The sequence below is a fragment of the Hibiscus syriacus genome, unplaced genomic scaffold, assembly GCF_006381635.1.
Source record: "Hibiscus syriacus cultivar Baekdansim isolate YM2019G1 unplaced genomic scaffold, ASM638163v2 tig00110785_pilon, whole genome shotgun sequence".
NCBI classification, from domain to species: domain Eukaryota; kingdom Viridiplantae; phylum Streptophyta; class Magnoliopsida; order Malvales; family Malvaceae; genus Hibiscus; species Hibiscus syriacus.
The window spans coordinates 684,170-745,117 of record NW_024062862.1 but is presented as its reverse complement, the minus strand read 5'-3'; the positions used below and the strand labels follow the sequence as shown (position 1 = coordinate 745,117).

The following is a 60,948-nucleotide window of genomic DNA, read 5'->3' as shown; positions in this document are numbered from 1 at the left end:
ATTTTAAAAAATTTACATTTTTAGTCCTTGAGTTTTACAAATACTTTTCAATCGCTAATCCAAAATTTGAGATATTACAATTACCCCTTTTTACTTTCACAGACCTAATCATAAAATAAAAAGAAAAGAATAAAAAAGAACAAGAACTTGATGAAGATAGGTACATACTACAAGGTAATTTTTATTTTTTGTGTAGTTTCACTCAATTGTAACACTGCTTCATGCAAGGGAAGATAAGGGAATGAAAGAAAAAATAAGGTTAGTATGAGTTTGTGGTTATCTTTGTTTCATGAGATGAAACTAAGGATGAGTTTAGATCGACGTTGGAGTTTGGAGATTTAAGATTAAGATTAATGATAATGATTTTGATTTTAAATTTTATTTGACATTAATAATAATAAATTTGTCATGTCATACTAAAATATAAAATAATTAACGTTATCAAGAGAGATTAAATACAAGTAACTTGAAAGTTTAATGATTAATTTGATTTTTTTTTAAATTTTAGTAATCAAATAGAAGTGAGAAGATAGTTAAGTGATGAATCGTGTAATTTACCTAAATAAAAATACCACGTCAACTGTGCCGTTAACTTTTTAACGACGAGGGTACTAAATGAATAAAAATAAACGTTAAGTATGATTTGAAAAAAGTAAAGTTCAAGTAATAAATCGGAACAAAAGTGATAGTTTAGGTACTAACATGTAGTTTACCCTAAAAAATTATAATTTAATTATAATTCTATTAAAATTATAATTATTTTTAATAAATGATTAATTTTAAATAAATTATTATACTTTTTAATATTTACATATATAGGACAATTTTGCTTGTGGTGTGTTCAGTACGTTGTTTTAGTGGTACGTTGTGATATGCGATATGCGTTGTAAAATTTTTCATTATAAACAATATCATTTTGTCCATATGATTCCAATGACAAAAATATATCTAAATCATCACACAATTAAAATTTAACATTGCAATGATATAATTGAAATTAAAAACTAAAATTCAATATTATGATTGAAAGAAATAAAAATTTAATGATACAAATTGTCATTTAGTTACAATACAAGGACAAAATCGGTAATTTCAATACAGGCGAGGAACCGCGCCAATATTATTCCCAATTAAAGTCCAATTACGTACTACGACGATTTGACCCATAAAGAGGTGGCATTCTATCCGTGACGCCCCTCTTCCACTGCTGCAGCCAATAGAATTCCCAAAACACCCTCTTTAATCCCATAATAATAATAGAAAAGAGGAACGTGACACACCAAATATCTCTGCCATTTTGCCCTCTTCCTAACCTACTTATCTCACTGGATCCAACAGAAAAGTCGAAACATTACTAATAATTTCAAGTAAACGAGGCGAAAAGGAGCGGAATCCTCGTCTTCATCGAAGCGGAAGCGTGATCCTCGGTGGTATCTATATGCTGCGATGACTTGTTCTTCGATTGAGACTAGCAATCAGTTTTGTGGTGGCGGCAACGAAGGTGAAGTGAATGGGCGTCTGCACAATTTCAAGCTGAACGAGTTCAGTTTCTTAGCTTCTCTGATGCCGAAGAAGGAGATTGGCGCTGATTGCTTCATTGAATCTCATCCCCATTACGACGGTCGTGGCGCCTTAATCGCAATCTTTGGTACCTGCCTTTGACTTTTAATTAAGGAGAATCTGTAAAAATGAATAGAGAAAGAAAACTAGAGTTTGGTTCATGATAGTTTATCAATTGATTTAAAATTGTTGTTTCCAGATTCTGGCGTTGACCCGGCTGCTGGTGGCTTGCGAACCACTTCAGATGGGAAGCCAAAGATCTTAGATGTTATTGACTGGTACTTCTACTTAGCTTGTTGCAGTATCTGTTCGTAAATTGGTTATTTACTTCTTTTCGGTTTTCTTATAATTGTTATCTGTAAGTTGGGTATTTTTTTAGTACTGGGAGTGGTGACGTTGATACCTCAAAGTGGTGAAGGCTGATGGAGATGGTCGAATTGGCGGAGCTTCAGGTTTATTAACGTGAAATATCTGATTAGCTTGTGACTATGGAAGTTTGCATTAAATTTTGAATCCATTCCTTGCATGTTTAATTTTTAATTTGTTAAATGTAAAGCAATCATTGTCTAAATTGTTGAATATTAATATATTAAATTATTTTTTAATTCAAATATCATAATGATAGAGGTTTCAAATCATTACTAACATAATATACAAGATGGATATGAGTACTAATTGCACAGGCATTTAAATATGTAGCATTTTCCCTTTTTTTTAGTATATAAGTAAAAAACAAATCTCAAATGCAAATTAGTGTCAAATCGATATATTTTAGAATTAAAAGAAGAAGATAAAACCACCTTAGGAATAACTATTTATAGAACATTATAAAATTAGTAAAAGATGTTCTTTTTAAATAGGAAACGCAAATTATTCAAAGTAATTTATTACATGTTGAAGAAAATAACATAAACAATAAAATACATGGTAATAGCATATATTTTAATCTCAAGCAATTACTGAAACCTCTGAGATCAGAAGTAGGAAGCAAAGTTTATGAAAACTTGAAATAGGAGATGCTCTAATTTTTGAATGACAGTGCATTTATTTATAGTGTAAAACCATAATTTTAATTGGTATCTTACTGTAATACTAATTAAGTGAGACAACTAAAGCTTACTGTAATTCTAGGAAATTTCCTTCATTAACTCTATCTTTGTTAAGAAATTGTGCGAATCTTCAAATGCATAGAGCGTGGTAGACTATGTACTCGTGTGACAGTATTTGGCTTCTTGGTAATGTTTTGTGCTGTTCTCTTTTTGTAACAACCCGATTTTCAAAATAATATTTAATTAAAATTTGAGGGTTTAATTGTGAAAATTTGGCGAAAATTTGGGGACTGAATTGAAAGATTTTAAAACTTGGAGCTTGTTTTAAAGTTAAAGAAAATTCAGAGACCAAGCCCTGAATTTAACCATGGAGTGTCGGCAGACAATGGTTATATGCGTGATTTCTGTTTTGAAAAAACAGAAATCAATTTCACAAATCTTTCCTCACGCACACAACTTCCAAACTCGATTCCGACGCCGTCCGAATTCCGATCGTTGTTTTGAAACCACCGTTGTGTTCATCATCGAGCGAGGAGCAAACCCTTCAAATTAATTGAAGCGAAACGCGGCCAAACGTCAGGAATTTCCAGTCAAAGTAGTGACGGTTTTGTTAGCTCTATCGCCGGGAAAATCTTAAATTCACCGCTGATCGTTGCTCTGTTTACGACACCTCCCGCACCATCGTGTTCCTTGTGCCGTTCCGAGTTCACCGGTGTCAACCTTGTCCGCCGTAGACGGCGGTGCGTGAGGAGGTGGTGCAGTCAAAGATTCGGCCGATTTGAAATCGAGCTCTCCGCCGTTCAAAAATTTGAACCGATCGCTGTAAGTATCTCGAAATCGCTCAAAATAATTTTTAGAAATTTTTTCGGGATTTTTAGGGCCCCGGAGGACGCCTCACGCGCCACACGCGCCGCCGCAGGGCGAGTGGCTGCTGGAAATCGGTTTAACCGGTTTTCAACCGGTTCTGACCGGTTTGACTGGTTTCAACCGGTTCGAACCGGTTTGACCGGTCCGAACCGGTTTGACCGGTCCGAACCGGTTTGACCGGTCTGACCCGACCGTTGACCCGACCCGACCGTTGACCGTTGACCGTTGACCGTTGACTTTCTTTGACCAAAACTTAAAATGGCTTTGACCGAGCATTAAACGACCGTTAATCTTTTCCGAGTATACCTATCCTGATAGTTTTCGACGTACCGAATCCGTTTCCGTGGTTTGTTTTGTCAAATTCGAATCCGAAGGTCTCCAAATCTATGGTCAAAGTGGTTGACTTTGACTTTGACCAAGAATCTGAATTTCTGAAAAGTCATACTTTATATTTTTCGACGTCCTGATTCCGTTTCCGCAATCCGTTTGGCCAAATTCAGACTCGAAATACCCCAAATTGATAGTCAAACTCGAAAAATGCTTATATACTTAAGAAGACTAGCTTTGAACAATTAAATAGGATTTGGGACTGATAGATTATTATTGTTTGAAGGTACAAGAGACTCTCCGGATCGTTCGACAGCTCGACCCAGCTCTTCTAGATCAGTTAAACCACGTGTGCCAGTATTCACCCGTTCGAAAATTGTAGCAGAGCGTGGTGAAACCAGCAATCAGTAAATTTGCTATTTGAACTTATTGTCGAGGTGTGTTCCCTACTTATTATTGAACTGTTTTATTGGTTTAATATGTGGTACACCGAATTCATTGGCTATTTTTTATGGATGCACCAATTTAATGTGACATTTATGGAATATGGCTGCTATCTAATTTTTGTTTTGAAATGGTATATGATTACCATGTTTTGGATTTATGGAATTTATGTCACGGTGCAATTGAATTTTGGAATTGAAATACGATGGAATAGCTCTGATCAAGCTAACTGGGCCTAATGTGACTCTTGAGGGCCCCAAGATGTTTCATTAGGTCGGCTTTCCTTTGCTGTGTGCTTAGGATAAGCTATATGGACTTATTGACTTGGGCTTAAGGATACAAGCTTCATAGCCTATCCTTAAGTCGGCTTTCTTTTTGCTATGTGCATAAAGTAAGCTATATGGAAAATACTTTTGGGAACTACTGATGGTGTACCAGAAAAGGGTTTAAACTATGATTTTCAAAAAGTTAAACTCTTTACGAATTTGTGAGATTACTGGACTATGATTTGTACCTATTGTGATTTTATGGAAATGATGGGACACACTGAGCCTAGCTCACCTTTTGAAAATGTTTCCCTTTCAGATACTGTTGGTTAGATACCTTGGTTCGAGCACTTGGAGGATCAACATATCTCTTGAAGTAAATCAAATTTTAATGTTTTATCTGGCAAGTTGACTTTATTTTGGTGACATGGACCTTATTTAAAATATCGGATGTTATAATGATAACTCTTTTGCTAATACTGCTCGGTTTATTGTGATATTGAATTTGAAGACAAGTTTTAAATTAAATTATTATTTATTGGTACTATATTACGAGTTGGATTTTGATAGTATAATTTGTTTATAATTTCATGTTATTTATAATGTGATTTTATATTGATGGAATAACGGTTTCGAAAAATGTCTTTAATAATCATAATGTGATCCACTAGACTTAGTCGAAACGTATAGGCCGGGTCTAGGGGGTTACATTTATTGGTATCAGAGCTTTTGGTTTTTAACCCTCGGACTTTGTATGAGTCCACATTGAAAATACAGTTTTGAAATATTTTACAAAACGAGTTACTAAGGCCATGTCACAAAGTTATTAAGATTTTTACTATGTTTGAGACTCCAAGTGCTTATCTAACCCTAAGTTTTATCTTCTGTAGTAAACTTGAGATCCATCAAAATGAGTGCTAGACGTAGTCGTCGAACTAGCCGTGGACGAGGTCGAGTGGCTAGATTCGCAGATCCGATCGATGAGATACGGGTAGATCCCCCACCTCCGATAGGTGATCATGCTCCTACGACCCCAACGGATCTGCCTCCTGCCGCTGGTATTGGCATGACTACACCGATAATAGGAGCGACCGATATTGATTCAGAGTCTACCGGAGTTGCTTTGGATGAGAATTTGGTAGACAATTTCTGCAGTTAATACAGGGAGCAGTCAGAGCTACTGGTGTTGTATCTGAGGTTCCTATTTCGCAGATTTTGATTGCCAATGGAGTTAGAACTTTTGGGGGACAGATAGGTGGAGCTTCTACTGAAGCTGAGGATTGGCTCCAGGATACAGAGAGACGCATGGATCAGTTGGGTTTGGACTCAACTAAGAGATATCAGGGTGCTGTGGCGATGTTAGATGGCAATGCCTACACTTGGTGGGAGTCAGTGACCAGTAGTGTTCCTACCGATCGTTTGACCTGGAATTTCTTTAAGGATCGCTTTCGGAGCTGTTTTCTGGGAGAGCGATACTTAGCTCAGAGACGACAACAGTTTCAAGACCTGGTTCAGGGAGACATGACTGTTTCTGAATATGAGATCGAGTTCCTGAAGTTGCTGAAGTATGGATTCAGTATGGTACCTATGGAGAGAGATCGATGTCGTAAATTTGCCCTTGGACTCAGATACGAGCTGCGTAGGCAAGTAGTAACCCATCAGGATGAGATATTTGATGTGCTGGTGGGCAGAGCCAAAGATGCGGAAGAGGTGGAGGTTTTAGCTTCTGGTAGAGAGCGTGTTGATCAAGATCGATCTAAGAAATTTTCAGGCCCAATCGAGTCATCAGCACAGTCCGGGAAGAGGACTCGTACTTCAGCCCCTCAGAGAAACAATACACGTTTCAGGCCTGCAGCATCCTCACCTTTAGCTGTCAGTCGAGGCGGTTCCTCGTCGTATTATAATGGGCCCCTTTGTGAGTATTGTGGTAAACAACACTCAGGAGAGTGTCGTAAGAAGATGGGTCTTTGCTATCAGTGTGGATCTAGTGGTCATTATCGGAGGGATTGTCCTCAGTTAGTTTCGTTTGAGCAGACCACTACCCAAACTCCTGTGCGTTCGCAGACTACAGTACAGACCCCAATTAGAGATCGTAGTCAAGGAAAGACTCGGATCAGCGTCCAGGACAGACAGTAGAGCCCGACCTCAGCAAAATAGAGGGCCAACAGCTTCTGAGGCTAGACAGCCAGCTTTGGTTATGCAACTAGACGTCGTGATGACAGAGATGAGCCTGAGGTTATTGCAGGTACATTTACTATTTATTCTACCCCATACTTTGCATTATTGGACAATGGTTCCACTCACTCCTATGTATCGAGCTCAGTATCTCGAAACCTTCAGATTCCGATCGAGAACACTGAAAATACTGTTACAGTTACAAGTCCAGTAGGACAAGCGGTATTAGTGAATAAAGTATTTCGGCGTTGTCCTCTCGAGGTTCAGGGAGAAATTTTTCTCGCTGATCTTATGGAGCTTCCTTTAGAGGAGTTCGATCTAATTCTTGGAATGGATTGGTTGAATAAACACAAGGTAAAGCTGGATTGCGAATACAAGCGGGCTACTCTGAAGACTTCAGATGGTCGGACTGTTGTGTTAATTGGTGAACGACGTGGTTATCTCTCCAATATCGTTTCAGCGATGGAAATTGATCGTATGATCCGGAAGGGATATGAGACCTTCATTGCTTGTATTTTGAACACCAAGGGTGCATTGTCCACGATCGAGGAGATTCGTACAGTTAGCGAGTTTCCTGATGTTTTTCCGGAGGAGTTGCATGGGTTACCTCCTGATAGAGAGGTAGAGTTCGAGATTGAGACTTATCCGGGATCGTCACCTATTTCTATGGCACCTTATCGTATGGCTCCAAGGGAACTTAAAGAGTTGAAAGTCCAATTGCAAGAATTATTCGATCGAGGATTTATCCGCCATAGTACTTCACCATGGGGAGCTCCAGTTCTGTTCGTAAAAAAGAAGGATGAGTCGCTAAGATTATGTATTGACTATCGGAAATTGAACAAGATGACGGTCAAGAATAAATACCCACTACCCAGGATTGATGATTTATTTGATCAATTGCGAGGAGCTACTGTATTCTCTAAGATTGATCTTCGTTCGGGGTATTATCAATTGAAAGTTAAAGGATCAGATATTGCAAAAACGGCTATTCGCACTAGATATGGTCATTATGAATTCTTAGTGATGCCTTTTGGTTTGACGAACGCTCCTGCAGCTTTCATGGATTTGATGAATCGGGTGTTCCGACCATATTTGGATCAATTTGTGGTGGTCTTCATTGACGATATTCTGATCTATTCTCGTACTGAGGCAGAGCATGACGAGCATTTGAAGATCGTTCTGCGGACTTTGAGAGAGCATCGTCTATATGCCAAACTAAGCAAGTGTGAGTTTTGGCTTCAAGAAGTGTCATTTCTGGGGCATATTATTTCTGCGCGAGGTGTTCAGGTTGATCCCAGCAAGATAGAGGCTATTATGAATTGGAAACGACCTAAGAACGTATCTGAAATCCGCAGTTTCTTGGGCTTGGCTGGTTATTATCGACATTTTGTTGAGGGCTTCTCGATCATTGCTTCTCCTTTGACAAAGTTGTTAAGGAAGAATGTGCTGTTTGACTGGGGCGAGGCACAACAGGAGAGCTTTGAGAAATTAAAGGCGGTTTTGACTCAAGCACCGGTGTTGATTCAACCAGAGTCCGGGAAGGATTTTACAGTGTATAGTGATGCTTCACATTCAGGACTTGGTTGTGTTTTAATGCAGGAAAGTAAGGTGGTGGCTTATGCATCCCGTCAGCTGCGGCCGCATGAGAGTAACTATCCTACTCATGATTTAGAGTTGGCAGCAGTAATTTTTGCCTTGAAGATTTGGAGACACTATCTTTATGGAGAGAAGTGTTACATTTTCACAGATCATAAGAGCTTAAAGTATCTTCTGACCCAGAAGGAACTTAATTTGAGACAACGTCGCTGGTTAGAGCTCCTAAAGGATTATGATTGCGTGATTGATTACCACCCTGGTAAAGCTAACATTGTAGCAGATGCTTTGAGTCGAAAGACGGTATCAGAGTTGAGGTCTTTAATGGCCAAGATGAATTTATATGACGATGGCACTTTGTTAGCAGAATTGCAAGTTAAGCCGACCTTGGTTGATGAGATCAAAGCTAAGCAGCCCCTTGATAGCTCCTTGCTTTCCATCTTGAGCAAGTAGAGCAAGGGACAAACACAGATTACGCAATTGATCAGGATGAAGTTTTATGCTTTAAAGGTAGATATTGTGTGACTGATGATGCTGAATTGAGGCAGACTATCCTTACTGAGGCTCATAGCAGTCCATATGCTATGCACCCCGGAGGAGATAAGATGTACCGGAATTTGAGAGAGAGGTATTATTGGATTGGTATGAAGAAAGACATCTGACTTTGTGGCTAGGTGTTTGACTTGTCAGCAAGTTAAGGCAGAACATCAACATCCATCAGGTTTGTACAGCCTATCAAGATTCCTGAATGGAAATGGGAGCGTATTACTATGGATTTTGTTACTGGCTTGCCTATGACTCCTTCGAAAGGATTCAGTTTGGGTGATTGTTGACAGACTTACAAAGTCAGCTCACTTCATTCCTGTGCGAGTAAATTATACTTTGGATAAGCTGGCAAGATTGTATATTTCAGAGATTGTCATATTGCATGGTGTTCCATTGTCTATTATTTCTGATCAAGATCCGAGATTTACTTCGATATTTTGGAAGGCGTTACATACGGCTTTGGGAACAAGATTGGATTATAGTACATCCTTTCATCCACAAACTGATGGTCAATCTGAGAGAGTAATTCAGATTCTGGAGGATATGTTGCGGGGTTGCGTAATCGATTTTCATGGTAGTTGGGAGAACTTTTTGCCGTTGGCTGAATTTGCTTACAATATCAGACCAGTATTCGTATGGCACCCTATGAAGCGCTCTATGGCGTAAATGCCGCACTCCGATCTGTTGGACTGAGTTGCGTGATAGGAAAACGTTGGGACCTGAGTTAGTGCGAGAGACGGAGGACACAGTCAGATTAATCCGTGACCGTCTGAAAGAGGCATTTGATAGGCAGAAATCTTATGCAGATCAAAGAAGGAAGGATATACAGTTTGAAGTGGGAGATCGGGTCTTTTTGAAAGTTTCACCCTGGAAGAAAGTATTAAGATTCGGGCGTAAGGGCAAATTGAGTCCAAGATTTATTGGACCATTTCGTATCTTGAAGAGGGTAGGACCTGTTGCATATCAGCTTGAGTTGCCTTCTGAGCTAAGTCGTATTCATGATGTCTTTCATGTATCAATGTTGAGGAGATACCGTCCAGATCCAGGTCACATTATTCAGGTAGAAGAAGTAGAGTTGAGACCTGATTTGTCATATGAAGAGGAGCCCATTCAGATCTTGGAGAGAGATGAACGAGTTCTTCGGAATAGACGAATTCCAATGGTCAAAGTTCAGTGGAGGAATCGAGGCCCCTCAGAAGCTACTTGGGAGACATTGGAGTCAATGGAGGCTCAGTTTCCTCAACTATTCTCATAAGGTAAATTTCGAGGACGAAATTTCTTGTAGAGGGGGAGAATTGTAACAACCCGATTTTCAAAATAATATTTAATTAAAATTTGAGGGTTTAATTATGAAAATTTGGCGAAAATTTGGGGACTGAATTGAAAGATTTTAAAACTTGGAGCTTGTTTTAAAGTTAAAGAAAATTCAAGGACCAAGCCCTGAATTTAACCATGGAGTGTCGGCAGACAATGGTTATATGCGTGATTTCTGTTTTGAAAAAACAGAAATCAATTTCACAAATCTTTCCTCACGCACACAACTTCCAAACTCGATTCCGACGCTGTTCGAATTCCGATCGTTGTTTTGAAACCACCGTTGTGTTCATCATCGAGCGAGGAGCCAACCCTTCAAATTAATTGAAGCGAAACGCGGCCAAACGTCGGGAATTTCCAGTCAAAGTAGTGACGGTTTTGTTAGCTCTATCGCCGGGAAAATCTTAAATTCACCGCTGATCGTTGCTCTGTTTACGACACCTCTCGCACCATCGTGTTCCTTGTGCCGTTCCGAGTTCACCGGTGTCAACCTTGTCCGCCGTAGACGGCGGCGCGTGAGGAGGTGGTGCAATCAAAGATTCGGCCGATTTGAAATCGAGCTCTCCGCCGTTCAAAAATTTGAACCGATCGTTGTAAGTATCTCGAAATCGCTCAAAATAATTTTTAGAAATTTTTTCGGGATTTTTAGGGCCCCGGAGGACGCCTCACGCGCCACACGTGCCGCCGCAGGGCGAGTGGCTGCTGGAAACCGGTTTAACCGGTTTTAAACCGGTTCTGACCGGTTTGACCGGTTTCAACCGGTTCGAACCGGTTTGACCGGTCTGAGCCGGTTTGACCGGTCTGACCCGACCCGACCGTTGACCCGACCCGACCGTTGACCGTTTGACCGTTGACCGTTGACCGTTGACCGTTGACTTTCTTTGACCAAAACTTAAAATGGCTTTGACCGAGCATTAAACGACCGTTAATATTTTCCGAGTATACCTATCCTGATAGTTTTCGACGTGCCGAATCCGTTTCCGTGGTCCGTTTTGTCAAATTCGAATCCGAAGGTCTCCAAATCTATGGTCAAAGTGGTTGACTTTGACTTTGACCAAGAATCTGAATTTCCGAAAAGTCATACTTTATATTTTTCGACGTCCTGATTCCGTTTCCGCAATCCGTTTGGCCAAATTCAGACTCGAAATACCCCAAATTGATAGTCAAACTCGAAAAATGCTTTATATACTTAAGAAGACTAGCTTTGAACAATTAAATAGGATTTGGGACTGATAGATTATTATTGTTTGAAGGTACAAGAGACTCTCCGGATCGTTCGACAGCTCGACCCAGCTCTTCTAGATCAGTTAAACCACGTGTGCCAGTATTCACCCGTTCGAAAATTATAGCAGAGCGTGGTGAAACCAGCAATCAGTAAATTTGCTATTTGAACTTATTGTCGAGGTGTGTTCCCTACTTATTATTGAACTGTTTTATTGGTTTTAATATGTGGTACACCGAATTCATTGGCTATTGTTTTATGGATGCACCAATTTAATGTGACAATTTATGGAATATGGCTGCTATCTAATTTTTGTTTTGAAATGGTATATGATTACCATGTTTTTGGATTTATGGAATTTATGTCACGGTGCAATTGAATTTTGGAATTGAAATACGATGGAATAGCTCTGATCAAGCTAACTGGGCCTAATGTGACTCTTGAGGGCCCCAAGATGTTTCATTAGGTCGGCTTTCCTTTGCTGTGTGCTTAGGATAAGCTATATGGACTTATTGACTTGGGCTTAAGGATACAAGCTTCATAGCCTATCCTTAAGTCGGCTTTCTTTTTGCTATGTGCATAAAGTAAGCTATATGGAAAATACTTTTGGGAACTACTGATGGTGTACCAGAAAAGGGTTTAAACTATGATTTTCAAAAAGTTAAACTCTTTTACGAATTTGTGAGATTACTGGACTATGATTTGTACCTATTGTGATTTTATGGAAATGATGGGACACACTGAGCCTAGCTCACCTTTTGAAAATGTTTTCCCCTTTCAGATACTGTTGGTTAGATACCTTGGTTCGAGCACTTGGAGGATCAACATATCTCTTGAAGTAAATCAAATTGTAATGTTTTTATCTGGCAAGTTGACTTTATTTTGGTGACATGGACCTTATTTTAAAATATCGGATGTTATAATGATAACTCTTTTGCTAATACTGCTCGGTTTATTGTGATATTGAATTTGAAGACAAGTTTTAAATTAAATTATTATTTATTGGTACTATATTTACGAGTTGGATTTTGATAGTATAATTTGTTTATAATTTCATGTTATTTATAATGTGATTTTATATTGATGGAATAACGGTTTCGAAAAATGTCTTTAATAATCATAATGTGATCCACTAGACTTAGTCGAAACGTATAGGCCGGGTCTAGGGGGTTACACTTTTTGTATATATTCCGTGTAGCATAATCATACTTATGAGTTGACTTTTATTTACTAATCCCATGTTTTTTATTTCGTTAAAAAAATGAAATATAGGAGCTTCATTGGTTGTCAATTCTTCATGGAAAAACCCTTCTGGTGAGTGGCATGTGGGCTATAAATTGGTTTATGAGCTCTTTACGGACACATTGACTAAACGACTTAAAGTAAGAGTTATTTTATGTTAAATTCATCAAAACATTTTATTGCTATTGACCCATGATAAATTAACTGACGACCAACGATTTTATTATCATTCCCGTCATTATTCATGTTGCAGAAAGAAAGAAAGAAAAAATGGGATGAAAAAAACCAGGAGGAGATTGCAAAGGCTGTATTGCATCTTTATGAATTTGATCAGGTTGTTGAAAATTTCACTTGGTAATCTCTTTCTGTATGACCATAGACATGGTTTTTCATATTTCAAATCAATTTTTCTTTGAAGTTTACATAAACCCAGTGCATGCAAATTGTCCAATTATATTGTACAGGTATTTGCAGCCATTATGTGAAACTGAACTAGTTCAAAATTGTTTATGCATCTCTTGTGTTGTGACAGTGCTGTATTTGGGAAGATTGATTTCAATTTGCATACGCTAGAAAGGGTATTATGTGATTGAAATATATGAGAGTGAGGGATGCGTTTTATTTTTCTTTAGTTAACAACAAAATGATTATGTGCTTTCTATGCTCTTTTTCATTATTTTGTGGTGCCAAGTGATTATTTCACCCTTCTTTTAATTTAAATTCATAAATCAATGATCATGCATATGCTCCAAATTATCTTTTCTTCCACGATAAAAATAATGTCTGGGGGTAAGCAGAGAAGTCTCATGCATCTTATGGTTTATGTGTTGCTTATAGCATTCACTGGTTGGTAAACTCATATCATCATACTTATGCATCATGCATTTGTTACTATCACTGTGTATAATTGGTTACTATTTCCATGTATGCAGAAACATACAAAGTTGGAGGATCCAAAACTGAAAAAGGCACGTGAAGATCTCCAAAATAGAATTGACATCTTAAGAAAGCAGGGTGATGTGAGTGCCAAGCATTTATTGATCGCTTTTATTTAACTAAATTTATATTGTTCTGAGCTTTCCTCATGTTCATGTGCTAGAGTTACAATGATAAAGGACATGTTATAGATGCTGTTGTATGGCATGATGGGGAATTATGGAGGGTTGCCCTTGACACTCAGAGTCTTCATGATGATCCTGAATGTGGGAAACTGGCTGATTTTGTGCCGCTAACTAATTACAGGTCTCCATCTTTATCATTTATCTTATCACTTGGTTGGCTAATCTTTCTGTAGGAATTATAGAGATGATTTGTTACCATTCCTATAGAGATATGATTTGTTACCATTCCTATAGAGATATGATTTTGTAAATAGATTTCTACAATCCCTTATTTTAAGGGATCATATCCTAGGATTTTTTTTCATTTTTTAGAGTTTTCTACTTTAGAGAGAGCTTTTGTATATAAATATGTAATCTGTCATATTGAAAAGAATAAGAAATTACAGAGAATTACTCTGATTTCTACATGGTATCAGCTTAGGTTACGGTTTATTTCCAACCTAGATGATGTCCACAACTTCTTCTCCTACTCCGGAGATCACTTCAAATCCAGAAAATTTTTCTGGTTCTGCTACTCAATTAGAAGGTAATCTGGTCATGAAAGAACCAGAAGGTAAACCTCATGCTACAGTTTTTTTCTCCTCCCAGTCGTCCCCTAATTGGATCCTCGATTCTGATGCTACGGATCATATGACTGGTAATAAGGATTTGTTTTGCAATTTTTTTCCAAACTTTGGTAAAGCTATCAAAACAGCTGATGGTTCTTTGTGCAAAATAGAAGGACATGGCACTGTTATTCTCAATGACCAAATTGTACTTAAAAATGTCCTCTTCGTACCAAATCTGGCTTGCAATCTCGTTTCCGTTAGTAAACTTTCCACCGACTTGCACTGCTCTGCAATTTTTAATGATATTGATTGTACTTTGCAGGCATTGAACTCGAAGAAGATGATTGGTAAGGCCATCTTGCAGAATGATCTCTACATTCTTCCTGCCTCTACTAAAATCGAAATCTCGAAATCTTTCATCGCTTTAGAAAAAGTTGATAATGTTATGTTATGGCACTATCGTTTAGGTCATCCTAGTTTTCACTATCTTGCAAAAGTTTTTCCTGCTCTATTCATTCATAAAAGGCCAAATTCTTTTTTCTTGCAAAGTTTGCTCTCTTGCCAAACACACTAAATCAACTTATTCTCATTCTACATATAAGCCTTTTCACCCTTTTGCTTTGATCCACAGTGACATTTGGGGTCCTTCTCGGGTGAAGAATGCTGATAATTGTAAGTGGTTTATCACTTTCATTGATGATCACAGTAGGATAACTTGGACTTATTTGCTAAAAGATAAATCTGAAAATGCAGGTGTTTTTACCCAATTTTATAACATGGTTCTCACTCAATTTGGGTCTAAAATTCAGCTCTTTAAATCTGATAATGGCAGTGAATTTTTTGCTAAGTCTTTGGGTGCGATTTTTAGGGAAAAGGGCATAGTTCAGATTAGTTTTTGTGTTCACACCCCACAACAAAATGGTATTGTCGAAAGAAAAAATAGACACCTCCTTGAAGTTACTCGTTCTCTTCTATTTAACACTAATGTTCCAAAATATTTGTGGGGGAAAGCCTTATTAACTGCCACATATTTAATCAATCAAATGCCTAGTAAGGTTTTACAATTTCAAACACCTCAATCTATATTTTTGCAATATTTTCCCCATTTTAAACATATATTCTCCATTCTTCCACTTAAAATATTTGGTTGTACTGTTTCTATCCAAAACATTGCTCTTAATAAGTCCAAGTTAGATCCTAAATCATTAAAGTGTGTACTGGTTGAGTATTCTTCACTTAAGAAGGGTTATAAATGCTATCATCCTCCTTCAAAACGATTTTTTACCATTATGGATATAACATTTTATGAGCAAGATCCCTATTTCACTCAGGCTGAAATTCATGGGGAGACATGGAAGGATTTTCAGCCACATCAGGTATCTCCTCCTACTCTTCATTCTCAACCTTCAGAATTGCCACCAATTTTGTCCTTACCTACAGATTTGTGACCTGTAACTACTCCCATTGATCCACCGGTAGTACCTATCACTACTTCACCCATACCCACTTTAAATACCCTTCCTGAAAATACACCTACTCCCATTCAAATATTACAAACAACACCATTCAAACAGCTCCGTTTTTATACAAGGAAAAGAAAATATATTCCTGAGGCTGTTTTGCAATCTGATGCTTGCCGAGAATTGGATTTGGGTCCAGCTGCCGAAATAGAAGAAGAAATCAGTAAGTCCACTTACTCTACTCTAGATGACTTCCCTATTGTTATTAGAAAAGGGGTTATACAGTGCACCAAGCATCCTATTGAAAAATTTGCTGGTTATAATTCATTGATGCCGTCTTTTCAAGCATTTACAGCAAACTTGGATAAAGAACAGGTTCCCACAAGCATAACTGAAGCTCTAAAGGATTCAAAATGGAGAAGGGCTGTTGAAGAGGAAATTTGTGCACTGGAGAAAAATGCTACTTGGACTGTTACGGACCTTCCTCAAGGAAAAAAGGTTGTTGGCTGTAAATAGATCTTTACTATAAAGTATAACTCAAATGGTAGCATCCAACGACACAAAGCGAGACTAGTGGCCAGAGGCTTTACACAAACATATGGGATAGATTTCACAGAAACTTTTGCACCTGTGGCGAAGCTGAATACTGTTCGAGTACTCCTAAGTTTGGCTGTAAATTACGATTGGAAATTACACCAACTTGATGTAAAAAATGCTTTTCTTAATGGCAAGCTTGAAGAAGAAGTCTATATGAAGTTGCCACCTGGCTTAAAGTCTGTTGAAGGACGTAACAAGGTGTGCAAGCTCAACAAGTCTCTATACGGGTTAAAACAATCACCCAGAGCTTGGTTCGAGAGGTTCACTAAAGTCATCCTAAAAAACGGCTACAAGCAATCCCTCGCCGATCACACTCTTTTCATCAAGGTAACTTCTACAAATAAGAAAGCTATCCTTATTGTGTACGTGGACGACATAATTCTTACCGGAGATGATGAAGAAGAGATTTGCAATTTGAAGAAGTTGTTAAATAAGGAATTCGAAACCAAGGACTTGGGAAAGCTAAGGTATTTCCTAGGAATGGAGGTGGCAAGGTCAAAAGAAGGACTTGTGATCAACCAAAGAAAATATGTACTTGATTTACTCAAAGAAACTGGTTTTCTTGGTTGTAAGCCGATTGATACACCAATGGAGGCAAGCTTGAAATTTAACAAAGAAGATGGGTCCTTGGTAGACAAAGAGAAATTTCAACGATTAGTTGGGAAACTAATTTATTTATCCTTGACAAGGCCAGATATAGCATTTCCTGTAAATGTGATAAGTCAACACATGATTAATCCTACTGAAGAGCGTATGGCAGCAACAAATAGAATTCTCAAGTACTTGAAGAAAACACCAGGACACGGTTTAATGTTTAAGAAGACACAAGACATAACTGTTAAGATCTTTACAGATTCTAGTTGGACCGGAGACCTTACTGAAAGGAGATCCACTAGTGGCTACTGCACCTTTGTTTGGGGAAACCTTACAACTTGGAGAAGTAAGAAACAATCTGTCGTTTCGAGAAGTAGTGCTGAAGCTGAATTTAGAGCACTAACATTGGGAATATGCGAAGGAATTTGGCTACTTAAACTACTGAAAGAACTTGTCACTATTCAAGAGGATCACTTTGAAGTTTTGTGTGATAATCAATCTGCTATTCAAATTGCCAAGAACCCAGTTCAACATGATCGGACAAAGCATGTTGAGATTGATAGGCATTTTATTGCTGATCAAGTTAACAAGAAGACAGCCACACTTTCATACATTCCTTCAGAAGAACAAGTTGCAGACATTCTTACTAAGGCTTTGCCAAAGCTTGTTTTTAATAAATTCCTATTCAAGTTGGGATTATACAATGTATATTCTCCAGCTTGAGGGGGAGTGTAGGAATTATAGAGATGATTTGTTAACATTCCTATAGAGATATGATTTGTTACCATTCCTATAGAGATATGATTTGTTACCATTCCTATAGAGATATGATTTTGTAAATAGATTTCTACAATCCCTTATTTTAAGGGATCATATCCTAGGATTATTTTTCCTTTTTTAGAGTTTCCTACTTTAGAGAGAGCTTTTGTATATAAATATGTAATCTGTCCTATTGAAAAGAATAAGAAATTACAGAGAATTACTCTGATTTCTACACTTTCTTTGGTAGACATTTACATGAAGGCAATGAAATCGTTTTTTCAATGATGAAGAATGTTAATACTGATTCAGTTCCATGTTAAACATTGATTTGGCCGGTTGCACGTGACATTCTATTTTCGTATTGTCATATTGTTAAGCACTGGTCTTAAAAAAAAATTAAGCATCCCTCTTTAATTTTATGCTTTTTACTTTCAGAAACAAACATAATAACTCTGCTGAAACCATCCTTGCAGGATTGAACATAAGTATGGCATATTTAGCAAGTTAGATGCTTGTACATTTGTTGTTAATGTTTATGATGAGGGAAATATCTTAAGTATCGTTACAGACAGCTCTCCTCATGCTACTCATGTTGCTGGTATTGCTACTGCTTTCAACCCAGAGGTACTTCAAGCTCAACAAACTGGTTTATTGCCTTTTCTTTTCCGAGTTACAATAAAAAATGTTTTTTTTATTTGCGTGATGGTATAGGAGCCCTTGTTAAACGGTGTTACACCTGGAGCACAGTTAATTTCATGTAAAATTGGAGACTCACACTTAGGTTCGATGGAGACTGGAACTGGCTTGACACGGGCATTGATAGCTGCTGTTGAGGTGGGTAGAAGTGCATTTTTCTGACGATTTATTCACATCTGTGTTGTCCTCAAGGCATCTGTTATCTTGATTAGTTATAATTGTATGGCATATCTCCAGGCTATGTTCCATACTTCAATATGAACACAAAATATGTTCATATATCTTTCTATGTATATATGCATTTAGTATTGATGGGTAGCTATTTTAGCATGTCGTCTCCTAGGTACTGCAAATGATTATTGGGTGTCTTTGTTTGTCGGTGTGTGATATTACTAACTTCCATTTTAATCATTTCCATTTGGAATTTTTTACCTCATTTTCCTTTGACAGCATAAATGTGATCTGATCAACATGAGCTACGGGGAACCTACATTATTACCTGACTATGGACGCTTTGTTGATCTTGTCAACGAAGTAAGAACTCCGAAATTTCCTTATTGGCATAATTTTTGTGTAGTTCACCTTAATTTTCATCTCTAATATGTTATGGGTATCATCTTTGGGTCTTATTCAGGCCGTGAATAAATATCGTTTGATATTTGTGAGTAGTGCTGGTAATAATGGGCCAGCATTGAGCACGGTTGGTTCTCCAGGTGGCACCTCTTCGAGCATCATAGGAGTCGGTGCATATGTCTCCCCCGTAATGGCTGCTGGTGCTCATTCTGTAATTGAACCTCCACCCGAAGGGCTTGAGTACACTTAGTAAGATAATTTCAATTCTATCATGCTTGGTCTTCAAACATGAAGTCCCACATTTTTCCACCCCTTGATCCTTGTTTGTCTCTAACACATTGAAATTGATTGCACTGGATGCAGGTCCAGCAGAGGACCAACAGCTGATGGAGATCTTGGAGTTTGTATAAGTGCTCCTGGAGGGGCTGTTGCACCTGTTCCTACTTGGACTCTCCAAGGACGCATGCTCATGAATGGAACATCAATGGCATCTCCATCTGCTTGTGGTGGAATTGCGCTGCTTATTAGTGCCATGAAGGTATTTTTTTGTATTCCCTCCCCCCAAATTTCCCCTATGTTGTGGTGTCTAAAGGCTGATTATTTAATTTTGCCTGCAGGCTGAGGGAATTCCTGTCAGCCCATATAGTGTACGGAAAGCTCTTGAGAATAAATCCATTCCTGTAGGTGGTTTGCCCCAAGATAAGCTAACCACTGGACAAGGGCTTATGCAAGTTGACTTGTAAGAAATTTGGTCCCTGGCCTTTGCTTCTTTTTATATTTTTCTTAGTTTTTTGGCATGATTTCAACCCCGGGAAGCTTTTTGGAGAAAGAAGTTTTCGGGTTTAAAACCAGTCGAGATCAAGAGTAAAAGGGAGGATGTTGGGCATTTAGAGACTCCCATTGTGGGTTCTGTTGACGAGGACAAACTGCTAACTTGCAGAGGCAGCTTGGTAGGGTGGTGCAGAAATTTTTTAAAGATGAATGAGTTGGCTGCCATAATGCATAAGGAAGGCATTTTAGGCCCGAAAATCATGAGGCTAAGCGGGTTAGCAGTTCTAATCATTTTTGAAGATGATGAGAGTAGGGATTTCACGCTGAATAATCAGATGGGGGCATTGAATAAATGTTTTGGCAAAGTAGAAGTGTGGTCGGAAAACTTTCATTGCAGCAGCCGTCGGGCGTGGCTTTCGTGCAAAGGGATCCCACCGTTTTTGTGGAATCCCTCCACCTTCAGAAGCATTGCAGACAAATGGGGAGAACTTATCTCCATTGACGAAGGATCTGTGAATCCAGGTTCTTTTGAAAGGGCTTTGTTTCAAATTATTACAAACCGTCAAACACGTGTGGAAGAATCCGTGTTTTGAAAGCCGGGGACTTGTTATTTACAGTTTGTATTTATGAGTTTGAGCCTTGTTTCAGTCCCGATTCAGTCTGGGCAGACTCGTTCTTGATGGATGAGGATGTTGCCTCCCCGTTATCTTTGGTGGAGGAGCTCGTCGGTGTCTCGCCAGTTAATTCTACCGTGGTGGAGGTATGTCTTGAGGGAGCTGGCAGAAACGAGGACTCTTCGGTGGAGAAGATTTCTGAGCGTTGTTCTGTGGATGAAGAAAGTCTATTATGTTGTATGGGGGAAAGAGTTAGTGGCTGCTTCTCGTCGGGTGGGGAAGTAGTGGAAAGGAACATAGGGGAGGATTTTATTATGGGCTTAAGGAATTATGCTGTTGGTGTGGGGATTATTCCATCGGAATTCGAGGATGTGGTGGAGCACGAGAATGTGCTGGATCAAGGGGCTAGAGAGTCAGTTTTTGAAAGCAGCGAAAGTTGTATGTCTGCTCGTGATAGAGAGAGAATATTGGATTTTTTTGATTCATCCAACTTGGATGGTCGGTTAAAGGCAAAGGTGATGAAAAACGTGATTAACATTATTAAGAGGCGTGCTATTAGTAGTTCCAAGGGTGTGGAGGCCTACCAGGATGGGGATTCCCAACAGGTTGGGGCGGTGGTTGACAGGCTGGATGGTAGAGATATATCGAGGTTAGCAGAGAAAGTTTCGGGTCCCCAATTAATGGCATGATACAGCCAAATCAAGCAGCAGTAGAAGGTTCAATGTGTGGGAGATTTGTATGTTCTGGGAGCCAGATTATGATTCCATTTTTCCAGCTTTGTAGCCAGAGCTATAGTTTGGTTTTCTGCCCTCTTCGTGTGGATGGAAGCTCCTGGATGTCTGTGTTTTATTTTGGATACTATGGTTTGAGTCAGCTGTCATTTTTTTCTCTCTTTTTTAGGTGTTCTGTTTTCTGGTGCTCTCCGAGTCAAGAGTTAGACTTTTAGTTGGGTCAGTCCTTTAGAGGCTGTTGTGGTTGATATTAGGTTGAGCTACTGTTGCTGCTATGGGGGTGTTTTTTGGTTGTTTTATGGTGTTTTGTTTTATGTACGGGATCGATATCTGGATGTATTTTGGTGTTCTTATGTTCAATGAAATCCTAAGGCACTCTTTTCCTCCTTCCGCTGATTAAGGAGCTTCTCTTTAAGTCTCTCTAATCAAGAAGGAGGTTTTTAATGAGGCCTTCAATTCCTATAAAAAAAATGTTTGGCAGAGCATATGAATATATACAGAAGTATCGGCATCTTTCATGTGTTTCTTATCAAATAAAGGTCATTCAGTCTGGAAAATCGAGTAAGTTGAAGTTGATATGCTGACAAATGTTATCCAGTATTCAATGTGTTTAGCACTATTATACCTATGTGCACAACAATTTTGTGGATGTTCATTGAATATCAATGGGTAGCCGCAAACCATTTCTAGAAGTGTTTTTTTTTTGTTTTTGTTTTAAATTTATGCTCTCTACCTAGTGCCAAGAGCAACCAATGATAAAGTTATGTTTTATCTAACTTCTTGAGGACTTACATTGATATTGGGAGTCAGCTTTATGCTGATTTTTATTTAATATCCTGTTTGTTATGAGCATCCATTTAAAAAATAAGACTGTTTAGAAGTGTGAGTTCTCTCGAGTCTCGATGGATTCTAGATAATTTCTGCTATGGAACTTAACTGTTTCTTGCGCCTGTTTGACCTGGGGAGGTGGTGATTTAGTGGTACTAGGTGGAAAAGTTGCTTTGCTACCTATTCCATTATGAACCAAAGATTTCTTGGTCCATCGTATTCATGCATTTACAATTCATGTGATGGTGTATTTCACTTGCAGCTCCTACATCACGAGGTATCTACCTAAGAGAGGCTACTGCTTGCCAACAATCTACTGAGGTGTGACAATTTATTTATATAATATTCATGGCTATTGTTTTTCTGTGCTTTCAATTAATTACTAAATTATCATGTGGTACTCCTTTTTTCCAGTGTTCATTTTTTATGGGTAATTTTTATTATTATTTTACTTTTCATCTCTTTCACCACCGTGGCCCACTTACAACTTCATGTTTTCAGCTTATCCTTGAGTTTTAAAGCTGCTAAACTTATATTTTATATAGTGGGCAGTTCAAGTTGAACCAAAGTTTCATGACGATGCAAGTAAATTAGAAGAAATGGTTCCCTTTGAGGAGTGTATTGAGCTACACTCTAGTGATGATGCAGTTGTGAGAGCGCCTGAGTTTCTTCTCCTCACTAATAATGGACGAACCTTCAAGTTAGTAAACATCACTGCACCATCCGTATGAAAGTGTTTAATCTAATAATTATGTGCAGTTTGCCTCAACTCCATTTTTATTTTGTTTTCATTCATTTTTGTGATTTTTTTGACTAAAAATTGTTTATTTTACCATCCTCTTATCAGTTGTAAAATAGATGAATCACAATTTCTTTTTTTTTTTCCAAATTAAGTTTGTGCGTTAAGTGGCATTACCCCACATCTGTTAAGTAGTGAGTTTTTTTATTGTTTTCTGTTGAAATTGGGTCCCTCCTCTTGGTAATTGATTGGATGCTAAAGATGGTATTGGAATCTGGGTTTTGTTATGTTGTTCTACCTGCTTAAACCCAGGAGGTTGATGATGTCCAGTGAAGTTGTCCATGTGTAGGTCCTATCAGCTATATACGAGGAGTTTTAAGTAGTTTTATCTCACACCTGTTAAGTATTTGGGTTTCTCTTGTGGTTTATAATATCGGCCTCTTCATCTCTTACCAATTGGTTTTAAGGTGGATGCTTAGCATTGTGATCTTGGGAGATTTCTTGCTTTATAATGGTGCATTATTTTCTCCTTTCCAGCATAGTCGTCGATCCCACCCATCTTGGTGATGGTCTGCACTATTATGAAGTCTATGGAATTGATTGCAAAGCTCCATGGCGTGGTCCCCTGTTCAGAATCCCAATTACTATAACAAAGCCCAAGGCTGTATTGAATCGGCCACCACTGGTTTCTTTCTCAAAGATGTCATTCCTTCCAGCTTCTTTTGGAACAGAATTGGACCCATCCTCATTTTATGTACCCTTTATAAGTTAAAGAATCTTTTCATGCTATGATTTTTCCATGAGTTGATTCCTTTTTTTTCTCCTTTGTGGTTGTCTTGTTTAAATAGGCCACATAGAACGAAGGTATATAGACGTACCCCTTGGTGCTAGTTGGGTTGAGGCGACCATGAGGACATATGGGTTTGATACTTCTAGACGATTTTATGTTGACACTGTCCAGGTATGGGCATATAGCATGCTGTGAGAACCCATACTACATTACTTGACTTGTTTTGAAATATGCAGATTTGTCCATTGAAAAGGCCTATCAAGTGGGAAAGTGTTGTTACATTTTCTTCTCCTACTGCCAAAAGCTTTGCCTTTCCTGTTGTTGGTGGTCAAACAATGGAACTAGCAATAGCTCAGTTTTGGTCAAGCGGCATGGGAAGTCATGAGACAACTGTTGTAGATTTTGAGGTAATTTTCTACAATGACTTTCTTCTGTTAATGATTTTTCTACAATGACAATTAATTGATTGATTTTATTTCATTTTATTAACTACTGCTTCTATTGTTTCTCAGTTAGTGAATATTTGCCAACCAAGAACATTTTGTTGAAATGTCCCTTTCCTTTTTCAATATTCTTTATTTTATGATTTCTTCTGTTGATTTGTCTCCCCACTTTGGCTGCATACCTATGTCAAGGGGGGCTTCATCCTGCATAAGTTTTGTTTTAGTTTTGGCTTGTGAAAACCATCCTAGTATATGTTACATATTTACTGTTTCATGCTCTGTAAGTTATGGTATCTTAATGAAGCCAACATGGGAATTATGTTTTGTGTTAATAATACGATCTTGCATTTGATTCTTATATTTCTTTTCTTTTAATGAATGATTTAGATTGTCTTTCATGGAATTGGAGTCAACAGAACAGAAGTAGTCCTAGACGGAAGTGAAGCACCCATCAGGATTGAGGCTGAAGCCCTATTGGCTTCGGAAAAACTTGCCCCGGCTGCTACTTTAAACAAGGTAATGCAAGCTATCCTGTAGAGTGTAATGTAGGTAATTTATGCTTTATCTTTCTCTGGTTTAGTTTTGTACCATATGCTTGCTCTGATCTAATAAGACATTCTTTTGAATTTTCTGATTCTTTATATGTTCAATACGCAGATAAGAGTTCCATATCGACCTACTGAGGCAAAACTTTGTACTCTTCCAACCAATCGTGACAATTACCATCAGGGAAACAAATACTGGCATTGACATTAACGTGCGTTTTTCCTTCAGTAACTTATAAAAAATGTCCTTTATATATGTAATCTTTCACTTCAATCAATGTGCACGCTCTTTTCTTTCTTATATTTATTTATTTATTTATCTTTTTGCTCCTACAGTTACCGCTTTAAATTGGAAGATGGGGCAGAAGTGAAACCTCATATTCCGTTGCTCAACAATCGTATATATGACACGAAATTTGAGTCCCAGTTTTTCATGATATCTGACACGAATAAGGTACATTATTATTGCTGCTTTAAATCACTTTGAACCAATAGCAGCAAATCTGGGAACTTATTGCTTTATTTATATCAAATAGAATCCACATTATACATTCCCAGTGCTTTAGGCATATGCCAAAATTTCTATTTTACCATAAATGGATTTTTAAATTGCACCTACTTGCTTCTCGTGCCACGATTTTGCTGACCTGTTGAAATCCTTTTGCTCGCATCAATTATAGCGTGTATATGCAATGGGTGATTGTTATCCAGAGTATTCAAAACTTCCAAAGGGCGAATACACGCTGCAGCTGTATTTAAGGTACACATTGATATACTGTTTACAAAATATTTCATGTATTGGTGCAGACATGATCTTGCTACCTGGATGGAGGATTTTGGATGGTGGTGGGGACTCTCCTCCCTAGATCCCCTGCAAAAACTCCTCCACAAGCCCTCTGTTCTGGTTTTAGTTAACTAAAGAAATACCTTTTTTTTATAGGAATATCAGGCCTCATTAAAAACCTCCTTCTTGATTAAAGGATCTTGAAAGTAAGCTCCTTAATCAGCAGAGGGAGGAAAAGAGTGCCTAGTAACTTTATTACTCATCCGAAATTACATAAGATTTAACAAAAACACCATACTGCAAAACATAACAGACTAAACAACTCAACTAACGACCAAAAACCTAAAACTCAAACAATAAAAACCACTGGTAACGCCTAACAATCAACCAATTCCCATCTTTGCTAAACTAAAGAAATACCTGAATAGCTTACTTGTAACATCAGAGTTGTCCTTTCTTTTATTCCATGTTTCCCTTGTTTTTGAACGTCAAGAGAAATTGGTTTAGTAGTGATAGCTGCAAAACATGAATATTCATTCTATTAATCTTTTCTAATGAGATGCTTTGATCCTCGTTTGCTTTCACTTACAATGACTTATCATGTTTCAGGCATGACGATGTCCAGTACTTAGAAAAAATGAAGCAATTAGTTCTATTTCTGGAAAGGAATTTGGAGGAGAAGGTAATATTGCGCCCTTGTTTGTTTTTGTTATTCATGTTATAGATGGCTCTTATATTTAAAGCACTTCATAATTCTGCTTCTAAATTTTGAACCATGCATGAAAAAAAAATGGTTTAACTATTGCCATTTGGCCATGCCGTTTTGATATTGGACTCGATCATACTAATAGATATGTTGTCAAATTGTTCGAAATTAGTATTGATTTCTTTACTTTTTGTCATTTTATACGGTTGTTTGGAAAGGTTTATGAGGTATGCTTATTACTATCCGTGTCTATTTTGAACCTAGGATGTTATTCCGTTGAACTTTTTCTCTGAACCAGACGGCCCCATGATGGGAAATGGTACCTTTAAATCCTCTGTTTTGGTTCCAGGGTATGTCTAATTTCAAAGATGTATAATCATCTAGACCACCACAACAATTCTATTCAAGTTGTTTCTTATTTGTACTCTCTAATTAACTTGACCCATTATTTCCAGGAAAAAAAAATCATTTTACATAAGTCCACCGAACAAAGATAAGCTTCCAAAGGTGTTACTTTTTCTTTGTCTCTTTATACTTGATTAATAGTGTAGAGGTGTAAGGTAACAATTAAATTATTCCTTCAGAGTTGCTCGCAAGGGTCTGTATTGGTAGGAGCACTATATCTTGGGAAACTATCATATGCGGAGGGGAAAAATCCACAAAAGAATCCTGTATCCTATCAGATCTCTTATGTCGTACCACCCAGCAAGGTTGTGATACCTTTGTCTTTACCTGTGCTGTGGAATGTCTACTTATTTCTATTACATCTTGTATGGTACATTTCAGAAAGGCCAATTAATGTTTCTGTGGTTTAATGATGCAGCGGAGCTTCATTTTTGTGTTTTGTTTACTTTTTTCTTCTGCCATGTCTAATGAGATTTTGTTGACAGATTGATGAAGACAAAGGCAAAAATTCTTCTTCAGGTAGAACAAAATCTATTGGTGAGCGTTTAGAAGAAGAGGTACTTGCAAAAATGTTTATGTTAAACTTGATATTTGTTGATCCCATAGTTGCAAAATTCTATTTCATAATTTTTAATTGTAACAAACTATAATAATTTGTTATATTAACTTGATGAATTTTTTTTTAAATGTATTCATGATTACTTTCGGTGTTTATTGCTTTTGGATAGCATAAATTTTCAAGATTTTTACTATTGTATAGTATCAATTAAGATAACAGAAACAAATTTCATCAAGATTAATTAGCCTTTTAAAACATTCATTTTCTCTGGTGTTAATATTGAATAATGCTCGTTCAATCCTTAAATCAGGTTCGAGATGCGAAAATAAAGGTTTTTGGAAGCCTGAAGCAAGATACTGATGATGATAGGTCAGAATGGAAAAAATTAGCTCAATCTCTGAAGGTAAGAGCCCTCTGTCCTTTCTTTATTTTAGGTTTATTCCATCAAAAGAGTTGAAGAAAAATACTTTTCTTTTTGAGTCATGCTTTCTCCCTAAATATTACTTTCACCACTCTGTCAAAGATTTTCCGGGTTAGTGCTTTGTGGGTACTATAATCCAAGTCTAGCTTACAGGCTTTATTAGCAAATTGCCCCCGAAACTATACCCCAATTCCTATATTGTTGCTAAAAAATTTTCTGGTCAAAAGTGGTACCTAAACTATCATTTTTTTCGTTGTAGCAAAAAAAACGGTGTATGTCATCCACTAAGAATGTGCCATGTGCCATGTTCTTATTGGCTGGTAATGTTTTTAGGGTAGTCTGGGAACATATTGATAGTTCTGTAAAAAAAACTTTCAAGTACATCTAGGAATCAAAAAAGTTCAGGGACCAATTTACTAATAAAGTCGGCATATATCAGGTTGAGTGTTCTGTTTCTTTCTCTCCAAATAGTGGTGTTCTTGTAGAAATATTAGAGCTAGGAATAATGTGTGAAGAATTTGTGTATAAGTTATTCCGAAAAAATTATTTGCAGCATGTTAGTAAAACTAGCTAATTATTGCCGTATAACTGTCTAAATGGTTGTCAAACATGGTGGAGAAAGTTTTGTGCCCTCCCTATTGTAGCTTGTTGCAGTTAATTTTGTTTGAATTGGCATATAATTCCTGAAACTAGATGGAAGTACCTCTAAATCTACTGGTGGATATTGCAAGACTGTTGTCCATTCGGTAGTTTGGAACTGCTCGACTTAGGCTTTCAATAGTGCTTTGTACCTATTTTAATATGTATCATGTGTTCCTTGGCAGTTCGAGTACCCTAAATACACTCCATTGCTTGCAAAAATCTTGGAAAGTTTGCTTTCACGAAGCAATACTGGGGGGAAAATCGACCATTATGAAGAGGTGAGTTGTATTTGGAACGAAAATAGTGATGACTCACTTGAGTTTGCTCGATCAAGTTTATCCTCGTTTTGTTTTGTGCTTTGCTGTCATAACTCTTCTTAAATCTCAAATGCTCAATGTTGCTAAGTTGAACTACCTTATAAAGTTGTTAGCTTCCATATTCATTTTTTTATTCTTAAGCATAACAATATTTAAGTTTCTACTTAGCCCCATGAAGGCCTAAATCTTTGAATCCGCTCTTCAATCGAGTGGGGGCTTGAAGTTCATAAGTTGTATCAACTGGAGAAGGTTGAAGTTCATGTATTTAGCAAAATACTGGATAGAATATATGAATTCTAGCTAAAAAATTACAAATATTAAAAAATATCAAACATAAGCAGTAGCTAAGAAACTGGTAATCAGGGTTGTCAGTTAACATTACAACACTCAAAAGTGAAACGGAAACTAACATAATTGAACTTTTCAGGTTATAAGTGCGGAAAATGAGGCGGTTGATAGTATCAACAGGGATGAATTGGCAAAATTCTTTTCACTTAAAAGTGATCCTGAGGATGAAGATGCAGAGGTTCGGTTTTAGATCGTCACTTTGCCCTTCCCTCTTCCTTTTCCATCATTTTCCTCTTACTATGCTGGACGTCCTCTTAGTAAATTCAGCAAAGTGATATTTTAGTTGTTAAATGTATTATATTCTTGGTTTTTGTTTTTCAATGTTTATGATGCTCTTCAGTGTGTTCGCTGTGCTGCAATCTCATTCATTCCTTTATGTTGCACTTTCTGGTGCATCAGTAGGTGTTTAGAAATTGTGTTACACACTAAGTTGTGATCCCCCTCCCCCTTTTTTTCCAGAAAATTAAGAAGGAGATGGAGACATCTCGTGATCAATTAGCCGATGCACTATACCAAAAAGGACTGGCACTGGCTGAGATTGAATCTATAAAGGTAGTGATTGGTTTTTCGATTTTCTGAGATTGATTAAATTCTTTTACTGAAAATGGGCTGGTAAGTCATATCTGCAAGTATATGATACTTATATCAACATGGTTATGCTAGTGTATTTATTAGAATTTAAAATGATGATCATTGCCATTACAGGGTGAGAAAGCTGGGGGCTCTGATAGCCAGTCAGACTTATTTGAGGAGAACTTTAAAGAACTGGCAAAATGGGTAGATATAAAGTCCTCGAAATATGGCACCATCTATGTACTGCGTGAGAGAAGGTGGGGAAGGCTTGGAACCGCGCTGAAGGTATTTTCTCTCATTGGAACAGTTATTATTATTTCGATTTTATGCTTACGTAATTTTATTGGCCGAGTTAGTTTCACTTAGATTCCCTTCCTCTTTCAATGTAAGCCACTAACTCACCAGCATGGGAAAGAAATAAAGACTGAGAAATATGAATTGTTTGAAATTTGAATGCAACTGACGCTTTCACTTGTCAGCCTGCGACACGCCACACACAAAATGTAAAAGAAAAAAGTTCGAATATAGTGTGGAAATTGGAATGATTTTCTATACCTCGACATGTCGGCTATAATGCTAATTAGTTTGATAAGGGTTTTTATTTTCACAATCAATACATCAGTCGACTGTAAAGGTGGTTAGTTTCCCCTGTACACGATGGAGTTAATTAAATAAAAGCCTCAACAAGTGAACTTGTTAGCAGGAATTTGAGTTCATCTATCTGCCGTCGGTGTTGCAGGTACTCAATGACATGATTCATGATGACGGAGAGCCTCCGAAGAAGAAGCTCTATGAATTGAAGCTGTCTTTGCTTGATGATATTGGATGGAGCCATTTATCGACATATGAAAGACAATGGATGCATGTGCGGTTCCCACCGAGCTTGCCCCTGTTTTGAGGTTGGACGATATTACGAGACGAGGGTATCTGTTAGTGGTCACCCTGGTTTGGCGCCAGTTTCAATTTTGGCAAAACATTGAACATTATTGGGGACATAAGAATTTCTGTCATATCAAAATAAAAATCTCGACTTATTCGTTCGTGAGAAGCCGAGATTATGTATTGATCCGTTGGTCTTCGGTCGGCCTCTAAAATGGACGGTGACTAACACCGTTTCAAATTCTCCTTCAATGTTATGATTATGAGTTAAGTATTTCATTATTGTGAATGGTGTAAATTAAATTGAGAACGTTGAGTTTTTATGATATATGATTTGGATTAGTCGTCCAAATAAGTCGGATGTTAGCAGTAATAAGAAAAAAACTGTCCGAAAAGCAAAATTCTTTTCATTTGGCGTTGTCACCGGAGGCATCAAACGTGAGAAACAAGATGGTATATCCGTGCTCTAAAGACGGATTCAAGAAGGAATTGGATGGAATTCAAGTTGAGTTGCAGGTTACTAATGCTACTAAAATGAGTTTCTTCATTACACAACAGCGCTATATTCTTGCTTTACCTTTTCTCACCTCTTCGATGTTTTAATGTGTTTTCTAAATTATAGCTTATATATACTCTTAACTGGATTTTTTTATTAAGCTAAAAAGGTAATTACAAAGTAGTATCTGTTTTAAATATTTTCAACAATTTAATAATGAACGTTCAATTACTCTTTACAGTTGTTGGTGCTCGAATATTAGTCATAATTTTATGTTAAATATTAATGTTATACATTATTCATATTTGATCTATTGATTAAATGATTTAGATATATCTTATAAAAGATATATTTAAATTTATGGCCACTGTTTAAGAGATTTAACTTTTATCTCATATATATCAGTTAATAGTCAAGTATAATATCTATTATGATAATACAAAGAGACTGAACCATAAATCCCTAGGCGTTTGGACAAATTTGCTTCGCTCACGGAACAAATTCGTTGACTTTGGATGTATTACTGTTGTACAATGTGAGCTCAATGGAAGCATAAACAGAGCCTGCTTGACCTGATGGATAATAAATAAACGGGAAGATGATGTAAGCCAGAGTTTGTCTCCTTCCTTATAACTACTACGCCTGGCACTGCTATTTTCTAAGCATTGACTTATTTTTTCCAATGTCAATGAAACTATTTTCTTTTTCTGACACCAAATATTAGGTTGTTATACAGGTCACAATTATATCATCAGCAGAATCGAGTTAAACCCTTAACTAAGATTAAACATAAATTATTTTTCAGAATGTACAATTTGATGTTCGAATATTATTAGAAAAGTTAATGAATATGATAATTTCCTTGTTATCAGAGAAACAAGATCAAGATACAATCTGTTGGAAAGATGCCCTTAAATGTACGATACATCATTGTTCATAGTGAAATCACTGTTTATGTCATTCCCAGATACAAAGCCGACGAATTCGTTTCCAGTTTCGAACTTGAATTGTGAGCTAAACATTTCATTCATTGATGCATTGTTCAGTCCATCGTGAAAATCATCACCCACTGATCCTAGATATGCATTTACGAAGGGGTCCTGGAAGTTTGAACTTGAACCGTGACTAAATCCATCTGAGGCACCCAAATTCGTAAAGCTTGCGCCTTCTTGATCCACCGACAGCCACTCTGCGAATATCGGAATCGGGTTTCTGTGAGGCTCTTTAGAGAAGTTAAAATGCATTGTGTCAGCTTGATTGATATTTATTAACGGTTTTTCGACATGCCGGAAGGATTCAAAGCTCGGCATTTGCAGGTCCGTAGGAGACAAAGTGGAATCTGCATTTTCCGAGCTTGATGTAGTGGAGTATTGAATGCTCCTGGTCTGAGCTTCCGATTCTTCAGCGTTGGCAACTCTTTTCTTCAGATATGAATGCCAATAGTTCTTGATCTCATTATCAGTTCTTCCGGGCAAACTTTGTGCAATTTGGGACCATCTAGTCGATAAAAAAACATTATTCATTCGAGTCCGGATTCGAATACGATCTTTCGAATATATAAAAAAATCCTTGAAATACTTACTTGTTGCCTAACAAATGGTGAAGGGATAAGATTGTCTGCTCCTCTTGTGCCGAAAACATGCCTCTCTTCAAACCAGGTCTCAGGTAATTAATCCACCTTAATCTGCAACTTTTCCCATTCCTTTGTAAACCTGTAAATCACAACACATCAGTCTCAGAAACCAGTGTAAGCTCATTTACTTGAGCAGCAAGCTACCGTTCCTGTATTCTATATTATTTAAGTATTTGTACATATCTAACGTGAGTGTGACATATATTCGATCATAACCGGTGGTATTATCTTCCGAACATATTTTGAGCATATGTCTATATCCGATACTCATACCGATCAAGACGGTAGCAATAAGCAAGAGCAACAGAAACTGGTATCAAAGCAAAAGCAAAAAACCCCAGGTGCATTTCAGTAATCAACAGCATAAACAACTTTCCCAAGAGAATGCACTATGAACCAAATCAAATTTCAGAATATTGCAGAGGATTCAACATCATAAATGATAAAAGGATAGAAGATGTTGACCTGCATTGATGGCAACGGTGGTCCAGCAACCATGGCCATGTTTAAGGACATAGGTCCTGAGCTTAAGGTCTTCTTCAGGTGACCATAACCCCTTCCTGTGCTTAATTCTGGGCTTCGCGGATGATTTGGAACTCATTCTGCTCTGCTTGAAACTCAGAGAAGTAAGCTTACAAAAGCAGGCTTATCTGATGCAATGAACAAAAGCAATGAGGTTGAAGGGCAAGCTACAGGAACAGCAGCAGAAGCAATAAATAGGCAATCCCCTAAAGAATCATTAATCTATAAAATAAAGCCAAGATTAGTTAATTAACAAGTTTTATCTTTATAATACCTAACCTCTAAGGTCTTTGGATCACTTACAGGAAAACTTAGCTACAAATTATACATTTAGAAAATTACATCTTACATGTGATTTAATATACATTGAGCATAGATGTTAACAGAATTATTTAAAAAAAATTATCAGTACATAGGAATATATTCTGCAATTTTTGTATCTCCAGGTAAGCATATATAATTTCTTTATAATTTCGTTGATTTTTCTTCTTGCTCTTCTGCTTTTTCATTAATATATATATATATATATATATATATATATATGTATGTATATCTATAACTTAATCACATTATTCTTGTATTTTTTAATTAGGGCTTAAATTTTAAGTTTTAAAAATATAGGGACCAAATATTGAACAGTTTACCTTAAAAACAATCAATATCAAGAAGATAATTAAATTCTAAATTTTTTTATTAACCAATGAAACCGATTGGGTTAAATGTTTAACAAGGTAGGTGGGGTGATTAGTATTTTTAATTTATTGCATATCAATCCCTCCAATTTGCTTATTTTATTTAACACGGAATTTTAAAATAAATAATAAAAAAATGTGAACTGCTTTTGGTCATTTACGATGTTCCTTTTCTACACCGACAGTTCGTGTTCTGTGTACAAAGCAATCATTTGAATTCCTATTTTAAATTTCAATGGAATTAATTGGTGCATAAATTTGATCATCTAATTATTTAATATTTTTTAAAGATAATTCAATAATTTAATATGAATTAATATAAAAACAGTGTCTTGCAAATAATTAAGAACGCGTGTTATATGCTTTGTTACAATAGTATTATTATTATTATTATTTATTTTAGAAAATCTGGTTGTCGGGATTATGACCTAATCATTCATTATTATTTTATTTCTTTGAATTGTATGAACCGCCTGATTAATTTCGTCTTATACAATCATCACTCAATTATTGTTAATTATGATTGCTAAATTACTTTTAGGGTAAAATACACAAATGGTCCCCGATTTTAGAGCGTTATTTTGTTGAGTCATTCGATTATTAAAAGTTATAAAATTATCCTTTAACCATACGGCGTTGTTTTGTTGAATCTACTGGCTATTAAAAGTTACAAAATGATCACTCGACTATTCATATGTTCCAATCTCATTCATTTCTGTTAAAAAAGTGACAATCGTTTGAGCTAGACGTTAACCTACTGACTGAGATATGGTAAAAACATATTTTAATGATGTCTATTGGTACCGTCGTGTCTTTCAAGTACTTGCTCTACATCATAATGTTTCAAGCGCTGACTCGACGACAAAATGTAAATGGATAGTCAATCCACAAAATACAACTCAATCGATTATGGCTCATATTTTAACATATCCCAATCAACAAGTTAACTTATAGCTTAAACAATCACCAATTTGTTAACAGAAAAATGACGAGTTTGGAACATATAAATAATCGGAGTGACCATTTTGTAATTTTTAATAGTCGGGAGACTCAATAAAACAATATCTTATAATTAAGGGATCGTTTTGTAATTTTTAATAATCACAAGACTTAACAATCAATGGACTATTTATTTACTTTACCATACTTTTTAATTCGCATCACACCTTAAAAAGAAAAAAGGAACATAAATTATTTTATTAAAAGTATTGTTTAATTCAATTGTAAAATCATAAATGGAATAATTCTCTAATTATGTATATGAAATAACAATTGACACATTTTTTAAAAGACAATATAATGTCATGTATGCCACAATTGGGCTTGAAAATTAGTAATATTAAGTTAACGACACTTGAAAAATGTGTTGGCATGTGGTGATTCGGGCAAAATTCTTAGATAATAAGGTGATTTTCCCATCAACATGAGAATATTTTCTTTAAATGTTTTGAAGAGTAACAGGGGAAGACACATAAAATATGCTGCGTTTTCATGGGAATACACGCCTTATTTTATGTGTTTTCTCATGTTATTGTAAAGATCATTTTATTTGAGAAAATAGCTCGATGTCACCTCTTATATTGAAAATTATTTTGCATCATCTTATTCGAGTGATTTTATTTAGTGAATCGGGATGATTTAATTATATTTAAATATAAATTTATCGATTGGTTTTATTAATAATAAATTATCAATTAGGATTTATTTGGTGTTCCGTTACATATATCTCAATTAATTTTATTTTTTTTATTTGATAAATTTAAAGTGAATACAGTATAATATATGTTCAAATACTATCAACCATTTAATATTGAACGTAAATACTTCCGGCATTTGCGGTGCTCCAACCTGAGACCTTAAGAAATAACAATAAATCCCTTACTTATTGAGATCACTTGGTTCATGCTCGCTCGTTTATACATTACACATTAGGAAAGGGATGAATTGTCTGAAACTCTATATACATTGCATATAAATAAATCGATCGAATGTAAATTTATTTAATTATTTTTTGTTATTACTTAAGAGATTAGATATAGCCGAATTAAATTGTACTTGTAATAATATTTTATTTTCTTGGATGAAATAAAAATATTATTTATCTAAATAAAAAACAATATATTGTAGGGAATTTTAAATATTTCAACTAAAATACATCTTATGAAATATCCTTCACTAATAAATTCGCAACCAGCATTTATAAAATCGGATTAAGAAGCATTTGACTAATTTATTTTATGAAGTTGTCCAACACTTTTATTTCTATTTTTATAAAATTAAAATATTTTTACACGCTTTCATAAAAAATTCTATTGTTAATAATCTCTATGACTGAATTGTTAATGATTAAATATGAAGATATTTAAATTCCGTTTAATGTAGGGATTGGTTAGTAGTTATGTACTTGGCTGTTTTCTTGTTCGGAGGTAGATGATGTATGGTTGTACTTGGTCTTATGTATCTGGTTTTTAGTAATAAAATTCATGACACTCTTTTCCTCTATTCTATGTCCGTTGAGCTACCTTTGTAGTATGACGGTTACGAAGGGGGTTTAAGAGGCCATCTTTTCTATAAAAAAAATATTTAAATTCCATATCATAGTATATATAAAAATTCACCTTATTAGTATTGTTAACACTATACAACTATCATTATAATCAAGGTTTGAGAACAAAGTTTTATATCAACAACCAGTTGGTCTAGTGGGTTGAGACACTAGGTCCCTTAAGTAAGGTCAAGGGTTCGAATATTAGCATTTGTGAATGGAACAAACTGGGTTGGGAGGGTCGCTCTTGCATCTACAGTACTCGATTTAGATTAGTTGGTCAATAGATCGGATACCAGTGATTAATTCAAAAAAAAAGAGAACGAAATTTTATAATTTCAAGAGGAATAAATTTATAAAATTTTAAGGGTCGAAATAAATTAACAATAAAAATATTTAAAATATATAATAATTTAAAATTTTCATGAAGACAACTGTCCTCAATCATCTGCCCTCAATTTATACCTAACCATAATATCAAACGTCAAGAGCTTAGTAAAAATTGTTATGCTAATAAGAAAAAGAAATTAATCAATTAAATCTAAAATTCTATTTAACAACAAGTAATTTATTTGATTTATCCATGATTCATTCGATTAAATTAAATTATTAAATAGCTGCAGTAAACTTTTTGTGGGGCTTAACAGTGACATAATTTGCTTATGTCAGCTGTCTTTCCTACCAAACTTCAATAAAATATCACAAATGATGAAGTCTTGAAGATTTTGAACATCGACCGATCTTAAAATTGAGGCAAAGTCAAATTAAGGCTTTCTAACAAAGATTAGTTGACCCTATTTCCGTATGTAATGGGATAAGAAGAGGTAGAGTAGTAGGCTGTCTCCAACGTCAGGTTGAGAGTAACTTCCGTGGAAGACATCCAATTATGAATTGCTAACCGTAAGACTCGATCTCACGATCATAAAATTAAGAGCCTTTAACTCTACCAACTGAGCTAAAGGCTTTCTAACAAGTTTCCAATATTTTGAATCAATTCAATAGTATGGTTGATTTTTTGTGCACACGAAATTGCAAATTAATTTAATAATTTTATGTTATTAATAAAAATATTGTTTTTAATATATAATTATTGATTATATATACATTTTTAAATAATCTAGAGTAATTATAAGATAAATCAATTCATAATATTTTTTAGTTAATTCAATTGGTTTTGTGGGTTAACTATAATTTGTATAATTTAATTATCCTCTTCATATTGACTGTTTTAGTTATTGACAACACACTTTACTGACGCAGTTGTTCAAACCCAAAATCTTAGGGTGTGTTTGATTGGGGGAATGTAAGATTCTCATGGGAATGAAATCCACATTTCCCTGTTTGGTTGGCCGGGAATGCCATTCCCGGTAATCTTACATTACTAATAGTAGATTTTTTGGGGTATATTACCGGGAATGTCATTACCTCCATTTCCTTAGGTATTGTTGGATTTCCGATGTTTTAGACTAAAATGCCCTTAATTTTTTTTTCTTTCAAAAATATCATTCTTCTGTCATTGAATAATAAAAATTTTACGAAGGTTAAATTACAAATTTATCCTTAAACTATTTTAGATTTACAAAAAAAATCTATAATTAAAATTTTATATGAAGTTCAGGGATTAAAATAAATTTTTACCCTTTCATTAAACCTTTTTATATTTTCAATTTTGTAAAAAAAATTATATAAATTTTATGAATTTAAAATTTTTAAAGAAAATATATAAATATTTTCCATCTTGTTAAAAAAACAAATATATAATAAGGACAATTTGGTCAAATATACATTCTAATAATCTTTTATTCCTTTAACCAAACACGATAATCTTACATTCCTGCTAAGCCAACCAAACACGATAATCTTACATTCCTGCTAAACCAACCAAACACAAAATATAACATTCCAGTAATCCTATTCCCTGGTAATCTTACATTCCCACTGGTAATCTTACATTCCATGAACCAAACGCACCGGAATAACAACATTCCACTACTTAAGTTACCCAATAAATTTAATTATATACATTATTTTAAATCACTTATTATAAATAAAAGAGCTGTCTGTTCAATTGGAACTTGCAACATGTTCCAAAATTATTGGATGGAACAGTGTATGTTACTGAATGTGGACACTAAATTATGTTGTTGGTAAGCTAGGTAGTTAGCCACTGACTTTGAAAATTGGTGTATTGGGATAAAATAAAATGTGGCAGACCAAGCACGCTGTATTACATATATTGAGATAAAAGTATGGCAATGGTATACGTCAAAATCAAGAGGATACTTGTTTTTTCTTTATATGAAACGAATAAGACAGTTGAGCAGAAAAGCTACTTACAATACTCCCCCGACCGTATCTCTGCCCGTCAATGTCCAAAACGCATTGTATTGATTAAGCTACGTACGCGTACAGAAGCATCTCTATATTACATGCTCCGTACATATACACTGACATTCCCATCCGCCTTGAAAATTTAAATTTATCATATTTTTTATTTTTTATGTATTTTCATTGAAAATATGTTATCGTCTCTTAGAATTTTATAAATTCATTTCCTCATAAAATTTAAGAAATGTACACATCTAACATAAATTTTGAAATTTTCTCTCACATATACACTAATTTTAAAGTTTGATTCATTAATAACTCTTACTTGTTTTAACTCGTAAACAAAATAGTAAAATAAAAATCATATTATACGATGAGCGATTTCTTGGATAAAATTGTTTAAAGTAGCATATTGAATACTATACCTTAAAAACAATCGATATGAAGAGGATAATTAAATTATACAAATTGTAATTAACCCACGAAATCGATTGGATTAAAACTTTAACAAGGTTGGTGGGGTGATTGCTATTTTAATTTAGAGTCAATTTGTTTCATGGAAAACAAATTCTAAAAATGAATTCCGTAACATGAATTATATATTTTTTTTAAAAACAAGTTCTTGAAATCATTTTATGGTATTTAAATGACGCATGTAAACCATTTTCATTAGTTGGTAAATTTTTAAAAAAATATTTATTATAAATATCAAGTATAATAAATAATATTATTTATTAGAAAATAATTAATATTATTATTTCTAAAATATTGAAATAATTTGTTTAATATTATTTGTCAATATTATTATTAAAATTTTATTTCTAAAGTTTTATAAATAAAATATTAAGACTATTATATTTTATTAAATTAAAAATATTATATTATTAATTACCTATTAAATTAAAATACTATTATAATATTAAAAATTATAATATGAAAACAAAAATATTATATTATAGTTTAAAAATTATTAATAAATATATTTTAATAATTATTTTTTTATTAAAATGATATTAAAATAATATATTAATATTAAATATATAAAATATTATTATTTTGAGTATTTATGTTTTGAAGTGAAAATTTCGAAAAATGACTAACGGAAAATCAATCCATACTAAAAAAATCTATTGATCATGAAAATGAATTATATTGACAATCTATTTTTCATCGATCAAATACTAAAAAAATGAAAAAAAAAACGTTTTCCGAAAACTAAATAAAGAGAAAGAAACATACTCTTATTGCATGTCAATCCCCCACTTGGCCACTTTGCTTATTTTAATTTATTTAAAATAAATAATAAAAAGATGTGAGCTGGTTTTGGTAATTTAGGATGTAACCCTTTTATTCCTTTTATATACAGACTGTTCGTGTTCTGTTTTGTTAATGTCCAAAAAGCAGTGTATTGATTACATAATTAAGCTACGTACACATACAGAAGCATCTCTATGCTACATGCTCCATTTATTTATGTATATACATACTTGTCCAATAACACATAATTGACCTTTGACCCTGTATCCCTTCTTCGAACTTATCACGATGACAGTTAAGCCCTTCTTCTAGTTCAGTACTTGGATCTATAACTTTTTTTAGATAATTAAGAAGGCATAAATCATCACATAAAGAGGTAACTAATCGGCTATGAGGTGGTCTGTATATATCTTTATGGAGGACGTTAAGTAAGTGTGAAGGAGCAGAGTCATAAATTGATAGGTAATCGATTGAGGGGGCTTTGGTGATTCTATATGCTTCGCGTTATATGAGGATGATATCCACAAACCAAGCTCTGTTGATTGAAGCGGCATGGACTCAGACTAGATTGTTATTATATACTTAACATTTTAAAAACCAATACACCACTTTGAATTATGTGATTTATCTCTTAATGTGTTACCTTTTGCGTACCTACCATATATTTATGACATAATATTTCTTGGATCTATAATTTAAATTGTTATCCCTAATACTTAACAAAACTATCTCATTTCAATATTTCAAATTTTAATACATTTCTTTAAAGATGCATCGATATAGTTATTAGAGTTTTTCTATCCTATTCTTTGACTCCAATTTCGAAATAGTAAACGAAACCGCCTGATGTAAATGGATTCCGGGCTATCAATTGGGCCCTTAATCCGATCCAAGCACCAGGCTTGGACAAATGTGTTATTGAGTCCAAGCCCAACAATGATTTAAGCAAAAACAACTCTTTAAACCATGTATAGTCTAGAAATAAAAATTGTAGATTAAGCCATAAATAAAACTTGCCATTCTATTAATAATATTATTTAGTTACATTAATTAATTAATTAGCATGGTTAGACATTGAAAAAGAAAATACCAATGTGTAATAGTCTATATACATATATATGATGTAATAAGATTCTTAAGAATAAAAAAACAGCAAATAATAAATTTATTTATTGAATATTATTTATTATACATAGTATATAATTATAATATATATTATTAACGAATCAGATAATAACAAATTATCTATTTAAAGGAGGGATGCTTTGTTCATGTTTGAAGAAATTGTGTGGATCGATCTGTGTCTTCACATGCACTAATCTATCGAAGTTATGTTTGAAATACTTACGGCCCCAAATAGTGGCTTGGTCATAGTCTGTATAATCTATATTATTGGAGCCAATCTCGAGATCTCTATAGTTAAGATAGGCCTCTCGTGGAGATTTGGAGACGAAAGGACTCATATAATCGTAAGTTGTTCGAGCCCACTCGAGGTATCTTTGAGAGTTGATGTTGTCTTCTGCTTGCCAACCCGTGTTGTAACAGATTTTGAACAAATTACCTGCTCGATGTGGAAACGGCGTCGCATCCTCTGATATTCGATTCATAATTCCTCCGTAAGCGAAGAAGAGGATGACGGTCGATGTGGCAACTTCGTCGGTGAGTCGAGAAAACAAACCGTTCAATCCGGTTTCGGAGATGGGTTCCTTCACGTAATCAGATTTGATTTTGTAGTATGGGGTGTTAATGGGGCTCCTGTAAGTCCTGTTAAGCAAGATTTCTAGGGGCTGGTTTTGGATTCCGTTGTTGTAAAGAATCGACTCGATCCAGCTCATTTCAGTGCAATCTTGTATTGTTAATCCTAGCTCGGGAAATCTCTGCTCCATTAATGGAAGAAGCTCGTCAGTGGTGCCGAGAAAGAATGCAATGAAGTTAGCCTCCCGTCTTGAGTTGAATTCGTGGCTCTGAATTGAATGGAAGCGTACACTTCATCGGGAAGATTTGGAGCAATGTATTGCCATCTATGGACGAGTTCAGTTGCATTCTGTTCGAGGGTCCGGCCGACGGTAAACACCGTCACGGTTTCCGGTACAGGAACAAGACGCAGTTTCCACGCGAGAACGATCCCGAAACTACCACCGCCTCCTCCTCGAATCGCCCAAACAAATCTTCCCCCATAGATTTTCTGTCGAGAATTCTTCCGTTTACATCGATGAATTGTGCATCCAAAACATTATCACCGGCAGTGCCGTGTTTTCTGAACAGTAACCCGAAACCTCCTCCGCTAATATAGCCACCGACACCGACGGAATGAAAAACGCCACCAGGGAAGGCGAGAGTTCTACTTTTCTCCGCAATCCTGTAATAAAATTCACCGAGTATCGCACCGGATTGAACCCATGCAACTCTGTTTTCAATGTCGATGTCCACCGATCGGAAATTAAACAAGTCGATGATAACAAACGGGACTCTAGCGACGAACGAAAGACCTTCGTAATCATGGCCGCCACTTCTGATTCTTGTCTGCAACCCATGTTTTCTGGAACAATAAATCGTGGCTTGAATATGAGATATCTGCGTTGGTGTTACTATGACCAATGGTTTTGGGGTATCCGTCGAGTTGAACCTAAGATTCCATAACCTACCTCCAAAACCGGTTCATACGAAGAATTTCTTCGTGTGAAGATCACATTGGAAATGGAAGAAGAACCATTTGAACGAAGGGAAAGACAGTGAAGAAAATTTTCATGAGGCAAAGTTGCCCATGAAAACGAGAAGAGGACAGCCAAATGAAGAGGTATTAACATAAAAAAACTGTGGGGACTTCATCACTTGAAGCTTACTTTTGCTTTCTGTGTATCCAAATCAAATGAGAGAGCTGCATATTTATAGTATCGTTTTGCAGAAAATAATAATAAATTATTTGGTGTTTATTAAAATATTTTAAACTCAAAACCCCCCAGAAATTGAAGCTTTCATACATGGCGATCCAGTTCAACCTTGTACAGTAAAGTTCTCAGATTTGATCTGTTAATCCTCACAATGTGCGTTAATTGTACAGCTTATTATGCCGGCTTAGAATATAGTAAAGAAAAGTAAGCTATTCAAAGCCATCTCTAATGACTTTTTCATATCTATTCAGTCCTTGCTGTGAGCATCACCGCTGAAATTGCTTCTAGAGAAAATTTCATTCTCTGTACCATCCATTTTTAAATGAAAAAGATTTAATTTGTACTGGTTTTAGATAATTAAAATTATTTTATTATCGTGATATCTTTTAGCTATTGTTTATTTAAACGGGATAGATGTTTGAATACTCGAGAATATGATATTAAGCGTTCGTGCTTCTAGTATTTCTGTTATTCGAATTTGGGCTATTCTGAAATAATAACAATTCTTCTACTACATAAGTCACTTCGTATAATATATATAACGTATTACGTGAAATTTTAAATTGTGTATTGATTTTATTATTATACTTCAAAATATTTAAGTAAAATATATAAACAGTTTCACGACTATTCGGAATCAACAACATTACAATTCGTAATTGGCATCTATCCAGGAATATAAAAACTTATCCAATGAAGAGTAAAGAGGGCAATCACGATCCTCCGCTAGAAACCATCAACATCCCCAAAGTTACTAGAATCACCACAGAAATTACTTCTCTTCTGTTTTATGTCACTTTCTATGGTTATTGATCAAAATAGAAAACATAATACTTCAATCATTTAAATTCATCTTTGAGACTTTTACTATAAAAATCGCAGATCTATTTGAGGGAATTTTCACGACATCAAGGAGATATTATTTTTCAAAATAAAATATAATGTAAGAACTCAATTTTAAAAGAATGAAATCGGTTCAAATTATTAAAATGATCGTTCAAGGTTTGACTCAGTACTTACTATTTCCACCTTGTTATTAGATAAACTTTGTTTGAATTAGTACATGCATACGTATATATTTTCTAGAAGCAAAATTGTAGATAAAGTCATAAGACCTGTCATTCTATTAATAATAATAAACTTTTGTTTCAAATCACCTCTATGAATTATTTATCAATAATTAATTATTGTTAGACATTCAAACAAGTTTCAAGCATGAACGAAGCATCCATCTTCTATAAAATATCCATTAAGGAAACGAAGTGCATTAAAAGGTTTAGATACAAATAAGATTACTAAATGAAGTGTTTGAGAGTTTCTTTCAATAATTTATTATAAAATAATAGAAGATAACATATACGGTCACATCAATATTGTCACACACATAAATTATCACGAAAATGTTATAGAAAATTATCAGTTTAATCACCATTTCTATTAACATTAAAATAACGTCTCCAAAAAAATTGAAAGGTTGATTACTAAATTTTATTGAAAAGAAAACGAATGAAATTGAATCGATAAAATGCGTAAATGTTATGTAAATACAAAGGATGATGATAAGGAAACTCTCCTCTTTATTTAACAATCTTGTTTGTATCTAGACCTTTTATTGCACTTTATATCCTTGATGAACCTTTTACAGAGGAGGGATACTTTGTTCATGCTTGAAAAAATTTTCTGGATCAATAATTGTTTTCACATGAACTAATTTATCAAAGTTGTACTTGAAATATTTGCGACCCCAAATACTGGCTTGTGCATAGCTCGTATAACCAATATTGTTGGAGCCAATGTCGAGATCTCGAAAGTTAATATAAGCCTCTCGTGGAGATTTGGAGACGAAAGGGGTCATATAACTATAAGTACTTCGAGCCCAATCGAGGTATCTTTGGGAGTGTATGTTGTCTTCTTCTTGCCAACCCACGTCATAAAAGATCTTGTACAAATTTCCGCTCGATGTGGGAACGGTGTCGCATTCTCAGGAATCCGGTCCATGATTCCACCGAAAGCGACAAAGACGATGGTGGTTAACGCTGCGGTTTCATCGGTGAGTCGAGAAAACAAGCCATTCAACCCGGTTACGGAGATAGGTTCCTTTACATAGTCGGATTTGGCTTTGTAGGATGGGCTTACAATGGGGACCCTTGAAGTCCAATTAAGCAAAATCTCCAATGGTTGGTTTGGGAGTCCGTTGTTTACCATAAGCGATTGGATATAACTCATTTCAGTGCAATTTTGTCTTGTTAATCCTAGCTCGGGAAATCTCTGCTCCATTAATGGAAGAAGCTCGTTAATTGTGCCGAGAAACAATGAACTAAAGATCGCTAGAACTGTTTTCCTCCCGTCTTGAGTTGAATTAATGCCTCTCAGTATAACGGTTGAGTACACTTCATCGGGAAGATCACGAGCGATGTATTGCCATCGATGGACGACTTCGGTCGCGTTTTGTTCGAGGACCCGGGTGACGGAAAACACTGTCACGTTTGCCGGAACGGGAACCAGACTTAGTTTCCAGGAAAGGACAATCCCGAAGCTACCGCCGCCGCCGCCTCGAATAGCCCAAAACAAATCTTCCCCCATGGATTTTCTATCGAGAACCCTTCCGTTTACGTCGATGAATTGAGCATCTAGCACATTGTCAGCGGCAAGGCCGTATTTTCTGAGCAGTAACCCGAAACCTCCGCCGCTAATATGGCCACCGACGCCGATTGTATGGAAAACGGCAGCTGGGAAGGCAAGTTTAGTACTTTTTTCTGCAATTCTATAATAAAGTTCACCGAGCGACGCACCGGATTGAACCCATGCAATTCTATTTTCAACGTCAACATCCACCGATCGGAAGTGAACCAAGTCGATGATAATGAAAGGGACTTTGGCGATAGACGAGAGACCCTCGTAATCATGGCCACCACTTCTGGTTCTTGTTTGTAGCCCATGTTTTCTGGAACAATGAATGGTTGCTTGAATATGGGATATCTGCGTTGGTGTTACAATGACCAAAGGTTTCGGGGTATTGGTTGAGTTGAACCTAAGATTCCATAACGTAGAATCCAAAACAGATCCATACGAAGAATTTGTTCGTGTGAAAATTAGTTTGGAAATTGAAGAATCATTTGAACGAAGGGAAAGACACTGGAGAAAACTTTGATGAGGCAAAGTTGCCCATGAAAACGAGAAGAAAGCAGTCAAAACAAGAGTGAATAACATTGAAAACTGTGGGGACTTCATTTCTTAAGCTTACTTTTTCTTCCTGTGTGTACAAATGAAACGAGAAAGCTCCATATTTATAGCATCGTTTAGCAGAAACTGGATACTTAACGCGCCTCATGTGTATTTTTATATATGATTTTGAACCATTCATACTTGACCATCAATTAAATTCAACCTTGACTATGAAGTTTTCAGATTTATTCATTGAAAATTTTGTTCTTTCTTTTTCCCAAGAAATGGAAGGTTTGGATGTCGAAATCAACTGTAGTATTATTTTGGTTCAGTTCACAACTAAAATACGAAGATTCAAATTCACAATTTATGTTACGTAAGTGATAATTATAAAAATTTCACCTTTTGTTTCTTATATTTGCACTCTTCAGTCCGGCAATGAGAATATAATATCATATGTTACGGGGTATGATTGCATCATGCATGGGTTTCATTATAAATTAGTTGACCCTATTCCCGTATGTAACGAGGTGAGGGAGAGGTAAGGTAGTAGGTTGCCCCCAACGCTAGGTAGAGAACAGCTTCCGTGGAAGATCTCGGACAGTCAAAATTATGAATTGTTTACCGTGAGACTCGATCCCACGACCACGGGTTTCACTATGTTGGCAAAAAGAAAAGAAAAACTGATTAAACTGTTAAAAAATAACAAAATTTTGAATGAAGTCAATAAATGCATATTTTATGGTTTTAAGGAAAAATGATGATCTACCTCCAAAATCATGAACCTTGACACTAATTATTAATTTATATAGTATATTTTTATCAATTTATTAAATATTACAAATTTTGAAGTAAGTTATGTTTTCTGGTTCAGTCTTACCAAACATACGAAATTTTTTAAGTATAGCAGTCTTCTTTGACTTATTAAAATCTTGGACCGATAAGATAATAATAAATATGATTATTCGTGGCATATCTATTATTTATATTTGAAGTCCCTGATAAGATAATACATTATTTTTCAGTGTAGTGATTTGTTTTCTGAACTCATGTTTAAATTGAATACTTGTAATAAATTTGGACCAAGATGATAATATATCCACTGACAAATATTATTTTGTGTGAGATTGACTGGGTAGTTGCAATTGAATTGACTAAACAAGTTTATTGTGGTATAACTCTGGATCAAGAAGATAGTTGACTATACATGGCCGGCCCGACTATTTCAATGGATCATATTTACTGTTTGAAAATAATAGTAATTAATATTTTGAATTTCCTACCTCACTTTCCTTCAAATTTTCACCAATGCCAAGTGTTTAAATTTTGAATAAATAGAACATTGATTCGAAAAACTTTATCTTTATTGTACTGAAGAAACTAATAATACTGCCGATGAAATTTCTTCTCCTACACTAGATTGAAGGTATGCTCTGTTGATGCTTGAAGAAATTTTCAGGATCAACCAACGACTTCACCTTCACTAATTTCTCAAAGTTTTTCTTAAAATATTTAAAACCCCAAGTGCTCGCTTGATCGTAACTTGTCTTGTGTTCATCGTTAACTCCGATGTCCAAGTCCCTGTAATTAATGTAAGCTTCTCGTGGAGACTTCGAAACATAAGGAGTCATATAACGATAAAATCTTCGGATCCAATTTATATACTTTCGGATATCCAAAATCTCTTCCACTTCACCCGTAGCATACATACGTTGTAAAGGTTGCCAGCTCTATGAGGAAATGGAGTTTCAGTTTCCGAGATTTCATCCATTCTTCCACCGTATGGGACCAAGTTGATCGACGCATTTCTTCCTTCTTCTTCCTCGAACCACCGCCCCATTCCCTTGAATACAAATTCTGGGATCGGTTGTTTTACGTAGTCAGACTTCACTTTAAAATACGATTTTGCTGATGCATTTCTATCCAGCAAAATCTCTGTGGGTTCTACTGGGAATTGAGCCCAGTAAACAACAGACTGAATCCAACTCATTTCCGTGCAGTCTTGTTTCACTAATCCAAGCTCGGGAAACCTTTCTGCCATCAATGAAACGAGATTATCAACCCTCCCCAGAAACAAAGCTCTAAATGTAGCTTGAACTGATCCATTTCCAGCACCAGATATGGTGAGGAGAAAGAATAAATCTTCGGGAAGATTGGGTGCAACGAATTGCCATTGATGGATGATTTTGGTTGCATATTGTTGTGAGGTTTTCGTGAGAGTGAAAACAGTCACGGTTGATGGAACAGGAACTAACTTTATTTTCCAGTCAAGAACAATCCCGAAGTTACCTCCACCGCCACCTCGGATCGCCCAAAACAGATCTTCCCCCATCGATTTTCTATCGAGGATTTCGCCATTAGCATCGATAAGTCGAGCATCAATGATGTTATCGGCGGCGAGACCGTATTTTCGAGACAAAGGGCCATGCCCTCCTCCAGTAAAGTAGCCACCAACGCCGACGGTATGGCAAGTACCAGTTGGGAAGCCGAGGGTTCTACTTTTGTCAGCAATCCTGTACTGGAGTTCACCTATGGTTGCACCGGCTTCTACCCATGCACTGCCATTCTCGACGTCGACGTCAACCGTACGAAGATTAACCAAATCGACCACAACAAACGGGACGTCGGAAACGTATGAAAGACCTTCCATGTCGTGACCGCCGCTTCGAGTTCGAATCTGCAAACCGTGTTGCTTCGAACAACGTATAGTTGCTTGGATATGGGATGCATGCGAAGGTGTGACGATGACTAAAGGCTTCGCGGTAGCGTTTGTGGCGAACCTAAGGTTTTGAATGGAAGATTCCAATATGGATGAATATGTATCATGGCGTTGTGTGTAAATGAGGTTAGTGATAGGAGATGAATCGTTCGAGTGAAGAGAAAGACATTGAAGAAATTTCTCATGCGACTGAGCTTCGGTCGCCCATGAAATGAGATCAAGAGGATGGGGAAAACAAAGACGATCGATGAGCAATAAGGAGATTTCATTTTGTTTAGAACTTGTGAGTTGTGAAAAATGAAGTAGAGTTACATATATATAGTAGTACATAGAATGAAAAGTTGGACCTACCTAAAACTTTTAATTTGTTCTAGATTACGTGAATATTTTAAAAACTAACATTAGGGCACGGTTGCAAATATAAATAACGACCATGCACGACCAAACTATCGATTTAAGGGATGATTATTATTTTTACAGGTCCCAAATTCAAGTATCAAGATTATAAGGACATTTGAGTTTTCATTATCAATTGATTAAGAATATTTAAAACATATATTACCTTATCATCACCTAAATTAATAAAAAAACAACAACCATAATAATATTGACATTCAAATAATAATCAATATAAAATTATACTTATATATAAAAATCACAAATACGGGATTTTAATATTTTTAATAACTCAATCAAATATTTAAGTTGATCTACTTTCTATTTTTATTTTAAATTGGTGTGGTTCTTGAATTTATGAAGTAACCTTAGTTGATAATTTCCTTTTAACATTTGAGTTCGAACAAATGCATCTGCCTAATGTGTGTGCTTTATCAATGATTAATATAAATTTTTAACAAATACTATTTTAAAATCACCCTATACTATTAAAATAATAATTTGGCTCTTCATTGGAACAGTGGTAAAGTGGAGTCAATTAAGGTTAAATTGTATTATGAATCAATATCAAATTTGTCTTCTTCAATTGCGTTGAATGCTCTTCCTTTTGTTTTGTATTTTGTTGATTTCCAGCCTAGAATAGTGAAATTCAAATGAAAACCTAGCCATTGAAATTATTTTCTTTTAGTCCTTCGTGTGAAAAATCAACCAAATTGAAATTTCTAGTCATATATTGATAAAATTCAACCATCTTTTTGGAAAAGTACATTACATTTTTCTAAAAATGTTTAAGTTTAAATTTTACAAATCATATTATTAAGAAAAACATTTATAAAATTTAAATATAAATTATCTCGTCAATATGTATAAATTAAATATTAAAAATATTTTTTTATAAAGAATGTTTAAGAAAACAAAGGAAGTATGGGATTTGTTTTAAAATTAAAAAATTTAATTAAATATTCATTTCAAAGAAAATTGTAGGACCAAAATTCCTAACCACCTTGCTAAATTTTGACTTTCCAAGGAAACGAATAATGGTTTAATAAGATTTTGTTTATATTGATGTTATTGTAATATCTTGGAGATTGTTGATTTGAACATAGATAAACGAAACAATTTATATTTAAGTATAAGAATTTAAAAAATATATATTTGAAATTTAACGGATGGAAAATTATAAAAGTTTAGAAGTATAAAATTTGATTTACTAATAAAATATTTTTAAAAAAATATTTAAAATATATAAGAATTTAATTTTTTAAGAGATACAATTATACTAGTATCCTCTCAATTCATCCTTCGTTTAAATATCCTTAAGTATATATAAGAATCTAAGGATTATAGGTCGAGTTAGAGTAGACGTAGGTGTATATATAGATTTTTATCTTAAAAACTGAATCGAGTTTTGAATCAATTGATTTTTTTTAAATTCACAATAAATTAAATTATGACTAAATGAGATAATACTCAAATTTGATTTAGATGAGACAAAAAATTAATTTGATTTGATCTATAATATTTTTATTTTGAGACAGATAGATGTCTCGTTGTGTCATTATACAAATGGGGATTGGGATTAGGATTAGATAGAGGGCCTGGTAGCTTTAATCTGACCTTCTCAATTATTAAATAGATTTTTTTTTGAAAGAAGAGTACTTTGTATTATATGGATGACAAAGTACACTACCTCAAGGTCCTCATTAAAAAACCTCTCTAACCTATATGGAGGAAAAAGAGTGAACCTTAAGATGGGGATAATCAAACCACCAAAGTTCATGTTATAATAAAACAGAAAAGAACCCATAATTAAAGACACCACCAGTAACCCCAGCAGAGCTAATCATCAACCCTACTGTCGAGACCTATGGAATACACAGGTTAAACATGCACATAACCACCCACAACCTTAAACAGAGCTACAACCTCAGTATTTGATCAATTTAAACCTGTGAAAACAACATCAGTAACCCAACCAGATCTAAGCCTCAAACCTGCTGTCGATCCCCTATGGTTAACACGCGCATGACCAAGCACAAACTTAAACAGAACTGCAACCTCAGTTTTGGCTCAAATGTAACCTATGCAACCATGTTTGAAAAGAAATTAAACAACACACGAAGCAACAAGCTTATAAAAAATCATTAAAAATAAAAGAATCCGGGCTTTGAACGAAATCAACAACATATGGAACTAACGACGGCCATAAAATATTAGCCCAAACCCCTATCTGTAATAAAACATTGTTGTATATCTGCTCCACAGTGAAAGACAATCCATTGAACCTTGCTTTGTTTCTGCACAACCAAATCTGCCAGATCAATCCAAAAAATCCAAGCTGCCATAAATCCTTTACTTGTCTTCTAATTCTCTGAGAAAACCATATTTCTAATAGGTCTCTAACTTTCATGGGGAAAACTAACTGAACTTTCCATAACAAGCACCATCGTTGCCACACTTGCCAGACGAAATCACAATGACATAGCACATGCCATACATCTTCTGTAGTATGTTTGTAGAACAAGCACAAAAGGTTAACATTGCAAGTGATGGCCCTCTTAACCAATTCCGATGCAACCGACATCCTTTGATAAATAGTTTTCCAAACAAAAGCAGCCACTTTTGGAGGAACGAACTTATTCCAAACATAATTCCAAATATGGTCTTCCGACTTATTTATCGTTGCCAGCTTGATACAGTAAGCTTTAGAATTATATTTACCATTTGAAGAACCCAACCACTTTAATCTATCAACACCTGGACTTGCAACAGTACCTCTATTCAGAACTTGAATAAAATTACTCCAAATAACCATTTCCCATACGAACAAATTACGCCTCAATTCAATATTCCATACCCAGTCACCATTCACCCACTGCCCAAACTCACTAATGGCACCAGAATTTTTAATAGCAATTCCATAAATTCTCGGAAAAGCTACTTTTAATGACAGAAACAGTCCAATGATCATTCCAGAAATTGATTCTGCGACCATTCCCCATAACGCACCTCACTTCAGATAAAAAGCGTCAGCATTCAAATCGGCATGCTTCACTATATTATACCACACCCCTGATGAAATACGTGAGCTAACGCCAATAGGCAAAATCGCATCTGACTCATAATTATACTTAGCAACAATAATCTTTTTCCATAAGCTTTCATTATCCTCACTAAACCGCCAAATCCATTTATTCAACAAAGCTCGGTTTCTAATCTTAACATCAAACAAACCTAGGCCACCACGAGACTTCGGACCACATATTGTATCCCACTTAATCCAATGAATACCTCTGTCATCCTTTACATTCCAAATGAATCTGGCTATGCATTTGTTAATAATCTCTGCAATGGAGTTAGGGATCGAAAAAAAGGACATATAATATACCAGGAGATTCACCAACACAGATTTAATCAAAGTTATACGTCCCCCGAGAGAAAGTAATTTACCTTTCCAGCTTTCGAGACGCGTTTTAATTTTATCCACTATAGGTTGCCACATCACCTTAATATTTTTTTTGAAGCCTAATGGAAGCCCCAAATAGGTTGAAAGCAGACTTGCCCAACCACGAGAAAACAACTTTTCCCACCTTGCACTATACTATCAACCACATTAATTCCGAATAAATTAGTCTTCTGCATATTTAACTTCAGCCCAGCAGACAGTTCGAAAATTTTTAGCACTCGACTCGACCCGAATATCACATTTAAAAAACCCGACCCGAACAAAATAAAGTTCATCCAACCCGAATATATGAATTAGAAATCCGACCCGAAATAATAAAAAATTATTTTTATTTAATAAAAACAGTGACTTAATCCGACTCGACCTGAATTATATATATTTTCGGGTCGGTCCGGTTTTTTTACCCTAAACCGAACCGACCCGAATATCACACTTAAAAAACCCGATCTGTCCCGACCAAAATAAAGTTTCATCCGACCCGACCCGAATATATGAATTAGAAATCCGACCCGAAATAATAAAAAAATTATTTTTATTTAATATATGAATAAGTTACCAAAGGATTGATGAGGGTAGTATGGTCAAATTTCAATTCCCTCCAACAAGGGAATTGAATTCCATCAGGGATTCCAATTCCCTTGAAAAACTTGAACCAAACATGGAAAAGTGGTGGAATTGGATTACAATTTCCACCAATTCCAAGGGATTTCATCCAACCAAACGCCACCTTAGTGGGACATCTTTCCCTATATATATTTTCTTTTCCTTAAAATCTAAAATCTAAACTCTAAAGTAAAAATAAAAATAAAAAATCAATGTTTTAGTATAATATTTTCCTAATTAAATTTTTTTAATATAAAAGTAAATGTACAAATTATATTTTAAACTTCTTTTTGTCATTTTAGGTATTTAATTTTTCTTTCAATTTAAGTGTAAAGTTTGTAATATTGTTATTTAAGTGTATGAAGTAACGGTCGTTAAAAAAATCATTAAAAATAAGTTAACCAATCAATATTTGATATGTGACTTGATTTTTTTTAAAAAAATATAATTCATAAATTTTCGAAAAAACCTTCAATTTTTTCAATTTTTTTGTAAAATACACAAGAATTCCAATTCACCCGTGAGCAACCATCCATTCACTCGCCAACCATTCATCGATCGTTCACACGTCGATTGAAAAATATAATTGTTGGAATTTAGGAATTTGGGGTTAGATTTAGGAATTCTGGTATATAATTTTTGGGAGTTTAAAGTTATGATTAATGGTCGGTGATGGGTGAGTAGGCGGCGACGGTTGGGTAGGTAATCGGTGGGATAGATGCTTTGGGATTAAGGAGTTTGAGATTTTTTTTAGATTTTAGAAATATTTTAAGGTTTTTTTTAAATAATAATAATTCTATGTGTTTTTAGAAAATAATAAATTTAATAATTTATAAAGGTGTCATGTGTCATATTCTGAGTGGTTGACGGAATTTTTTTAACGTAAATTACAATCAAGGTACCTAAATGATAATATTAGAAATATTAAACATCTAAATTAACCAAAAGAATTTAGGCAACTAAATAAGAAAAGAGATGTATAATTTGAATTTTATTTGTACTAAGCCTTAAAAAATTGAAAATATAATAATGTTTACCTAATGAAATGTCTTTTTTTTATGGAATAATGGAATGTCTCGTTTGATTGAAGAGAGATGTGGAAATAATCGAAAACGAGTTGGGGTGGTGTCCGCAATTTGTGAGTACTATAAATGAGTGCGGATATGTGTGCAAGTATACACAATCGAACAAGTAATAAAGTGATAAGTTGAGTATCGTCTCCACATGGAATTGGAGAAATCAAATAGATTTATAAAGGCACTTTACTTTGTCACCTAAGTAAAGTTAGTGATGGTATATACAAATGAGAATGCTGTGGCAAAATAGAACGACTGATGCGGAAATAGAATGATGGTAGTGCGGTAGCAATTGGATATGTTGTGGCAATTTAAATTGTGATACGTGCAAGCAAATGGAAATGTCAAGGCAAAATAAAATGCAAATATTGGATTTAAAAATATAGAACTTTAGCTTTCTCACACGACAAGCAGCAATGTGAATGAGTGATGGGAGTCAATCTGGAAAACCTAAGTTTACTTCTCATAATGGTTTTACTTCTATGCCTAGTCTGCCCGACAGAGTCTCCTAAGGTGCCCTAAGCTATCTCTAGTAAGGGACTCGACAGATTGAAGATGCCTTGGCAAAACCGATTGGCGTAAACCCTGCAGTGATCATATTGGTTCAGATAACAGAATTTGTCTCGACAATACTTTTTGCGGCAACATTAACATCTAACCTATCATTTTTTTTTCACAGCTCCTTTTAGTCGAATGAAATCCTAGTCTATCTCTAAGGTGGATTAGGCCTAGTTACTACATAGAACCCTTTGTTTATGTAGTTCCTCCGTAGTTTCTCTCGAATACTAAGGATATTTTGCCAAGGTATTCTCTCGAACCCTAAAAACCTCCTGAGGAACGGCTACTCTCATAGCTCCTACAACCTTAAGGCATTAAGTTTCATAAACAAAACAGAATAAAGCATAGAAAAATAACCATTCATTGAAATATAACTTAAATATCCGAATGAACTCCCACCAAATAAGTTTAGTTCATGGTGGGGTTCGAAATAAACAAGCACAAAGCAAGTATCATTCGTTCCTTACAACCCAAATAACAAAATATAAAAACAAATAACTAAGGGAAGGAGGAAAAGCCTTCAACATGCACTGCTGGATGCTCTCTTCGACCACCACGAACTGACCCTATCGAACTAGCTCCTCTCGGATGCTTAGAACGCCACTCCCTCAAGCTTGTCAGATGAGAAATGCCACGGCAAATCGGATTGACGGAGAACTTTTTCTCTAAATTTTTTGCTCTTGGCGTCTTGTATCTCTCTCCCATAACATTGTGGCTTCATCCTCTATTTATAGGGGGAGAAAAACCCTAAAGGTTGGTGTCAAAATTCCAAAGATACCCCAAATCATGCTTAATTCACGTGAAGATCGGGCAGAACTGGCAGTGATCCTGCTGGGCAGCTGGCAATGGTCCAGCCTGGGTGGTTGACTGAGCAGGTAAGGATCTGCGCTGATCCAGGCGGATTTCTCGGTCATTATCAGAGATCCCATGAAAATAGGGACAGCTGGCTCCAAAAATATCTTCTTTCATTTTGTTCGCTCTCGAAATGCCAATCCAGCTCGGCATTTTCATTATGGTCAGCAATCTTCTTATGCCACGGCATTTCCTTTTTTTCTTTTCCTTGTTATCAAATCATGCACATCATCAAACAAACACATTCCCCATAAAACAACACTGATAACAAAATAAAATGCCACGGCAAATAGAATTCCACCTCATGCAACTATATGCTCCTAAATGCATCTAAATGATCCTAAATGGGCTATTAGACATTCAATAACTTAAGTGAAAAGGTCCCAAAATATGACATTTTACGGAGTTATCACACCCCCAAACTTAAGCTATTGCTTGTCCTCAAACAATGGATAGTATTAAGCAAAATAAAAATACCATGGCAAGTTCAGAAGCATAATAGTTGTATGGGATAAAATTTCAGCCCTCAGCATTTGGCTTCAACATGCTAGACTAGTTTGAGAAATCAAGTATTGTCCCCTAGGGTAAGATTCTTTGTGTGGGTGTGTGCGTGTTTGTATCTAGTCCATGCTTAAAAAATCTAAAAATTTTCTACGCAAGCTTTCTTTTTTGCCACGACATTTACAAGTTTACTCCCACATTGTTTTCTTTTTTTTCTTTCTTTTTTTTACGAAGGGAGTCAGCCCATCACACCTACCATCCACACTCTAGGTGAAAGGGAGCATACATTCCACCCCCGAGTTAGTCAGGTAGAGTCATCCCGTGACTACTTTCATTAACTCATATATCACAGCTGCCATTTATTTATTTGTAGTTTCCAGGCAATGCCATGACATAGCGGAGTGTCCTTCTACAGATATGCTAAAGCATTTATTCACAACTTCATTCTTTTTTTTACAAAATGGGGTTTTCATCGTTTATGCCAAGACATGCAAGAATTCTCTTATAAAAAATTTCTAAGTTCCTTAAGCATGGAAAACATACAATCGTGTATTCAAAGGGTTCAAAGGAGTAAGTCCTAGAGTTGGTTCTATCATTCTTAACAGTCATGTACATTCAATCCTAGCCAAAAAAAATTCATCATCATCGGACATCCTTAATTTACTCCAGAAAACTAATTATACACTTACTAATGTCATGGCATATTCATTCTACTAATACTATTATGCAATGATTTGAGAACCCTACCTCCCCCAAACTTGAGAGAAGCATTGTCCTCAATGCTTAATAAAAACTAAGTAAAACTAAACTACATGCTATGAAATGCAATGTAAATGCAAGGTACCTTGACTTCATGATTGTGGTGGCATGGCGATTGTGCGACGGGTGCACTTTCGCAGTTGTGTGGGGCTGGAATGTTCAAAATCTGATATTGGTACGATTGAAGGTTGTGTGGACCCTGACATTGTAAAGAAAAACAAAATAGTAATTAAAAGGAAACTCAATAAAAACAGTAACAAAATAAACATTTATTTATGCACATGAGTAATTGTAAAATGTCACGACATCCTTAAGATGCTGGGCCAGTATCAACTTCATGCAAGAGAAGTGCAGTCTTGTCACGCAATAGTGGGACTCTTTGGTAAGCCTTCATGCGTTGTCCATTGACTTTAAAGATGGAACCATCGTTCATGTTCTTGATATCAACAGCACCATATGGGTAAACATGGTGGACTTCGAATGGTCCCGACTATCGTGACTTCAGTTTGCCAAGGAAGAGTTTGAGCCTAGAGTTAAACAGGAGCACTTTCTGGCCAACATAAAAAATGCCGTGGCAAAAGCATTTTGTCATGCCACTTCTTCGTTTTTTTCCTTATAGAGCTTGGCATTTTCATATGCTTGCGCTTGAAACTCTTCCATTTCGTTCAGATCGAGCAATCGTTGCTCCCCAGCTGCTTGTGCTTCGAAGTTCAGCCTCTTTATCGCCCAGTATGCCTTATGCTCTAGCTCGACTGGTAGGTGGCAGGATTTTCCATATACCATCTTGAAGGGAGACATTCCTAGAGGTGTTTTGAATGTCGTCCGGTAGGCCCAGAGTGCTTCATCTAGCTTTAGGGACCAATCCTTCCTTCTGGGGTTCACCACCTTCTCAAGGATCTGCTTGATTTCACGGTTGGACACTTCAGCTTGCCCATTTGTTTGCGGGTGGTATGCCGTGACAATTTTGTGTCGCACTCCATATTTTTGTAATGCCTTGGCAATTAACTTGTTATCAAAGTGGGTGCCCTCATCACTGATGATGGCTCTTGGTACTCCAAATCGTGTGAAGATATTTTTATGAAGGAACTTGAGTACCGTCTTAGAGTCATTCCTCGGTGTGGAAATTGCTTCAACCCACTTAGACACGTAGTCCACCACAACAATATATATAAGTTTCCAAAAGAAGATGGGAATGGTCCCATGAAATCAATGCCCCAAACGTCGAAGAGCTCTATCTCCAAAATGTTTTGCAACGGTATTTCGTGTCGTCTGGAAATGTTCCCAGTGCGCTGGCATTTGTCGCACGCTTTGCAAAATGCATGGGCATCTTTAAATAATGATGGCCAATAGAAGCCTGATTGGAGGACCTTGGCAGCAGTCCTTGCACCTCCAAAATGCCCTCCACAAGGTGCTGTGTGGCAATGGTGTAAGATGGCTTGTTGCTCCTCTTCTGGGACACACCGTCGAATCATTTGATCGACACATTGTTTGAACAAGTACGGTTCGTCCCAAAAGTAGAACTTGGCATCATGATAAAACTTCTTTTTGCCATGGCTGTTCAATTCATAAGGAAAAACACTAACAAGAAAATTGACAAGGTCAGCGTACCACAGAATTGCCGTGGCATATAAAATTTTCTCATCCGGGAATTCATCTTTAATATCAAAAATGTCATGGCATTCTGAAATGTTCTCTAGCCTAGATAAATGGTCTGCAACCTGATTTTCAGCACCTTTCCTATCGATTACCTCTAATTCGAATTCATGTAGCAGTAATATCCACCTAATCAGTCTAGGCTTGGCATCTTTCTTGTTCACTAAGTACTTTATAGCTGAGTGATCGGTGTGAACTATGACTTTGGTGCCTATCAAGTATGGCCTAAACTTGTCAAATGTAAATACCACGGCAAGTAATTCTTTCTCAGTGGTAGTATAGTTCAATTGTGCATCATTCAAGGTACGACTAGCATAGTAAATGACATGGAAAATTTTACCTCTTCGTTGCCCAAGCACAGCTCCCACGGCAAAATCACTTGCATCACACATCAACTCAAATGGTGATGTCTAATCTGGGGGAACTACGATCGGTGCAGAGATAAGTCTTTGTTTCAGCTCTTTGAATGCTCCATGGCATTTCTGATCGAACACGAACGGCTGGTTCTGTTGCAGCAAGGTGCACAAGGGCTTGGATATTGTGGAGAAGTCCTTGATAAATCTTCGATAAAATCTAGCATGTCCAAGGAAACTCCGAATGCCCTTGGAAGAATTGGTGGGGGTAGCTTCTCGATCACCTCGATCTTGGCCTTGTCTACCTCAATGCCCTTTGCAAAAATCTTGTGGCCTAGAACAATGCCTTATGTTACCATAAAGTGGCATTTTTCCCAGTTTAGCACGAGATCAGCCTCTTCGCATCGCTTCAGTACCTTCGCCAAATTGCTGAGGCATTTTTTAAAGTCGTCTCCAGAAACAGAAAAATCATCCATGAAAATTTCAAGAAAATCCTCAACCATGTCAGTGAATATGGCTTGCATACAGCGCTGAAAAGTTGTCGGGGCATTACAAAGTCCAAACGGTATTCTTCGAAAAGCATAAGTGCCATAGGGGCACGTGAATGTGGTCTTTTCTTGGTCCTCTGGTGCGATGGCAATCTGGTTATACCCAGAGTAACCGTCCAAGAAACAATAAAATACCTTGCCGGCAAGTCGATCCAGCATTTGATCGATGAACGGCAAAGGGAAGTGATCTTTCTTGGTGACCTTGTTGAGCTTGCGGCAGTCCATGCATATTCACCACCTGGTGACCGTGCGAGTAGGTATCAACTCGTTGTCTTTACTCGTCACCACGGTCATGCCTCCCTTCTTTGGCACGCATTGAACGAGACTCACCCACGAACTATCCAAAATAGGGTAAATTACTCCAGCATCAAGCCATTTGAGAATCTCTTTCATCACAACTTGTTTCATGATTGGGTTTAATCTTCGCTGTGACTTTATGGTCTTGCCGTGGCATTCTTCCAGCAGGATTTTGTGCATGCAAATTGTTGGACTTATTCCCTTGAGATCTGTCATCGTCCACCCTAACGCTTTCTTATAATGTGACAAAACACTTAGCAAACTAGATTCTTGGTTAGGAGTAAGAGCAGAGGAAATAATCACAGGCAAAGTTTCATTACTACCCAGATAATCATATTTAAGATGATGTGGCAAATTTTTAAGTTCAAGGGTAGGTGCATGCTGTAATGAGGGCTTGGGAGGAATAAATTCTTTAAAATTCAAAGGTTCAAAGCGCGTACCTGGGCTAGCTTTAAGGAAGCTAGCCTGCTGCTCCTTGGATGAAAAATTATTAGGCTCTCCGGCCTTTAAGTCTTTCAATATCCCCTCATCAGGTCCCAGCTGAATGAAATTGTCGTGGCAAAATTGATCGGCTTCTTTTGTGATTATTGTATCCACTTCTAAAATGCTCTGGCATTCTTCAGAATCATCCATGTACTTGAGAGATCGGAAGACATTCACAGTGACATGTTGATTGGCCACTCGCATGGTTGACTCGCCCCTCTCGCAGTCGATGAGAATACGACCGGTAGCTAGAAAGGGTCTCCCCAAGATGATGGGTGCTGTGGCATCAACTTCACTGTCCAGAATCAAAAAATCAACAAGAAAAACGAATTTGTCAACCCGCACGATGACATCTTCAATTCTCCCTTCAGGACGCACATGTGAACGATCGGCTAATTACAAGATGACAGATGTGGGTCTCGCATTTCCTATCCCAAGCTTTACGAAAATTGATTTAGGCATCAAGTTTACACTTGAGCCAAGGTCACACAATACCTTCCCAACAAACTTGTCTCCTATCGAACATGGGATGATGAAACTACCCGGATCATGTCTCTTCGGTGGCAGCTTGCTTAAGGAAGAGCAAAATTCTTTTGCCGTGGCAATTGTATCGTACTGCTCAATCTTTCTCTTCTTGGTAACAATCTCCTTGAGAAATTTAGCATAGGTGGGCATTTGTTCCATAGCCTCCAAAAAAGGAACATTGATTTGCAGTTGACTCAGAATGTCAACAAACTTCTTAAACTGGATATCTTCGTTATGCTTCTTCAGTCTTTGCGGAAAAGGAGGCGGGGGTCTGGCTGCCTGCACTGACGGGGTGCGAACAGAAGTTGCTGCGACATCTTTGTTTGCCCCTTCAGTTTCTTTACTTATGAACCCTCGGCTTTATCCTCTTCCTCTGGTGATTCTTCTAGCGCTTCTTGATCAGCGTCACTGGTCTTAGGGGGTGAATCATCCTTCGGTGTTCCCCCAAATTTGTCTTTAATATTAATTTGTGTACCACTTCAGAGAGTTAGCACACTGCATTGCTCTTTGCTATGAGGTTTGGTGACTTCAGTGTCACTCGACAAATGTCCTGGTTTGCGTTTTTGTAATGCCGCAACA

The 60,948-nt window shown here is 36.0% G+C and overlaps 2 protein-coding genes and 3 pseudogenes across 2 annotated transcripts; 1 reads left to right on the top strand and 4 right to left on the bottom strand.

Moving 5' to 3' along the window:
* The first annotated feature begins 1,335 nt into the window (after positions 1-1,335).
* LOC120140452 (tripeptidyl-peptidase 2-like) lies at positions 1,336-30,100 on the top strand. Its single transcript, XM_039155440.1, is given in 36 exon segments — positions 1,336-1,648; positions 1,760-1,838; positions 1,940-1,962; positions 1,965-2,012; positions 12,636-12,745; positions 12,859-12,939; positions 13,538-13,624; positions 13,705-13,847; positions 18,161-18,311; positions 18,399-18,521; positions 18,834-18,917; positions 19,018-19,205; positions 19,320-19,494; positions 19,574-19,695; positions 21,554-21,633; positions 22,163-22,221; positions 22,446-22,600; positions 23,177-23,353; positions 23,486-23,600; positions 23,666-23,836; positions 24,260-24,388; positions 24,530-24,587; positions 24,590-24,629; positions 24,754-24,871; positions 25,098-25,177; positions 25,811-25,883; positions 26,172-26,257; positions 26,363-26,414; positions 26,492-26,617; positions 26,798-26,869; positions 27,182-27,274; positions 28,117-28,212; positions 28,679-28,777; positions 29,059-29,151; positions 29,305-29,457; positions 29,912-30,100. Coding segments are annotated over 36 exon segments (3,900 nt in total). The 5' UTR covers positions 1,336-1,446; the 3' UTR covers positions 30,071-30,100.
* Positions 30,101-31,439: 1,339 nt separating this feature from the next.
* On the bottom strand, positions 31,440-32,781 carry LOC120140522 (MYB-like transcription factor EOBI). Its single transcript, XM_039155494.1, has 3 exons — positions 32,646-32,781; positions 32,130-32,259; positions 31,440-32,044 (listed from the first exon to the last, which is right to left on the bottom strand). The coding sequence occupies exons 1-3, from the start codon at positions 32,779-32,781 to the stop codon at positions 31,459-31,461; spliced, it is 852 nt and encodes a 283-aa protein (XP_039011425.1). The 3' UTR covers positions 31,440-31,458.
* Positions 32,782-40,765: 7,984 nt separating this feature from the next.
* LOC120140521 lies at positions 40,766-42,356 on the bottom strand (annotated as a pseudogene).
* Positions 42,357-43,996: 1,640 nt separating this feature from the next.
* On the bottom strand, positions 43,997-45,660 carry LOC120140435 (annotated as a pseudogene).
* Positions 45,661-46,988: 1,328 nt separating this feature from the next.
* Positions 46,989-48,568, bottom strand: LOC120140436 (annotated as a pseudogene).
* Positions 48,569-60,948: the final 12,380 nt, after the last annotated feature.

Excerpts from the sequence above, each read along its gene's own strand:
- LOC120140522 (XM_039155494.1), bottom strand. The coding sequence starts at position 32,781 with ATGAGTTCCAAATCATCCGCGAAGCCCAGAATTAAGCACAGGAAGGGG. Across the intron at positions 32,260-32,645 it reads CACCGTTGCCATCAATGCAG|GTTTACAAAGGAATGGGAAA; the intron begins GTCAACATCTTC and ends TGTGATTTACAG. Across the intron at positions 32,045-32,129 it reads CACCATTTGTTAGGCAACAA|ATGGTCCCAAATTGCACAAA; the intron begins GTAAGTATTTCA and ends TTTATCGACTAG.